The sequence below is a fragment of the Poromitra crassiceps genome, assembly GCF_964638095.1.
Source record: "Poromitra crassiceps genome assembly, chromosome: 1".
In the NCBI taxonomy this organism is placed as follows: Eukaryota; Metazoa; Chordata; class Actinopteri; order Beryciformes; family Melamphaidae; genus Poromitra; species Poromitra crassiceps.
The window spans coordinates 37,013,455-37,085,543 of NC_139623.1; the positions used below are offsets into that span (position 1 = coordinate 37,013,455).

Genomic DNA, 72,089 nt, shown 5'->3' on the forward strand with positions numbered 1-72,089 from the left:
ACGTGAAAATGTTTGCTGGGTAGCTGCCTCGCTAATTCTGTTTCATGATTCCAACCAGCGAAGAGACAGGTATATTTATATCATTTACGATAATGTAACCAACATAACATGACCATTTTAGCAGACAGCATACAGCATACCCAAGACCCACAACACTGCGTTCAGTTACGGCAAGAGAAATGGGACAATACACCACAGGATTCAAGAAGTTTGTGATAAATACAATAACCCACCAAACATTTTCACGTATAATGACCGTGTGCTGTACGTCAAACCACATCTAGTCAGGGTCTAATTATATATCCGGAATGGAAATCGTAGCAATGTAATTCCTCTACTTCCCCACAACGTTAAAATATGCCGCTCCCACAACGGCTATATTCAGATATTCAGATACAAATATGCACAATGTGCATGCAGCAGCATTGCATATAGCCTACTGTATGTCCACATTCAACGATTTTTGCTACATCGAAAGAAAAAAATATGACCTTATTGGGGATTCGATCCTGCGTCCTGTGTCTTAACCATTAGGCTATGGATTTTGTTAGAAAGAGTGTGGATTTGGTCATATATAGAGATTCTTAACATTGAGAACTTAGCATTTTGACGTGACGGTCCCTACTGGAACTTGCATTGCTAGGCTAGCTGCCTCGCTAATTCTGTTTCATGATTCCAACCAGCGATGAGACAGGTATATTTATATCATTTACGATAATGTAACCAACATGACTTGACCATTTTAGCAGACAGCATACAGCATACAGCACACCCAAGACCCACAACACTGCGTTCAGTTACGGCAAGAGAAATGGGACAATACACCACAGGATTCAGGAAGTTTGTGATAAATACAATAAGAGACACTTGCTATGGGCACTTATATGACATAAACGTGTTTTCATATTAAAAAAAGAAAAGGGCGTTCAATACTATCTGATCACACAACAGCTAAATTGTCAATCAAATGTCATTTTATTCAAGTCAAGTCAAGTCAAGTCAAGTCAAATTTTATTTATATAGCACCTTTCATACACAAGGCAATTCAAGGTGCTTTACAAAAAAATAATCGAAAAAACAAGCAGCAAAGCAATGCACATATAAAAAACACATAAAAAACACAGCCGACAGTTTTAGTTAAAATATATACTCAAATTAACAAACATGAAACATTATTTCTGTTTTAAATAAGTTACAAGGCATTCTTCAGTATTATTATTACATGTACAGTCCATTTGTTGGAAATGTACAGGAATCTTTTTTTTAAATTACAGGCCGAGAGAGGCAGTAGTTTAGTAGCAGTTAAAAGCAAGAGTAAACATAAAGGTCTTTATTCAACAAAAACACAAAAGACACCTACATGTGGTGTTTTCAAAGCAATATGAAATCAATATTTTTTGTTTTGAAGTGACAGTCTAAACGTTACTTTGGAGGAACGTGGAGAGAACGTCAGACTTTCTGGGTAGATGCCAAACCACAATTATATCGTCTGGTGACGTCGCGGTCAAGACGATGTTTGCTGGGAAGCTCTAAAAAAGACGTCATTATACTCGTGTAACTTTAATTGCGTTGCTGTATTGAACTGGATAAGCAGGTTAATTTACAGGTCTTATGAGTTGTAACATGTTGGTGAACAAAGGGGCATCACTACAAAAGTCAACTGGAAAGGTAATTAGGAGGATGTTTTGAGACAGCTGAGTTACAGATATGATATTTGTGTAACATTTGTGTCACACTGATTAACTAGCTATAAAATAATAGAAGAGATAGACTAATTCAGTTAGACTGTAGTATTTTGGTTTTGTTTCATCTTGTCAATATGAATTTGTATGTTGTATCAATTCTGTGCTGCTTACAATTTGATTTCCCTATTAGGGTTTTAATAATAAAGCAGCTATCAATCAATCATCACATGTCTAACTGTACTGCTATTCTTCTATCTCCAGATGACCTGGGAGGGCAGAGTACCCATCCTCCTCTCCTCCCTCTCCCTCTTCATATGTCTCTCTGTCCTGTTGTCTGTCTGTGACTGTAACCCTCACTTCATTGCCTCTGTGGGGTCAACAGATCCAGCCAGGGTCCAATCCAATGATATCACACAGAATGGTACAGCAACCTCCTACAATCATGAATGTAGCCAAGGATGTAGACCCAAGTGTGTAAAGCAGGGATGGCATCATTCTTTTTTTTATTTAATCAATAAAGGAAGTTGATATTCTTCAAAATTGAAATATTGAGGGAAAGACAGTTGCATGGGAATCCAACAACTGAGAATAAAATGCTGGATCACTAAGCATGAATAACAGGCTCTGTTGAATGTGAATACATATGAACTTGGATTGAATTCACCCCAACCATCTCTCTCTATAAGGGTCCTGGGATGAAAAGTGTAAGAAACGGCAGAGATCCTTGATGAGAAAAAACGGAATTTCCTTTTTTGTGTTTCTGTGTAATCCCAGTCTCAGACGTGGTAGCGAAGGTTGCAGGCTACGCTGATGTGGCCAATCAGATCATTGACCTGGCCGTCTCCGGAGCTGCCCAGAACCGTTCTTACAGACGGCTAGCTGACTTCACCGACGCCATAGGGAACCGCGTCAGTGGCTCACACAACCTCGAGATGGCTATCGATTACATGTACACAGCTATGAAACAGGACGGGCTGGATGTGCATCTGGGTGAGTCTGTCTAACTGGATGTTGCCATCACATACATGTGCAACACTCTGTGTGTGTGTGTGTGTGTGTGTGTGTGTGTGTGTGTGTGTGTGTGTGTGTGTGTGTGTGTGTGTGTGTTTGTGTGTGTGTATGTGTGTGTTGGTTTTGGGGTAAGAGAGTGAGACTTTTCCACCTAGGTGTGATACGTGAGTGGTGAAGAGAAATATCAGACTTCAATTTGAAGGGATCTCTTCTAGCAGGGTCCACTCTCTCCTTTGTTTCTCCAGAGCCAGTCAAGATCCCCCACTGGGTGAGAGGAGAGGAGAGAGCAGAGATGGTCGCGCCAAGGGCCAAGGATCTGGCTATACTGGGACTGGGCAGCAGTGTGGGGACACCACCTGAAGGTAAAGATCATACTTATAATCTATTACACTCTATATAATATTAAAGCATAACAGCAAAATATACTGTGTGCTGATTAATGCTGTATGACTCTCACCCTAAATGTTTGTGGCCCAAATACAACTGTATACAGTACGGAGGAGGCCTTCTCAGAAGACTTTATTTTCACAATAAAAGGAGCTGTCCATCAGCACTGCACAATTATTACAATTAAAATTGCCAAAGTGGGCTTTGTCTGTCTGTTGTGGTCCCACATTGTGAGATTTGATGATTTACATGATTTATGATGAGTTTGGTCAGTACTGATGTCACTGATGATGTCACAATGTCTATGACATCATCAGTGATGTCACTCGAGCACCGGATGATGTCATCAGTGATGGTCACTCGACCAATTGTGATGTCACTGATGATGTCATAGACATTGTGACATCTATCATCATCATCATCAGTATATAAATGTGAGCTGGGTCTCTGTTTGTCTGTCCCACTGATGACAGAGAGGGAGAGAGAGAGAGAGAGAGGGGGAGAGAGACTGAGGAGAGGGAGAGGAGGAGAGAGAGAGAGGAGAGGGAGAGAGAGGGGGAGAGACTGAGGGAGAGAGAGGGAGGGGGAGAGAGACTGAGGGAGATAGAGAGGGAGACATTGTGCGCGCTCCAATGCTGCGAATGCGAGCTGTGAGGCCAGCTCGGCGAGCTGCAGGACAGGCGAGTCCACGGTGCGGGTGAGCCTAGGATTCGAGCGTGCGTAGCGCATGAGATGTCTAGTATATATAAAAGGGAGCTGGGGCTCTGTCTGTTTCTCTGTCTGTCCCACTGATGACATCATCAGTGATGTCATAAATTCACTCACACACACACAAAGTCCCAGTGATGATGTCATCAGTGATGTCATAAATTGTGACATCATCAGTATTGTCAGAGGCATTGTGACATCATCATTGATGCACACACACACACACACACACACACACACACACACACACACACACAAGAGATAGACAGGCACACACATGCACACACAAACACACACAAGAAACAGACACACACATCACTGATGTCATCAGTGATGATGTCATCAGTGGTGTCATCAGTGATGATGTCATCAGTGATGTCATCAGTCTGAGGCTCACGAGAGAGCCTGAGGAAGAGGGAGAGAGAGGAGACGGGGAGAGAGACTGAGGGAGAGAGAGGAGAGACTGAGGGAGAGAGAGAGGGAGACATTGCGCGCGCGCCAATAGGGCATGCAAGGCCACAAAGCAGTCGAGCTGCGGGCAGCTGCGAGCTGCGAGCTGTGAATGCGAGCTGCAGGATGGGCGAGCCCGCGCAGTGGGCGAGCCTAGGAATCGAGCACGCGAGATGCCTAGTCTATAAATCTGATTCAGGCTGAGCTAGCCCACAGGTTGGGAATGGCTGCTCTGTACAATATCAAATAGAAACATATGACATTAGAATGATGTTTTCCTTCTCCCTCCCCCCTCTCTTGCTCTCTCTCCCTACTTCTTGCTTCTCTGTTCTCTAGGTATCGAGGCTGAGGTGATGGTGGTTCGGTCTTTTGAGGAGTTGAAGCTTAGAGCCAACGAGGCTGCAGGGAAGATTGTGGTCTTTAACCAGCCGTTTATCAGCTACGGGGAGACAGTCTCTTACCGGGCCAACGGTGCCTCCGAGGCTGCTAAAGTAGGAGCTGTAGCCACACTCATCAGATCCATCACTCCATTCTCTATCAACAGGTATCTATCTATCTATCTATTTATCTATTTATCTATCCATCTATCTATCTATCTGTCTATCTGTCTGTCTGTCTGTCTGTCTGCCTGTCTATCTGTCTATCTGTCTATCTATCTATCTGTCTATCTATCTATCTACAGTATCTATCTGTCTGTCTGTCTGTTGTCTGTCTGTCATGATCCCAAAGTCAGCTAGTCTCAAATCTCTCTCCCTCTCTCTGTCTCTCTCTCTCCCTCTCTCTGTCTCTCTCTCTCTCCCTCTCTCTCTCTCTCCCTCTCTCTCTCTCTCTCTCTCTCTCTCTCTCTCTCTCTCTCTCTCTCCCTCTCTCTCTGTCTCTGCCTGTCTAGTCCCCACACAGGTTGGCAGGACTATCAAGATGGAGTGGAGCGTATTCCCACAGCCTGTATCACAGTGGAGGATGCGGAGCTGATGAGTCGCATGGTGCAGAGGGGACAGAGAGTCGTGGTCAAACTCACTATGGGAGCCAAGACTCTGCCAGACGCCGACTCCTTCAACACAGTGGCTGAGATAGCAGGCTGGGAGCACCCCGAGCAGGTAGCATGCCACTCTGTCTCATCACACCACAGCCCCTCTCTGTCCACCTACCTCACAAAACAACAATCACCAATCACACGCACTTAAGAACAGATGACTGGGAGGCAGAACTCAACAAGAGCTGGCCGGTTTCAATCTGTGCAAGGGATTTGGATTGCTTAGCTAGGCAACAGAACCATGTATATAGTCATATTTTTCCCACGGCACTGGCAGCAGGCTAGGGCATTTAGTGAAGGAGACGGGGCTAGGACATAGAGGCCGTATAGGGATAGGAAGTTCGTCAATGGTCAGGATAGAGACAGTCTGTCTCGTCATAGACGCTGGGGTAGCTGGCTGGGGGCGTGTCAGGGTGGGGTAAATCCCCCGTTCTATCCATTCAGCATAATTAGCATTTAGCTGCTAGCCCAGCCCAGGCAGACAGGATTGGGGACTTAACCCCCGCAGTAAACGCACATCTGAATAGACATGTACCTGCTCTAATCCCCAATCCTGTAGTGTAGAGCCGCAGCACCATCCTTTGGTGAGTCAGCCCATTGAGATATGTTTTTTTACCCTACTCGCGCGCCAGCTGTAGTAACATTTTGTGGGCGTTCCCACACAGACCGACTGTCTCTATTCAAGGGGTGGGTAGGGGGAGTGGCCAGAGGGATGTGGGTTGTGGGAGGGGGCGTGGTCAGGAAAGGTGTGGGGCTATAGGTAAGAGGGGCCGTAGCTAGGAATACGAAGGTCATAGAGAGTCAGGTTTCGATGGCTGGGTAAGGGGAGTGGCTAGAGGGATGTGGGTTGTGGGAGGGGGTGTGGTCAGGAAAGGGTTGGGGCTAAGTAAGAGGGGCTGTAGCTAGAGCCGTGTATATAGAAGAGTCGTGACATCTCCATTCACTCCAATGGACCAGTTTTTTATTCTCAGGAGTTCCAGGAAATAAGGTCCTGGATTAAGCAGCACTGTCAAGTTGCACCAAAATGGACAGTTTGTGTTGTACTTTTTTTTTAATTTTTTATCAAATTGTACATTATCAGCTTTATTTTAGCATTCAAAAGTAGCGCAAGACCCCTTCCTGGCTGTTCATTGGCCAATGAGTCACGCATTTTGGTGCTCCACTGACGCCACTCTCTCTCTAGAGGACACTAGCCATAGCTAGGAATAGGAAGGTCATAAGCCACTTTCACACATGCCTGGAATTCAGGAGTTATCTAGAGGGCATCCGGATGGCAGTGTATGTGCGAACACGTTTTGGTGAGCTATGCGCGCTCCCGCGCTCCTCCTCCTACCTGCAGGTAAGTGTACCCCCAGCCCTACTATCAGGGGCGGATTGTCCCCCCCCCCTCCCCCCCCCCCCCAGAGCTCCATGAAGTAGCCAGCTCAGTGAGTACATGAGGACAGAGACAGAAAGCCAGCGTGACAGATTATTATTATATAAATAGTCGATGTGAATGAACGAGCAAAAAAACATCATGCCGTCTCAGTTTTTCCAATGAAGCGCCTCAAACCTGCTCCGTGTGCGAAGCGCCTCAAACCTGCTCCGTGTGCGACTGTGCGTCAGCCAACATGTTGCTGGATTGAACGGCTCATGGCTCTGATCCGATTTCCTTTCTGCATAGCTTCGCACAGCACACACATTTAATGAGCATTTTTGGACGCGAGGGTCGTCCCGCTTCCCAGTATTGCACATCGCTAGGTAGGGTATCTGGATCTGGTTGCGTTCATGCCTTTGATTTAACGTTTACACAGCGTTTGTGAAGATTCAAGGGCAGAACCGCAAATTCCAAGTAGCGTCAAGTCAGGCAGTATAAAACGAAAACTTCCGGGTGTAACCTTCGCAATAATGGCAATTAAATAAAGTAAATGCACGTGTAATGTTTTTTTGTGTGTGTTTCGAAAGATACAGAACAGAGATAAACTGGAAGAATATCTGCTCCCTTCGAAAAGTCAATTTTAACCCGTAGTGACTGTGAGTCGACCATTGTGATTTTTTGTTACTAAGTAATACAACATTTATTTTATTTTGAAGGTAAAAACGTCTAGCTTCCTGTATTCTGTATAATTCTAGTAGGTTTGATGCATTTTAGGACTGAACATAGCAAAGACCTGTTTTCTTTGTAGTGCTTGCGACTCAAGGAAATCGATGCATCTGGGCGTGAGTTGTAGGGTTGTTTAATTAATTACTAACGTTATGCGCAAACGATTATATGCCGTGAACGTTAGGCAGTTATCGCCCATTATGTATTTTTAGTTTTCACAACTCCCCATTGTGTGGCCAAATGCCCAAATTCCCCCACCCCCACCCCGCCCCCTCTCTACTTTACAAACTCTGCGGAGGTGCTACTCATGTGAGAATGCAACATGCCTCATGTCTGAAAGGGTACACTTCACGTATCATCCGGGGCAGTCTCAGTGGGAAGCAACCCTCACCTGATCCGGAGTTCATGTGTGAAAGTGGCTATAGACAGTCAGGTTTTGATGGGTGTGTATAGGGGGAGTGGGTAGGTGTATGTGGGTGGTGGAAGAGGGCATGGTCAGGAAAGGGGGTGGGGCTAGGGAAAAGGAGCTGTAGCAAGGGATAGGCAGGTCGTAGAGAGTCGGGGTTCGAGGGGTGGGTAGGGGGAGTGGCTGGGGAGTGTGGATGGGTTTAGGGTAGGGGTAGGACCATTTTCCATGTTGAAAACAATTAGCCGTGTTGTGGTATCCCCAAAACATTCCCTAAAGTGCATAATGCTGACTGGCCACACTTCTGCGGCGTGGGCTTCAAAGTATTTGCACTTGTTTCTTTTCCTTTTATTTCCAGTGTCCCTCCACCTCCTTTGACCTCCTTGACTCATTTTCTCTCTTCCTAGTCTCTCTCTCTCTCTCTCTTCCAGAGTGTCCCTCCACCTCTGACTCATTTTCTCTCTTCCTAGTCTCTCTCTCTCTCTTCCAGTGTCCCTCCACCTCTGACTCATTTTCTCTCTTCCTAGTCTCTCTCTCTCTCTTCCAGTGTCCCTCCACCTCTGACTCATTTTCTCTCTTTCTAGTCTCCCTCTCTCTCTCTTCCACAGTGTCCCTCCACCTCTGACTCATTTTCTCTCTTCCTAGTCTCTCTCTCTCTCTCTCTCTCTCTCTCTTCCACAGTGTCCCTCCACCTCTGACTCATTTTCTCTCTTCCTAGTCTCTCTCTCTCTCTCTCTGTTTTTTCCACAGTGTCCCTCCACCTCTGACTCATTTTCTCTCTTCCTAGTCTCTCTCTCTCTCTCTCTCTCTTCCACAGTGTCCCTCCACCCCTGACTCATTTTCTCTCTTCCTAGTCTCTCTCTCTCTCTCTTCCACAGTGTCCCTCCACTTCTGACTCATTTTCTCTCTTCCTAGTCTCGCTCTCTCTCTTCCACAGTGTCCCTCCACCTCTGACTCATTTTCTCTCTTCCTAGTCTCTCTCTCTCTCTCTCTCTTCCACAGTGTCCCTCCACCTCTGACTAATTTTCTCTCCTTCTAGTCTCTCTCTCTCTCTCTCTTCCACAGTGTCCCCCCACCTCTGACTCATTTTCTCTCTTCCTAGTCTCTCTCTCTCTCTCTCTTCCACAGTGTCCCTCCACCTCTGACTCATTTTCTCTCTTCCTAGTCTCTCTCTCTCTCTTCCACAGTGTCCCTCCACCTCTGACTCATTTTCTCTCTTCCTAGTCTCTCTCTCTCTCTGTTTTTTCCACAGTGTCCCTCCACCCCTGACTCATTTTCTCTCTTCCTAGTCTCTCTCTCTCTCTCTCTTCCACAGTGTCCCTCCACCTCTGACTCATTTTCTCTCTTTCTAGTCTCTCTCTCTCTCTCTTCCACAGTGTCCCTCCACCTCTGACTCATTTTCTCTCTTCCTAGTCTCGCTCTCTCTCTTCCACAGTGTCCCTCCACCTCTGACTCATTTTCTCTCTTCCTAGTCTCTCTCTCTCTCTCTCTCTCTCTTCCACAGTGTCCCTCCACCTCTGACTAATTTTCTCTCTTTCTAGTCTCTCTCTCTCTCTCTCTTCCACAGTGTCCCCCCACCTCTGACTCATTTTCTCTCTTCCTAGTCTCTCTCTCTCTCTCTCTTCCACAGTGTCCCGCCACCTCTGACTCATTTTCTCTCTTCCTAGTCTCTCTCTCTCTCTCTTCCACAGTGTCCCTCCACCTCTGACTCATTTTCTCTCTTCCTAGTCTCTCTCTCTCTCTGTTTTTTCCACAGTGTCCCTCCACCTCTGACTAATTTTCTCTCTTTCTAGTCTCTCTCTCTCTCTCTTCCACAGTGTCCCTCCACCTCTGACTCATTTTCTCTCTTCCTAGTCTCTCTCTCTCTCTCTTCCACAGTGTCCCTCCACCTCTGACTCATTTTCTCTCTTTCTAGTCTCTCTCTCTCTCTCTCTTCCACAGTGTCCCTCCACCTCTGACTCATTTTCTCTCTTCCTATAGTCTCTCTCTCTCTCTCTCTTCCACAGTGTCCCTCCACCTCTGACTCATTTTCTCTCTTTCTAGTCTCTCTCTCTCTCTCTTCCACAGTGTCCCTCCACCTCTGACTCATTTTCTCTCTTTCTAGTCTCTCTCTCTCTCTTCCAGTGTCCCTCCACCTCTGACTCATTGTCTCTCTTCCTAGTCTCTCTCTCTCTCTCTTCCACAGTGTCCCTCCACCTCTGACTCATTTTCTCTCTTTCTAGTCTCTCTTTCTCTCTCTCTTCCACAGTGTCCCTCCACCTCTGACTCATTTTCTCTCTTTCTAGTCTCTCTCTCTCTTCCCAGTGTCCCTCCACCTCTGACTCATTTTCTCTCTTTCTAGTCTCTCTCTCTCTCTCTCTTCCCAGTGTCCCTCCACCTCTGACTCATTTTCTCTCTTCCCAGTGTCCCTCCACCTCTGAGTCCTTTTCTCTCTTTCTCTCTCTCTTCCCCAGTGCAGCTGCAGCAGTTTGGTAGGAGAAGGAAAAAGTGGCGTAACTTTGCTGACTCCACACATTCCCACAGCTGTTTAGTCTACCTTTACTGTGTGTGTGTGTGTGTGTGTGTGTGTGCGCGCGTGTGTGTGATCTGATCTTTCCAGAGAAACACTAAAGCTCTACTCAGCAGGAAATAGTGACTATATAGTGAAATACTAAACATCGTTACAATATTTTCAATGGTTTCTATGGAAAGGCAGCTCTATGGAAGTCTACTTTTCACATGTTGGCTAGACAAAATCCTCCATATTATCACAAACCTGAACAGAATGCATCTTTTCACAAATCATGCATTTTTAATTTCTAAAATTCTCATATTTCAATGACGGTGAAATATTTGACTGTGAATTATTTCACATTCACAGTCAGTATACTGTGCTGTTGTATATACTTTAGATTGTTTTTCATTTTCATATATGACTAGGTGGCTGCTACATTAATTAGTTAATGTCACTGTGGCACTTTCCGGTCTTTTTGATATTAATATATTAATATATTAATTTCAACGAACGCCAGCTAGTGCTGTGGAATTAATAACTTTACACATGTCTAACATGTCAAATTTCATATGACTACATGGTCATTTAAATGTCCAAATACTTTAGGAAAGTTACTTTGATGAGAGAACGCCGTAGGACGCACTTTGGCGACGTTCGACAATCGATTGCTAATGCTTTAGCATGACACCCAGGTGACCCAGAAAAGAGAAGAAAATGTGACTTTGACATGAGAGTGGTTGTAAAGTTGACATGGTCATAACAGCAGCTAACCATAGCTGTCCAACTTGGGAGAATAGCAGAAAAAGTGAGTGACTCATGACACAGTTCGGCTAAGTTATTTAAAAAAAATGACTTCAAGGAACAACAGTCACACAAAAAAAGTTCTTTCTACAGCCAGTATCTGCATGGTCTGGGACAGCTGCAGCGTACAGGAATAAGGGAGAGGCTTCTGGTTGGATCTGACAGAAATCTATTTAAGTTTTCTATTGACATAACCTTGAGATGTCACCTGTGTGTCATGCACTTAAGGCCTGTATGAGACTTGAACAGTGTGATCGATGAGTCGTGTGGGTGTGCAGCGCAAGCTGCCTCAGGCACATAGGTGTGGGTCCACTTCGACTGAAGTGTATCTGTGTATGTGCGTGTGTGTGCGCGCGCGCGTGCGTGTGTGTGTGTGTGTGAGAGAGAGAGAGTGACACAGAGTGTTGTTGTATGCAAATCAATTGGCTTTATCTTCTGGTTTCCTGGCTGCGGGAGTCATTCAGCCATGTGCCAAAGTGGAGAATATTGATTATTAGATGACAGTGGATTCTGGTTGCACTAGGAATCTAAATAGCTAAATGTATGTAACCCTTCTTCCCCTTGCAGTTCTCTACAAGCCACTGTTGTAAATAGGAGTGTTGATTCAGCCATCCAAAATGTCACATCCTAGTGGTCGAACCCAAGATGGCCAAAGACAAGATTACTGACATTTATTGCTAAGTGGATCCACAAGCTAGTTCTGCCTCATTCACTTTGCGTACAATATACCACAAATGTTCCCAAGGCTTGTAGTGGCCTCCCTTCTTTACAGTGCATAGTCTCTTGTGGAACTAGCCCCAAAAACATCAGTCAGTCAGGAGGAACAACCCTGATGTAAGCGGTTGCTATTCTGATCTGGGAAATAACGCGGTCCGTCATTATAGAAGAAGAAGGAAATGAAACACATGACATGGTGACATCATCTCTTTGGAGTGTGTGCACCGGCAGCAGTGGAAATTTTGCCGTCTGTGTGTCAGCATGAGCATGCACACAGAATGATAAACAGTTGAGGTTGACTAGTGAGTCATTTCCACATTTAGCCTTTCAGAACCACTCAGTGTCATATCTGAGGCTGATGGATTGGTTGAGATGTTTTGCAATCACTAAATTTATTATATATTATTATATATTATGATTATAGATTGTCCACCTCAGTATTTTCTAAGTAGAAATGTCAGTTATTCCATAAATATTTGATATCTTGTCTCGTCTTTTATCAGGTCAGGGATGCACAGTTATGCCTCAGATGATAATCTTTTTATAATAAAAAATAAATAAAATCTGTAACACTTTATAATAACGTTCAGTCGTAAGTCATTTATAAGCCTTTAGTAAATGATGAACTAACCATTTACAAAACATGAATATACATTTGTAGATGATTAATATATGTTATGTTAACATATCCCACATGCATTGTAAGTCATCTTTAAACTTTTAGTAAATGAAGTGTTCCTCACCTGTTGTAAATTATGTGTAAATAATTTACAATTCATTTACAAGGCTTTCTGCATCCCCTAATCTAAAGTGTAAACCATTCATGACACATAAATGTGTTACATACAAGGGGATAGCTCTGTTTGTCAAAATTGAAATTGAAGTGTCCTCTTTGCCTGCAGGGGGCGATCCATTACTTTGTGGACTTCTGTTTTGAAAACTCAAGTATGGCCTCAGCAAACACTTTCCTAATGTGCTTATGGTCTCAATCGCTAGTTTCAGACTATGTTGATTGACAGGTCACTTGTCCACTGATCTCACAGCTCGCCGATCACGGACCAATAGCAGGCCGTGCTCTGTGGGAAACCCCTGGACTTGTGTCAAGATCCAAGACGGCAATGGCCAAAATGCCATAATGCCATACGTGAGGCATCAAAAAACAGAAGTCCACAGACCAGACCAATGGGTGGCCCCCCGCAGGCCAAAGAATGCAGGTTTAAGTGCACTTCCACATTGGCTTCAATTTTGACAGAGCTACCCCCTTGTATGTAACACATTTATGTGTGATGAATGGTTTACACTTTAGATTAGGGGATGCAGAAAACCTTGTAAATTAATTGTAAATGATTTACACATCATTTATAACAGGTGAGGAACACTTCATTTACTAAAGGTTTTTCAATAATGAGAGACTAGTAGAAAGTATAACAAGCTTTAATGATACAACAAATTAATTTTGGCGTATGACTCCATGATATGATGACGCTCTCCTGAGATGATGAGAGGGCGTCGTCAGTGAAGAATAGGATAGGAAATCCCCCATAGGGAATTCTTCAATCAGGAGTCATGGCGATGGTGGTGGTCAGGGGAGGAGGTGGGGCGAAAACAACTGCTTCAGCGATGATAATCAGCAACTGAGAATGACACATGGCACATACACAGCACACACAACAGAGTAAACATGGACCCTGATATACTACGCTGATTAGGTGATTGGGATCAGCTGGACAGGAATACCTTGGGCTGATTGGTTATTGCCATGTGTGGTAAACTGTGAATGGGTGAGGAGACAGCATCAGAGAAAGGGGCCGAGCCTAACAATGAATGGGTTATACAACCTCAAAGAAAGGGGGCGTGCACTGTGAAATGACGAGACTGGGCGTTGGCTGTTAAGTAGTCTTCATTATTGAAAATAGTCCAAGACATCATATAGATGACTTACAACGCATTTGTGCATTTGTGATGTGTCTGTATAGCAGACACATTGTGAACATTATGGGCCCTATTCTCCCACAGGCCTTCGGCGCAAAAACTGGCCTTAAACACAAAAAAACATGCCTTGCGCCTGCCTCGGGAAGATAGCAACATGGCTTTAGGCCACCAAATGCGCTTTACGCGAAATAGGCGTGGCGCAGTCCCAGAATGGGCAAGAGTGGGCGTTTCGGCCTTAAATACCGGCCTAATGATATCTTCCCTCCTGGCGTTAATTTAGCGATTTGCGCTTTTGAAAACCAGGCCTATTCAGTGCGCCGCGCTCCTCTGCCTCTCCTCTGTCCTCCATCTCTGTGTCACTCCCTCTGTCTTGCTCATCAGTGTGACAGGCACAATACGACTGCTTGAAAAGTTTGCCGGTTCTCTCTCTCTCGGACTCCCTCGCTCAGACAGACACAACACAAGTCCGATAGAAAAAAGAAATCTCCCAGCATGCATTGGGCTAATACATTTTGATAATAACATTTCAATATTGGACTAAATAAAATCGCGAAATCCAAACACAACCCTATGTGTATTATTAATTAACACATTCACTGCCAACAGTTTTTTTTTTACTGTAGGTAGCTTCTGCCAAGGTTTTTTTTGAGGATTCTGGCTCATCTTTCAAGAGCCGAGGATTATTTTCTGCTAGGATTTTGTGAACACAAAATATCTCAAAAGAACTAATAGAATGTGTGCTTTCTCTGTCTAAAAGAGTTAGTTTGTAGAGTTAGTAGTTATGTAGGCATTAGCAGTTGAATACAGCATGGTTTCAGCGTCTGAAATTGAAAGCTGAGAAAAATGCCTTTTTGTGAAATTCGATAGAACAGTCACTTTAACCATTTATTTTTGGAATCAAAGACATCAGACATCTAAACAATAGTTCTGAACAGTATTTTCCTCCATAACAGCACCCGCACCCCCCTCTCCTTCAAACTCCTCCCTCCGTGGGCGTTCTCCTCCTCCCTCCTTGGCTCTGCAGCGGGTGTGTCACGAGCGAGTTTCTGCTGCCTGTCTGCTGCCTGGCGGCCCCTCGTCGGGCGAGCCTGGATGGGGCTCGCTCGTTTCTTGGGGTTTCGGTTGAGAGCTTTGATGAAGCTTTTGCGATTCTGGGCTTTATGCTGCGTGTTTCAAAGTGTGTTGCACCCAATCTATTTTTGGAACCCCCCACCGTTGTGCGCCACCGTTGTGCGCCAGCGCGAAAGCGTTTTCGCCAAACCATTCTACAGTATGAGAATGGTTTCCTCACGCTTTTCCCTGCAGTTTTGGCTCGCTATCTCTAGTCTGGAGAGCACTGTCGCCACTTAGTGGGTCGGTGGAATGGGTTGTACACGTTCGGTGGCTCCCATATTTTTATAGGAGCCGTAGGGGGCTTTGATCCACGTCCCACTGTCAAATTTTTTTTTTTTTTTTTTTGACGAGTTGACTCGTCATTGGCAGTCAACCGTTGGTTTCTGCTTGACGAGTTGACTCGTCCACGGCAGTGAACGTGTTAATACACAGGACAAGATGTTATTATCCCTTGTGCCAAAATCCGAGGAAAAACACATTTAGAAGCCCAATCCAGAATAAAACAAGCTAACAGGCTAACAAACTAATAAACAAGACACAAATCACCAGTTACCTACGCTAGCCAACAGCAGTATGAAGCATGTCATTGGAGTTTTCAAGTGGGCACCTTCCTTCACCGATGTTTCGTTAAGTTAGGCCCACGACACCTCAAGAAGGCTTAACGGTGTAATCCAGCATCCTGGAAACACCCCCCTCCATGCTACCACCGCACAACTGCATATTACCTCACTATCTAAGCCTAGCTATCCAGGTCGGTTCGGTATGACATTCCTAACTACACCACCACTGTCAATGATTCAGCCCTGTTTATGCGGACCGTCAATCATGACCAACAACAAACAATCAATCTTACCTTAGCGAGCTCCCCAGCTAGCATGTTTCCTCCTTAGCCACAGCCATTCACTTGCTCGTTCTGCTGCCTGAGACATGTTGCTAACCGCAAGTTTCAGGCTCCGTCCCCCAATGCCCAACTCAGTTAGTAGGGCAATAACGGACTTTGCCACAAAACCACGGCAGCCCACCTCTACAGGCCGCACTCGAGACCTCCAACCTCGCTGCTCTGCCTCTGCTGCCATTTCAGCATACCTCTTTCTTGCGCTCATAAGCCTCCTCAACTCGATCTTCCCACGGGACTGTGAGTTCGATAAAATAAACTATCTTCTCTACCTCAGACCACAGTAACAAGTCCGGACGTAGCCGGGTGCTAACTATATATGCTGGGATGACTAGCTGTTCATTCAACTCAACCCTCATTTAAAACATATATGTCATCCTGGGCCTATATATATCCCTCGTAGATTTAACGTGATTTAGATAAGTGACAGCGTAACGCGGTTCTACTGTCATGTGCTATACTGTGATGTCTGCTCCAATAAATTGGCCCTACTTCACATTAGTTAGTTTTACAATAAAAACACATTTCTGCAATGACTTTACATAATGTAGGCTATATTTATGTGCATCATCCTACCTGTGCAGCAGGGGAGAGAAAACTATATAATTCTGGACAAACTTTCACCAATCTAATCTCATCATAGGGATATGCTATTTTTTTCTAGCCGATGCGTTTAGAACATTCTTTTCACTTTGATCTTGCTATAGTGTAGCGTATTTACATGCTTGCAGTATTTAAACTGCAGTTAGATTGGTTTGAGAAGCATAATAATATGGAATAATAGCCTATATATAGAGACAGACAGAGGGGGATGAAAGGGAGGGGGGGAGCAGAGCGCTTGGGGATGAAAGGGAGGGGGGGAGCAGAGCGCTTGGCTTTGACCGGACTGGATCGATCTGTGGAATTGGAGCTTAAAAGGGAAGCTGGGGACTGGTTTACTGCACTTCTCCAATGAGCAGACCGTGCATAATTTTACGCTTAAAAGGCGTGGTTGTAATGCTTAAGGCTGCGTGTAGCGCCGATACCAAAATATCGAGTTCGCTGGTCCACGCCCACTACTCTGGGCTGCGTCTGCCGTTGGGCGCAGTTCATAGGCCGATGCAACGATAGAGCCCTATGTACGTATGGTCTAATTTACCACAGGGAGTGAACAGGTACTACTGTAGACAACATGTAGAAATGTTTTCTTGGGAGAGTCCAAAGGCCATTAAAAGCAAAAGCAGTTACACATTTAAAGAAATACTAATGAAGTTCTTGTATGTGGTGTCTATCCACCTTATTTTTGAATGCCCCACTGTAAAATAATTGTGGGTGCAAGGTCCGGTATAGAACGTGACTGATTGTTGCAGGTGGCGCATTTCCTCGTTAAAACTCCAACACTGGAAAAAGAAAGTTGGTTCTCACAACAAATAACACTTGTTTGATGACTTATTTGAGGGAATGTAATAATTTTATCTATTACATCCGCTATTTCTGTTGCTCAGGATATTTATCGACAAGATTTTTGCCAAACTGGACGTGATTTGCTCTGTTCGCCTACAGCTGTCGTTTACAGACGGGCTACAGTATGTTGTGTCCATGTCAGCAATGTAATGGGGGGAGGGGGATGGGAGGATTACAACGGAAGAAGCACCCATATTTCACGTAAGGCATCATGGCAGCTAGAAATAAGCTTGATAAAACGGAAAACTTGCGTTGAACAAGGATTCCATTTATGGTACTGTTTGAGGTGTGCTTCTACTAAATATAGACGATAGAGGTCACATAATTTGCATGGTAAGAGAAATCAAGCATTTCTTAAACCACTATCTTTTATTAAAAAAATATTTCAGTTTTCCCCCAAATCAGCAGGGAAAACACTGGCATATATTTTGATGGAATACAGTATGTGGGTCATTGTCCTGGCTGTCGTCCGCCAGGAGTCAGGTCAGAGAGAGTTCAGTACACCAGGTCAGGTACATCCCGCTGACTGGAAGAACACTTCTTTTGAATTCCAGGAAATGTGTTTGCCTGTTTGCTTTCCTATTTGTCTGTGTGCAGCAGTTTGCAGTATAAAGCACTGAGTCAAGTTTGCTGAGGTAAGTAATTCAAGTAGGCTATGTACCTGTACTGTAATCTAAGAATCCATATTTGGCAGTGTAGCTAGCATTACAGTAAACTAATTCACGTGTTCTCTCTCTGTTTTGTGTCATTGATGTTTGAATACAAACTATCCAGGAGATCATCTGGTTCCCCTGCCGGTTCCATTGGGATCACTGCTATGTTCCACCAATCCAATTGAGTTAGGACACATGACACCACAAAGGAGACGTTTGCCTTCCACTCTCCTCGTTAGTTTTTCAAAGATAGGCAGGGAAATAAGATGTAGCTGCTCCCCAAATACCAGATAAGTTGTCCTGTGTAGATAGTTGAACATTTACATCCAAGATGCTGCATTACACGTCAGTCTCGTCAAATAAAATATACTGTATGTATCATCATGTACACACAATATAAATAAATAAATAAATAAATAAATTGACTTACACTGAATTAAAGCTGGTACAATCCCCCAAAGAGTTTTGAGCGACTATAGCCTGAGGGAACGTAAGGTCAAACTGGATCTGTACTCAGCATTGTCCTTAAAAGTTCAGAGTCAGAGTGGGAATCTACACTGATCAAAGTGGTGCTGATGGATCCCAACTATGAATGTGTTTCACCTGACGTCTTTCAGATTGCATTAGTTACCATGGCACCCGATGGAGAGGGGAGCTTTCAGAAAGACATGTGACCATGATCTAATTCGCCTCTTCTCTGTGTGTGTGTGTGTGTGTGTGTGTGTGTGTGTGTGCGTGCGTGCATGCGTTCCTGTCTGTCTGTCTGTCTGTCTGTCTGTCTGTCTGTCCGTCTGTCTGTCTATTATCTGTCCTCCCTAGGTTGTCTTACTGAGCGGTCATTTGGACAGTTGGGATGTGGGCCAGGGTGCTATGGATGATGGAGGAGGAGTCATGATTTCCTGGGAGGCCCTGTCACTCATCAAAGACCTAGGTAACAGATACAGGCACCCAGGCACATAGGGAGAAACACACACACATCACACGCACGCACGCGCACGCACACACACACACACACACACACACACACACACACACACACACACACCAAACACAGAAATACACACAAAAATTGACATAGACAGGAACAAGCTTACACAAGTATGTAGAAGTAGCAGTAGTCAAAGTCAACGAAATTATTATTATTAAATCAACAACAATCTTCTTTTCAAGGGAGACCAGTCCAAGAAAGCAGCATGGAAATACATGAAAACATATCAAAGTTGCACAGAAGCAGTAATGTACAAAAACAAAATACAATTGAAGATATAGCACATGTGTGTGTGTGTGTGTGTGTGTGTGTGTGTGTGTGTGTGTGTGTGTGTGTGTATATGTATATATATATATATATATATATATATATAGTGTGTGTGTGCGTGTATGTATGTGTACATACAAGAATGAATATAATCGGATTTGGCAGGTCTGACAATCTGAGAATACAAGGTACAATGACAAGTGGCAGCTTTATGCCTGTATCTGTGTATGTTGTGTGTCTTTATATGGGGTTGTCTGTATCTGTGTATGTTGTGTGACTTTATATGGGTTTGCCTGTATCTGTGTATGTTGTGTGTCTTTATATGGATTTGTCTGTATCTGTGTATGTTGTGTGTCTTTATATGGGTTTGTCTGTATCTGTGTATATTGTGTGTCTTTATATGGGTTTGTCTGTATCTGTGTATGTTGTGTGTCTTTATATGGATTTGTCTGGATCTGTGTATGTTGTTTGTCTTTATATGGGTTTGTCTGTATCTGTGTATGTTGTGTGTCTTTATATGGGTTTGTCTGTATCTGTGTATGTTGTGTGACTTTATATGGGTTTGTCTGTATCTGTGTATATTGTGTGTCTTTATATGGGTTTGTCTGTATCTGTGTATGTTGTGTGTCTTTATATGGGTTTGTCTGTATCTGTGTATGTTGTGTGTCTTAATATGGGTTTGTCTGTTTCTAGGTTTGCGTCCGAGGAGGACTCTGAGAGCGGTGCTGTGGTCAGCTGAAGAGCAGGGCGGGGTCGGAGCACAGCAATACTATGATCTACACAGGGTACACTTTTGTAATCTGCTTGCAGTTCATAATTGTAACTGCTACTGTTGCTATACAGCTACCACATGTACTACAGAAATATTGTTGCTATACAGCTACCACATGTACTACAGAAATATTGTTGCTATACAGCTACCACATGTACTAAAGAAATATTGTTGCTATACAGCTACCACATGTACTACAGAAATATTGTTGCTATACAGCTACCACATGTACTACAGAAATACAGTATTGTTGCTATGCAGCTACCACATGTACTACAGAATTGGTCCAACTATTATTACAGCTGAGCTGGGAGCCGTCCCAGGACCCTTCAGCACTTCTCATTGGAATGTTTTGGGTGTAGGATGGAGAAAATACAGAAAACATGCACATATGGAAGCTGTGGTTCACATAGGGATAGTCTTGGACTCAAAGTTAAATTGAGAGCCTTCCACATCTCTATGTGAAAACAGAGGGTCCAATTTCCCCCTTAACATCCATAGTAAAATGAGACAAGCGTGCAACAGCAGAACATGGTGAAGCACACTGCAGAGAGCATGAGGTGAGCCTAACAAATAGAAGTAACTCTGGACTGAGGACAGGACAGGCCTTGGCTGGCTCCGCCGGTTTGTGTCTTTGTTCAGGATCAAACCAACAAGTTGGAATCAAGTTTCTTGCCTTAGCGGTGGGTAGCTAACCTGACTCCGCCAGATGGGGCGGTATTGAGTTCACAACACCACCATGTCGTTTGTGAAACAGAATGTGGAGCAAACCCATCCATTTGGTAGCATCAGGTTAGTGGCTAGCTGCAAGAATGGAAAACAAAAATGGGCTGCAGTGCAGCCGCTGCACAGAACAGACTGAATGGTGAAAAATGTACCGTGTACTTGTGTGGTCACTCTGTCAGATTTATTTTAGGATAATTTTAAATTAATTACTGCTTTACTAGAAAGTTTATATAGCATATTAGAGTAGTACTCTATAGTATACTATATACTATATAAAGAGAGCTAAGAGAGGGGAGGGATGACATACTGTACAATGCGGACTGTGAGACTTATTCAACCATATGATGCCTATAACAACCATGTATGCTGATCCACCAGGAGGCACTAATCTGAACCATTTTAATGCATTTTAGCGTGGGAAAATGAATCAGATTTTGCAGTAGGCCTATAATATGTTGCTAAACTCGCAGGATTTACCTGTTTTTACTGGTACTAATCTAGTCTGAATCGAAATGGAACTAAATGGAAACCTTAGCTGGCCTACAGGATTTTATTCAGCCTGTCTTACATTACAGGGACTTGGAAGGGTTTTGGATGCGTGACATGGCCAGCAGCATTGGATAGAAATTTCTCCCAAGTCGGTCTTGAAGAAATATTGCAGTACAGCACTGGACAGGCCTTGGCCAGATACCAAATCTTTCTCTCTGCTAAGGATCTAAACAGAAATCTACAGCCGGATAGAGCTTCCTGCCTGACACATAATACACTTCAAGTTCAACTTCAAGTTCATTTATTGTCTGCTTTCACAGAAATTTGTTGTAGTGTGCAACAAGTGCCAATATACAGAAAGAGGAATACAAAAAGATACAAAAAGATAAGCGACACATGGGCACATACAGACTTAAACCTGCAACAATACAGTCCTGAAAACCAGACGTAAAATATAGAATATAAAAGATAAAAGATAAGGACTGCATTAAATCCACCTGGAATTTGTAAAAACAAGTCCAGCCTAATCGCCTATCATTACCATTAAATAGATAATGGTTGTAAATACATAATGGTTAAATAGATAATGGATAGATAATCTCACCCCGCCCCCCCCCCCCCCCGCCCCCAGATCCAGCCTATCAGCTTATCAAATCATTAAATAGGCTACCCCCAGAGTCCCCCCCTGCTTATTAACACGTTCACTGCCGTTGACGAGTTGACTCGTCAAAAAAAATCCAACGGTTGACTGCCGTTGACGAGTCAACTCGTCAAAATTACTGTTCAAAACTATTGTTTAGATGTCTGACGTCTTACGCCAAAAATAAATGGTTAAAGTGACTGTTCTATCGAATTTCACAAAAAGCCATTTATCTCAGCTTAAATTTTCAGACGCTGAAACCATGCTGTATTCAACTGCTAATGCCTACATAACTACTAACTCTACAAACTAACTCTTTTAGACAGAGAAAGCACACATTCTATTAGTTCTTTTGAGATATTTTGTGTTCACAAAATCTTAGCAGAAAATAATCCTCGGCTCTTGAAAGATGAGCCAGAATCCTCAAAAAAAAACCTTGGCAGAAGCTACCTACAGTAAAAAAAAAAACTGCTGGCAGTGAATGTGTTAAGGAGGGTAATGTCATGAAGCACAAAATAGTTTTTGGTCCTGTTTAGCCGACACCGCGGGACTCGGAACCGCCTGCCCGATGGAAGTAGCTCAAACTCCTGGTGAGATGATGGATGAGAGCGACCGTTGACTATTTTTTTGGGCCAAATGCACAGTTACTGCATTCTGGCTGTCATGACATGGAAGCCTTTGTTGATGGGTCAACCAATGATCTTAGAGGCCGTTTGAATCAATCTAGCCACCCTATTTTTAACTTGCACCGTTAGACTATTGTACCAGTTCGGTTCAAGTATACATACTACTGCATGCGCTGGGACGCGTCATCAGTGATGTTAACTGGGGTCGTGGGGTGTTTCGGGTCTGTCAACATCATACACCCTCGCCCAGTAGACCCAGCCGAGGCCGATTACGACCCCGACCTGCGTCCCAGAAGCAGCCGCTCACGGATCAGCCTTCCTACTCTGTCTGCAACGTTGCCCGCGGAAGGGTTGATCACGCCCAATCCACTGCAATAGAGTTTAGTGCTACACCGCAGTATTGTGAGACCTTCGGTGCATGGAGGTCTAAGGCCCTGTGGGGTGATTCCAGGCTGGGCACCTCCTTCGTCTCACCAGAACCTCCTGTGGCAAAAGGCAATCCTACCATGCCGTACCATGGGCAGGGAGGATGCCTCAAGGAGGCCTGTGCGCTGCACGTCATTGCACGAGCACCTCACTCTAGCCTGAAGGACCCCAGGCCGTGCCGATGTTTACGCAGATTTTCAGGAGGCTGATCTGTAGCATTTGTGGATTTCTCCCTCACGAGAGAGCCAGGCTGGGGTGCTAAAACCCATCCCGTACCGGATGCCGTCTCTCCGACCGTCAACTGTCTCTCCAGCTTGTCACCAAACTAAACTATACTTGGTTGTCACCTAGTCTATTCCCAAGTGTCACTGGCCAGGGGGAGCCAGGGGTTTCGGTTCAAGTATACATACTACTGCATGCGCTGGGACGCGTCATCAGTGATACACCCTCGCCCAGTAGACCCAGCTGAAGCCGATTATGACCCCGACCCGCGTCCCAGAAGCAGCCGCTCACGGATCAGCCTTCCTACTCTGTCTGCAACGTTGCCCGCGGAAGGGTTGATCACGCCCAATCCGCTGCAATAGAGTTTACATACAGTGCCGCAGTATTGGATGATACTCTGTATGGTGGAAGAATAGAATAGCTGGAGTATTTCCGGGCTAGCCCCATAAGCCCTCAATCTCCTCAAAAAGTACATACGCTGCTAAGCTTTGGCACAAACATAGTCTACCTGGTCTGGATAGACCAGCCCAGGGTGTGTTTTATACCTGTTTTATAGGTGTGTTGTGGATATATATTGGTTTTCGGTCTGCAATTGACCTGGGGTCGAAGATTACCTCCTCTGTCTTTGACACTTTTAGTACCAGTGCGTTCTCATCGCACCACTGTACCAGATTATTCACACTGTCCACATAAAATGGAATGTCATTGTCGCTGGTCATCAAAGCTAACAGGACAGTGTCATCTGAGAACTTGATGATATACTGGCCCTTGGTTGAGGTGATGCAATTGTTCGTGTACAGGATGAAGAAGACATCACATCATGCAGCCATGTGCAGCTCCTATGTTGGTGATCGCAGGGAAGGAAAGAGCGTTATTAACCCTCACCCACTGGACTCTTCCTGTCAGAAAAGAATGATCAAAGTGAATGATATGTGGATTAATGTCCAAGTTTTTCATTTTCTACAGTAGTATATGTGGTTTAATGGGGTTGAAAGCTGAGGAAAAGTCAAGGAAAAGGGCTCTGGCAAAGCCTGTGGGTCATCCATCCACTTGATTCTTTATGATCATATAATGGCATTTCGATTTTCGAGTTTCTATTAATTTGATTAGTGTATTAGTATTAATTAATACACAGGACAAGACGTTACTATCCCTTGTGCCAAAATCCGAGGAAAAACACATTTAGAAGCCCAATCCAGAATAAAACACGCTAACAGGCTAACAAACTAATAAACAAGACACAAATCACCAGTTACCTACCCTAGCCAACAGCAGTATGAAGCATGTCATTGGGGTTTTCAAGTGGGCACCTTCCTTCACCGACGTTTCGTTGTTAGGCCCACGACACCTCAAGAAGGCTTAACGGTGTAATCCAGCGTCCTGGAAACACCCCCCTCCATGCTACCACCGCACAACTGCATATTACCTCACTATCTAAGCCTAGCTATCCAGGTCGGTTCGGTATGACATTCCTGACTACACCACCACTGTCAATGATTCAGCCCTGTTGATGCGGACCGTCAATCATGACCAACAACAAACAATCCCTAACTACACCACCACTGTCAATGATTCAGCCCTGTTGATGCGGACCGTTAATCATGACCAACAACAAACAATCAATCTGACCTTAGCGAGCTCCCCAGCTAGCATGTTTCCTCCTTATCCACAGCCATTCACTTGCTCGTTCTGCTGCCTGAGACATGTTGCTAACCGCAAGTTTCAGGCTCCGTCCCCGAATGCCCAACTCAGTTAGTAAGGCAATAACGGACTTTGCCACAAAACCACGGCAGCCCACCTCTACAGGCCGCACTCGAGCCCTCCAACCTCGCTGCTCTGCCTCTGCTGCCATTTCAGCATACCTAGCTTTCTTGCGCTCATAAGCCCCCTCAACTCCGATTTCGAGTTCGATAAAATAAACTCTCTTCTCTACCTCAGACCACAGTAACAAGTCCGGACGTAGCCGGGTGCTAACTATATATGCTGGGATGACTAGCTGTTCATTCAAGTCAACCCTCATTTCCCAGGCTCCACCTACACTTAGCTGCCCTAACTTGTGCCTGACCTTAATTGGTCTAATCTTTTCTCCCTCACGTACAAATTTGATCTGTCTAGTCTCTTTGCTAGCAACTAGAGAATTTACTTCTAGCCGCTTTTCCTCAACTGCAGCTGCCAAACATTTCAACACCTGGTTGTGACGCCAGGTGTATCGCCCCTGGGAGAGACTGACCTTACACCCTGACAGTATATGCCTCAGTGTACATACACTAGAACACAACGGGCAGGCACCATCCTCGCCCAACCACTGATTTAAGTTCTGGGGAGATGGCAGCACATCATAAGTAGCCCCTAGAATAAATCTAATACTGCTGGCCTCCATGCTCCACAACTCTCTCCACTTCAACTTTCTCTTCTCTACACTCTCCCAGTTCACCCACTGTCCTTGCTTTGCCTGCGACACTGCCTTAGTACATCTTACTGCCTCCTCTTGCCTATGTACTTCTTCAACTACCATCTTCCTCTTTTCTATTACTGATGCCTTGTTCCACACAGGTTTCCCTATGCACAACCCTATTTTTTTATTTTTTTATTTAACCTTTATTTAAACAGGTAAAAACACGTTGAGACCGAGGTCTCATTTTCAAGTGTGACCTGTTCAGACAAGTACAAATTACAAAGACATAAAAACAATCAATAACAGTCAGTACAAAAACGAAAAGAAACAAAACATTTAACAAATACATGTTAAAGGTGGAAGAGATTCAGCATGAGCACACCATAGAAGCTCTCTCTAAATCTCTTAACAATAATTTAAAATATTTAAGCCTCCACGCCCATGCTGCACCTGACCTATGATATCCCTGTGTCTAAGAGCTGACTGTGCTTGCTGTACTGCCTCCTTTGGGTTCCACTTCCTCCCTGTTTTAACTGTGGCCGCTACACTCCTAACCACTGGATCCTTTGACTGAGTCAGAGTCATTTCCAGTCTAACCTTAGCACACTCCTCTGTCAGGCTCGATAATGGCAATTCCAATATGCCTTTCCCATATAAGGCTACACTGCTTAGGCAGCGTGGGACTCCGAGCCATTTTCTAATGAATGAGTTAATCATCCTTTCTAGCTTTTCTACCTTTGAAAGGGGAACCTCATACACTGTCAGTGGCCACATCAACCGAGGCAACAATCCAAACTGCAAACACCACAACTTTAACTTTCCTGGGAGCCCTGACTTGTCTATAGGCTACTTGAAATACCTTGAATCATTTCCTGCCTCACCTCCTCAAACTGTCCCTTATCACTGAGGCTTGCATCATACCATCTTCCCAAACTCTTGACTGGTTTCTCTAACACTGTAGGCACCACCTCATCATTTATAACAAACATCTTACCTACTACCCTCCCTTTAATGATTGAAATACTCCTGGACTTACTTGGCTTCACTTTCATTCTAGCCCACTGCAGATTACTATTTAACTTATCCAACAATCTGCTAGTACATGGAGCGGTTGACGTCATGTCATCCATGTATGCCCTAATTGGAGGGAGCCGCAGCCCTCCCTGCAGCCTTTCTCCACCCACTACCCATTTTGAAGCCATAATAATGATCTCCATTGCCATGGTAAAAGCTAATGGGGAAATTGTACACCCTGCCATAATGCCTATCTCCAGCTGCTGCCAAGCTGTAGTGTACTCTGCTGTGGTAAAGCAGAGTTGAATATCTAAGAAGTAGGCTTTAACTAAGCTCTTTATACTACCTGGCACTCTAAAGAAATCAAAGGCCTCCCATAACAGACTATGCGGCACTGACCCGAAAGCATTAGCCAGGTCCAAGAATACTACATGCAGGTCTCTCTTCTCACGCCTAGCTGACTGGATTTGGTGCCAGATCATGCTGGTGTGCTCTAAGCACCCGGAGAAGCCGGGAATTCCAGCCTTTTGCACCGAAGTATCTATTAGCCTATTCTTTTCTAGATAACTAGACAGCCTCTGTGCCACAACACTAAAGAAAACCTTCCCTTCAACATTAAGTAGACTGATAGGTCTAAACTGACTTATCTCTAACGAGTCCCTTTCTTTAGGAATGAAGATTCCCCCTGCTCTACGCCACGCCTTAGGAATAACCTGCTTCTTCCAGACTACCTTCATCAGCTTCCATAGAAACTGCAACACATCTGGAGCACTCTTATACAGCCGGTAGGGGACTCCATTAGGACCCGGGGCTGAAGAGGCCCTTGCACGTCTCACTACTTCTTGAACTTCTTTCCACCTTGGTGGGCTATCATCACACTGGCTCTCTATTTCACCGATAGGTGGAATATCAGCTGGGACTGTCATCTCTCTAAACCTTTCCCTATCTTTGTGAACCTCCTCCAAATATTCCTCAAGCTTCTGCTTAGGTACCATAAGGCTACCATTCTTTTCCTTACTAAACAATGACTTCACAAATCTAAATGGATCCTTATAGAATGCTATTCTAGCTCTCTCTTTCTTTTTCCTATTTTTCCTAATGCTCTCTGCTCTTCTTAAAACTGCCAACCGCTCCCTCACATCTGACTGCAAGCAATCAATGCCTTCCTTCTCAACCTCTGTAGCTTTCCTCCACTGCCTCTTAAGCTGTCTTCTCTCCTGGATAAGTCTATCTATCTCTTGTTGGCGCCTAGATTTAACTACCTCACCCTCTAGTTTCTTCCTTTTCTCAAAGACGCCAAACCTTTCCTTACCATAATCATAAATACAATCTCCCATTTTCTCCAACTTACTCTCAGCAGTTCCTTTAAGCTTCTCTAACATCCTAACCAAATCACTATTGATATCTTCCCACTTCCTACTTTCCGCTGCACCTGGCCACTTAACTCTAGCCTTCTGACCGCTAATCTTCTCCCTTTTTGGCTGGCTGGCCTCTCTGCTTTCCTCGGTGCTAGGACCTGCCTCAACATCAGGGGTGCTGATGTCCTGCGAGCTGTGGGTTACTTCCTGTCGCTGGACTTCACCCGACTGACTTGATAAACTTCTTAAGAAATAATTATCAATGCGGGGTCCCTGTGTTCCCTCTACCAAGCATCTCTTCCTGCCTTGATGGATTCTAAGGCCCCTCAAAGTTGTTACCTTCTGCCACCCACACAAGCAAACCTGACGCTTCTTTCCATCTACATCTGAACTAGTGGCTTCCACTGACATGTTTTCCCTACTCATAGTCAAGTCCGTTCCAGAGTCAATAACCGTGTCAACCATAGGTGAGTCATCTTCCGCCCCTGCTCTCGCAGACTCTAGGGGTGTTTTTTCATAATTCTGTTTTGTAGCAAGTTTGGGTGTAACCAATGGCCTATTGGCCTTGGCTACTGCCACAATGAGCAGCTAACCCATTGCAGCCCCGATGGGGTCTAATCCCTCCTGTCAGCTGTCTTTCCATGCTGTCACTAGGTCTTTCCCTAGTTGTCAGCTGCACTATTCACAACAGTCACTAGCCTAAGCTAGCTTTAGTACTAGTAGTAACTGGGATGACAGGAAAGAAGGGAGAGAGGAGAGGGATGATATGAGGCCTCAGGCCTGATGAAAACGCCAAAAACAACCGTTCTACTTATATACCAAGAATACGCAAACACAAATACACCAGATTCAGTTTCACTTAGGCAAACAATCAAACAGGCACTTAGAAAAGGGGGGATCTCATCTGGTTAATCTGTCAAAGCTAACAGCCTTTTCCTGGACACCTTGGTGTTAAATGTCTTTGTAAAGGATGAGGTGAATTCACTTCAAATCACTTTCAACACTTCAAATCAAACTACAATTCAAAATTCATTCATTCATTCAAAAACTTTTGGTTTGAATTCCCTTCACTGAATACAGAGCATTTACGGTGGTTGACTGTAACAACGCTCTCATGCCAGTAAAAGCTATTTCCTGAATTGACTGAACTGAAAGTGAGTTGAACCCAGCCGATTGAGTTTAGAAAGTTAACTTGAGGAAATTGCCTGGTGTGAATCCAGCTTAACCCTCTCACTGTGCTCCGTGCTTAAAGGAGAACTTACCTCCAAAACACTTTTTTTCAGCTTTTAACCAATATATATGACTTTGGGGGTGATGTGTGAAGAATTCTGGTCAGAATTTCCACATTTGACACCAAACTGTTGCCATTTTACCATTTGTATCATTTTTCAGCAGCATAACTGGCATAAGCGCCCTCTAAGGGTGGAAGACTGCTTTTTTTTCTCTCTCAAATGAATGGGAGATTTGGTACAACCTGACGTCAGGTTGTCCCCAAAGACTATGGGATTTCAAGATAATTACTCCCCTACCCCCCCTGTACCCTTTCGGCTCCTCAGAACTCCAAGCCTATATTCTTATTGAAGTTTGCTCTTAAAATACTGAACCAAACGTCGTCAAAGTTGGCACATGTCTTAATTATAGTTAGTTTCCCGCTGAATGTGTCACTATCTTACCTGGATAAGCTCGAATGATGATGTTTATATTATCAGTCCGAGTGGGAAGCACTGTCTCCAGCCCAGGCAGGCGGGAGCGGGCGGGAGAGAGTCGTACTGTAAACCTCATGCACTAGCGCCAAGCTCCGGCGGCGCGCGCAGCAGAAGCTGGGCTCTCTCGGTGTGTCTGTGTGTGTGTGTTTTGCTGTGGGGATTGGGTTTGACCGTTTGATCAAGCAAGTAGCTCCTGTGCTCTTAAAATACTGAACACCACGTTGTCATATTTGACATATGTCTTCATTGTAGACAGTTTATCGCTGAATGTGTCATTACATTATAAATATCTTACCTGGATAAGCTCTAATTATGTTGTTTATATTATCAGTCCGACTTGGAAGCACTTTCTCTCGGCCAGTCAAACGGGAGAGTCTGCACTCTCATGCACCCGCGGGAGCGCGCACAGCAGACAGACTGTGAATGGGCGGAGGAGGAGGAGGAGAGATCCGACAGGCTACTCAGCTACTGTGCCCGTCTGTGAAAAGCGTCCTGTCCAGTCGCACCTTCGCAAAAAGATGCGGGATTCCCTCAATCGCACAAAGAAAAATCGCACACCAGCTATTTCTGTCTGTGTTTGTTTGTTGCTCCGTGAGGTTACAGAGCGCCCCATGCATGGAGGAGCCAGGCTGTTTCGCCAGCCAGGGCGCAGCCTGCAACTGCGCTGAGAGGAAAACTTTTGCACAACTTTTAACAAGAATCACGAAAAGCCCCAAAACGCAAATTAAAAACAGATTTCGTTGCGCGGTTTATCGCTAGTTGTACGAGGGAATGACGTGGAGAAATCTCGCATTGTGTTACCCCAGAGCGGGGGGTTTCTCCTATTGTGCGGTGATGCTGTAACGAGCCCATGTCACTTTGCTCTCGTAACGTAGTTTTGACACCTGCCATAGAGATACATGCAGAAAAATAATTAAATTTCTAGTTCGCCACTGAATTACCAAATTGATATAACTTTCAACCATTTTCAGATTTTCTGTTTCCATACAGACCAACAGCGTTGGCTAGTTGTTGATATTTATAAAGATATTGCCCCTCTCAAATAAATTATTTTTGAGGCAGTAGGCAAACTGTAATGGCGTCGATTTCCGAAAAAGAATCTTGACTTGAACACAGCCAAAGAGTCCAGTATAGACAAGAGCATATGTCATTTCTTGGTTTTTTCCATAGGTATTTTCAAATCACTGTTCTAATACATATCTAGGGGGTAAGTCCTCCTTTAACCAGTAATCTACACAGCTGGACTGATGTCATTGCCTGCTCTTGTGCAATACTGTAGCAAATGCCAAGTGTGCTGGAGCAGCTGTAGTGAAAATGAACCACGCTCAAGTACTGCACTTCACCTCCTGAGACTTCAGATGTGGTTAATTCACATCTTCACTGGGCTTGTGACAAAAGCTTTGACCCACATTTCGGTGATCCATGCTCTCATATCATTCTCCCTCACCCCATATCTTCCCATCTCTCTTTCCCAGGTGAATAAGTCTGACTATGACCTGGTCATGGAGTCTGACATGGGGACTTTCACCCCGGTGGCTCTCCAGTTCACTGGCAATGATGCAGCCCGGAAGGTACATCGTCACACAGTTATTAGTTGTGGAAGAAAAGTTGGGTGTGGGAAATAAGTTTATTATTATTATTATGTCCACTCATCTGGTGCCATGTTGCACCTCCCTCAGCCAATCTGTTATTTGACCGTTTGTATCCAGCCTTCTAGTTTCACTTTGCGCACCCACATTTTCCCCAGCCGGTTCAGGGATTTGATTCAGCGACCTTTAGGTCACAGCCCTCCAGGCTACTGCCGCCCCCAAAGATTCTCAGACTTCTCCCCTCTACAAGCTCTTTTTACCCACTGGCCTGCCACTGACTCTCTGTTTTTTGTCCCGCCATTCTCAATAACCCCAACTCTGTTGTGTGTTAAAATCTCAGGAAGTTCTGTTGGTAATGCTTTAGAATACAGCTCGCAAACTACGCTGTAAATACAGGGTAACAAGATCTGTACTTACAGGGTACCAAATCTACCACACCTGTACTTACAGGTTAAGTACGGGGTACAATATGTCAATTTACCCTGTAAGTACAGGGTACCAAATCTACCACACAGGGTAAGTACGGGGTACAAGATGTCGATTTACCCTGTAAGTACAGGGTACCACATCTGTACTTACAGTCTGTACTTACAGTGTAAGTACAGGGTACAAGATGTGACTTTACCACACCCCTGTAGTTACACTCTAGTTACTATGCAACTACGAGAGAATTAACACTGCTTTAGAATACAGCCCGTTCCCCTGATGTTACACTGTAGTTACTATGTAACTAAAGCTGTGTTCACACCGAGATATTTATTTTTCTCTCTGTCGCTCGATTCAACCCTTTGGAATCGCTCTGTCGCTGTGTTTAAATCGCTTGTCAACAGGCACAAGAATTGACGGACATCTAATAATAATAATCTTATATAGCGCTTTTCTAGATACTCAAAGTCGATTTTACAGAAACACACAAATTAAATAATTTAATTAAATACATTCATGTAGATTAAAGGTGGGGACAGTAGGTAGAGTGGCGTGAGGTTAGGAGGAGAAGGTGAGGTTGAAGAGGTGGGTCTTGAGGGCCTGTTTGAAGGATGTTATACAGTTTGATTGACGGATGTGGATGGGGAGAGTGTTCCAGAGGGTGGGTGCGGCAACTGAGAAGGCCCTGTCGCCACAGGACCGGAGCTTGGTCCTGGGGATCGTCAAGCAGTTGGTGTCTCCGGACCTGAGGCTGCGGGTGGGGACGTGGCGGGGGAGCCCATACGGAAGAGGCATATATGCACATATATGTAGTAAACATATATGTAGTATATGTTCATATAAGTATTCGACATATATCCACATACATATCCAGGATATATGTGCATATATGTGCATATGTATCACAATATATGAACATGTATGGAATTGGAACGTTTCATATATGGTCCATATATGTTTGTCCTATATAATTATATATGTGCATACATGTATAGATTGTATATGGACACATATATATCACAATATATGAACATGTATGGAATTGGAACAACATTGGAATCAAAACACATATCTCTTAATTAAAGAAATATAATTTTTCAAATTATTTTTGATTGAACAACATCTCAGAAGTGAAAACCCACCATAAAAATGGTTAGTTTTGTGCAAGACTTCCAGCACTACTGGATATTTCAAGGTTAGTTGTCAGAACTTCCTTTACTCCCAGTGTGCCTGAGATTGAAAAATAAGGGTTTTTTGACAGTGGAGCCATTAAAATGCCCTATAGTCTATATTATGGTTTTAGTGTAAACATTATATATTATATATGATTTAGAAGCTCATCGTAAAGCTGATTCCAAATATGTAATTTAAAAGCTTCATAAATTAAATCATGTGGAGTTATTAACCATATTAGATCCCTAATCTCTGCCCCAAATGCATCATGGGACTTCCATGCAAATTCTGGAGAAATGTTCACGCCCCCTCCAACCAGTCTCTCTGCTGCACCCTGGATTACTTACATGAACATAATGATCACATGTATGAGAATACTCATATGTTAATTGCTTATATGAGCATACCTGCTGACATATGTAAGTAAAGTCTTATATGTTAATTGCTGATATACACATATATGTAGACATATGTAAGTTTAACCCTATATGTTCAATGCGTACACAAACATATATGATTACATTTATGAGAATATCCGCATATGTTAACTGATTATATGAGCATATATGTTGACATACATAATAGTAATCATATATGTTTAATGCTTATACAAACACATATTTTGATATGGAAGAGAATAACATATATGTGTGTTGCTTGTATTTGCATATATGCGGAAATATGTAGAAATATTCTTATATGTTAATTGCTTATATGTACATATATCTAAACATATGCAAGAATAACCCTATATGTCCATTACTTACATGAGCATATATGACCACATGTATGGGAGTACTCATATATGTTAATTGCCTATATGATCATATATGTCAATTTATATTTGGATCACATATATGATCCTCACATACAGTATATATGCATATATCTCAGATGGGTTTGTATGCAAAGTGCATACATGTACATGTATGGTGACATATATGTGGACCTTGTGTCGGATGTATGTCCATATATGACATATATTACCTTTCCGTATGGGAGGAGATCAGAGAGGTAGGGGGGGCCAGGTTGTTGAGGGCTTTGTAGGTGGTGAGTAGAATTTTGTAGTTGATCCGGTATTTGACTGGGAGCCAGTGGAGGTTGTGGAGGACGGGAGTGATGTGGTCTTGGCGGCAGGTGGAGGTGAGGAGGCGGGCAGCGGAGTTCTGGACATATTGGAGTTTGTTGATGATTTTGTGGGGGGAACCGTAGAGGATGCTATTGCAGTAGTCGAGTCTGGATGTGATGAGGGCATGGATGAGAGTTTCAGCAGCGGGGAAGGATAGGGAGGGGCGGAGGCGGGCAATGTTCCGGAGGTGAAAGAAAGCGGTTTTGGTGATATGATTTGCATGGGAGAGGAGGGAGAGGGTGGGATCGAGGATGAGACCGAGGTTGCGGACCTGGGCGGAGGGGGTGATAATGGAGCCGTCGATGGTGAGAGAGAAGTTCTGAGCAGAGCGGGTGAGGGACTTGGGGCCAATGATGAGAATTTCAGATTTATTGCAGTTGAGTTTGAGAAAGTTATTTTGCATCCAGGTTTTTATGTCACTGAGGCAGGCAGAGAGGGTGGAGTGGGTGGCTGGGGTGATGCGGTTTTGGAGGAGAGGTAAAGTTGAGTGTTATCGGCATAGCAATGGAAACGGAGGCCGTGATGGCGGAGGATCTGACCGAGGGGAAGGATGTAGAGGATGAAGAGTAGGGGACCAAGTACTGAACCTTGGGGGACACCGTGAGTGACTGGGGCAGTGGAGGATTTGCAGTTGTTGGTGGAGATGAATTGGTGAAGGTCAGGAGAGGTATGAGGTGAGCCAGGAGAGGACGGTGCCGGTGATGCCAATGGAGTGCTGGAGGCGGGAGAGGAGGATGGAGTGAGTGATGGCGTCGAAAGCAGCAGTGAGGTCGAGGAGGATGAGGATGGTGAGGGAGCCGGAGTCTGCGGAGAGGAGAATGTCATTGCTGATTTTGAGGAGGGCGGTTTCAGTGTGGTGCTGTGTGCGGAAGCCAGACTGGATGATTTCATACAGGTTGTTGGTGTCAAGGTGGGATTTGATCTGGGATGCGGTGACTCGTTCAAGGATTTTTGATAGAAAGGGGAGGTTGGAGATAGGGCGGAAGTTGTTGGGGATGCTGGGGGCTATGACGTTACACAATGTCATGATGTTTGTCCACTACGAGCCACCGTAGTTGTTTACAAGCTAAGCCTATCAGCGTGCTCCTAACGCGAGCTCTATACCGGACAGTACAGACTTCACTTCATGTCAGCTGTCAGCCTGTCAATCAGCTGTCAATGCGGTTTGTTGCCACACAATAAACCAGCGGTTTGTTCCAAGCCATTGTGATCCTTGACTCACTCTCACATGGCAGCCAATCAGCGTTGAACAGTGAGCGACTGATGCCAACGAAAATTCGCTCGAGTTGGGATATTTCATCTAGGGCGACGAGCGAATTTTCACCCTATCACTCTGTCTCTGTCACTCGGACACCCAGCGATTTTTCTCCCGGGCGAATATACACTCAATCGCTCGTTTGCATTGACTTCGTATGTAAACTCGATGCCAGCGAAAAACTTTAATATGTCGGTGTGAACGCACCTTTAGAGGGAATTAACACTGCTTTAAGTCCACACCACTGAAGTTATGCTGTAGTTAATATGTAACTACGAGGGAATAAACACTGCTTTAGAATACAGCCTGCGCCCCTGTCCTCACACTGTAGTTACTATGTAAATACGAGGCATTTTACACTGCAATGTTAAGATGAAGAAGAGTTTTTTTTTGTAACGATTTAGAATACAAAGAAATCGTAACATCTTTATCTTAACATCTATAACTACAGTGTAACTACAGGGGGCGCAGGCTGTATTCTAAAGCAGTGTTAATTCCCTCATAGTTACATAGTAACTACAAGGGCATGGGCTGTATTCTAAAGCAGTGTTAATTCTCTTGTAGTTACATAGTAACTACAGGGGTGTGGTAAAGTCACATCTTGTAGACTAAGTACAGATGTGGTACCCTGTAGCCTACTTACCCTGTAAGTACATATTTGGTACCCTGTATTTGCAGGGTAAATTCACATCTTGTACCCTGTACAAACCCTGTAAGTACAGATTTGGTACCCTGTACTTACAGGGTAAATTCACATCTTGTACCCCGTACTTACCCTGTAAGTCACATCTTGTACCCCGTACTTACCCTGTAAGTACAGATGTGGTACCTTGTACTTATAGGGTAAATTCACATATTGTAGTACAGATTTGGTACCCTGTACTTACAGGGTAAATTCACATCTTCTACCCTGTATTTACCCTGTAAGTACAGGGTACAAGATGTACCCTGTACCCAAGATGTGGTACCCTGTACTTACCCTGTAAGTACAAAGTACAGATTTGGTACCCTGTACTTACAGGGTAAATTCAGATCTTGTACCCCGTACTTACCCTGTAAGTCACATATTGTACCCCATACTTACCCTGTAAGTACAGATGTGGTACCCTGTACTTACCCTGTAAGTACAGATTTGGTACCCTATACTTAAAGGGTAAATTGACATCTTGTACCCCATATTTACCCTGTAAGTACATCTTGTACCCCATATTTACCCTGTAAGTACAGATTTTGTACCCTGTACTTACAGATGTTACCCTGTACTTACAGGGTAGTGTGCGGGCTGTATTCTAAAGCGTTACAGTAATTTCTGCTGCATGAATCAGTGCAGCACACCCTGGTTATGTGATTCAATGTATGTAAGAGTGATCCTTTTATTTTAACGTGGTGGTGGTGTACCTAACAAACTGGCCACAGCGAGTGTACAGTCTACAGTGTAGACTGTACACTCTACAGTATATTACACAATTAAGATAACAAAGTAATGCAGAAGGCACAGTATACATCATGGAGCTTTGTTAAATCATGATGTATTCGATCTGAAAAGCAGTGGCATATCATGAACGGTATTGTGAGCTGAGCACATGGTTGTATCTCTACTGACAGGTGATGGAAGAAGTGGTCAAACTGTTGGCTCCCATTAATATGACGCAGCTGGAGACACCCGCAGAAGGGTTGGACATCTCAGCGTGGATGCAGGCAGGCGTACCAGGTAGGTTTCATCAATCTGTTTGTCGCTGCGTTCCTCAGCAAGCATTTGACAGACGGTAAATATTCTCAGGAGGAGGATAGTTCTAAAGGTGTTTTAATATGAAAGTATTTCTGTCACAAACAGACCGGATACAGGGCAGGGTATAAGAAGCTTCCCATCCGGAGGTATTTCATCCTCATTCCCCTAAACATCTACATGTATGTGCTTTTGGTTTTCTTGTGTCAGTATGGGTTGATAGTAGAACTGAAAATGCTGTGTGCACAGAATCACATCCTTATTTACTGGGAGAAACACAATACAGAGAAATGGGGGTATTCACTGGGGGTGGCCCAATGGTTAGAGAAGCGAGCTTGTGACCGGAAGGTCGTCGGTTCAATCCCCGGGACCGGCAGGATAAATCTGGGTGGGGAAAGTGAAAAGGCAGCACTTGCCCCTCCCTCATTGCCACCACTGAGGTGCCCTTGAGCAAGGCCCTTAACCCCAACTGCTCCAGTGGAGCTGATCAGTGGCCAGCAGATCAGACTGTGGTTGTACTGGTCAGCTTCCAGGTATGAATGTGTGTGTGAATGTGAACAGGGCGCTCCTGAAAAAGAGAGCATTGCTCTCAGTGAGACTCCCCCTGTATAAATAAAAAGGTAAAAAATTAAATTTATTGAAAATGCATAATTAAACAATCTTTTTATACTCATTTTAATGTTCATGATTTTAGCGAGGAGCTGTCAGGTTTTTATAATGTCACCCCTGGGCAAAGCAGTGTCCACTTTGATAGGGGTAAGGTCCTAAAACTTTCCCGAGGTGTAAAGGACAGGAAAAGTCCTGGCCCCGACGGCATTGGAGGCCGTATACTTAAAAACTGTGCCGAACAGTTGGCCTACATATTGTGTTTTATTTTCATGTTATCACTCCAGCTCCACATTGTTCCCTGTCTTTGGAAGGATTCTATTATTGTGCCTGTCCCCAAAAACAAAGCCCCAAAGTCTCTCAATCACTACATGCCTGTGGCGCTTACTTCTCTTGTTATGAAGTCGTTTGAGAAAATTGCCTACTTGAAATCACTTGAAATGCGGCTCGTTAAGTGGTATTTTTTCCGCTATTTACAATTTGAATAATTACTATCCCCATCCATAATAAGGTCGTACCTTCATCAGTAACTGTGGGCTACTGTCTCACGTTATCAATCCAGCTCACGACGCTGTTATCATTTGGCACTCTGCAGCAGCCAGCAGCACAGTCTAGCTGCGGGGACCTACCCCCACAGTAATGGCGGCACCACTAGATGGCAGCCTACACAAATTGGCCGTGGGATTCGTGTATACAACAAACTGACATTTGCCATCAGCAGGAAATTCTCGAATGTTAGAAAGTTATATTTCTTGATAATGTTACAGTAATGATAGCTGTTAGGTTTTTTATCCAGGACCTTCAACGCTTGCTTGAATAGAGTAAAGAGTGGCTGCGTCGTTGTTTTATTGGCCTGGGACCACGTAGTGGCACAATAAGACAGATGTGATAAAATGAAAGAATGAAGATACAGTTTTGCCGCATCAGTGCTCAGCTGACCTCGAATGAATCTAAATTGCCGAAGATTACGTTTGACAGTCCCTGCAGTTTTCTTTATGTGCTTTATGAAGGAGAGGTTGCTATCTAAAATAATACCCAGGTATTTACACTCCTGGACAACCTCCACCCTCTGACCCTTAACAAAGATGTCAGCCGGGGGGGCGGGGGGTGTTATTACGCCTTATAGAGAAATACATGTTCACTGTTTTAGCGACATTCAAGGTCAGGCAGGAGTCATTCAGCCACATAGCTAGCTTTTCCATAGCGACAGATGCAGCTTCCTGCTTGGAGTCAGCGTGTACATATATGACCGTGTCGTCCGCGTACATTTGGACTCTCACATCTGTGCAGATGTGGGGGAGGTCATTTATGTACACACCGAAGAAGACAGGACCCAGGACCGAACCCTGGGGAACCCCCGTAGAGAAATCTAAAAGTGAGGAAGTATGACCATTGATTCTTGTACAGTGCTTTCTGTTGTTTAAGTAAGATGTCATCCACTTCATCGTATGGGTCGAGATGTTATGTTTGGAAAGTTTTGATAGCAGTACATTATGGTTGACTGTATCAAAAGCTTTTTTCAGGTCTATGAATATTAATGCTCTTTATTTCCTCTACAAAGTAACAGTTTGCCGTTTCCGTGGAGTGTTGAGGCCTGAAACCGAATTGCATAGGATGAAGTGGATGATGGCTGGAGTTCAAGTGGGCTGTTAATTGGCATGCAACAACTTTTTACATCACTTTTGAGAGGATGGGCAAGATGCTAATCGGTCTATAATTGCTTAGTTCTGAACGGTCGCCACTCTTAAAGATGGGAGAGATGACTGCCGTTTTCAGACCATCAGGAAAAACAGCATCTTTAACTCATTGAGTGCCAGCCACTTTTGGAGAACGGACGCTCCCAGTGCCAGAGTTTCAGAGCGTTTTCAGTGATTTCTCGAGGCCCACAGAATATTGTGTGATATTACTATGTAAACACCGAACACGCACAAAGAACGATGAGACTCTCTTCTATCATCTGCAAAAAAAAGTTTATTGATACCATTTTCCGTTCTTTAGTTATGAGCTGGAGAATATAGGTTGTTTTGAGCAAAAAGACACGTTTCAATTTAGAATCTGAGATATTCAGCCTTTTGTGAAAGGAAGCATTTCAAGCACATCATTGACTCTGAAGCTAATATTTTCTGATGTAATGACACCTCAAAAATAATTTCCTTCAATAAAAGAGTGAAAACAAAGGAATTTTGTTTGGCCAAATAATATTTTTTAGCTGCAACCAGCAGCGCTGGCCCCTGCGTGCGCAGACCCTACACCTTCTTGCTGGTCTTGATTTACTGCTGGTGGGCATCAGATAGCCTATTCTAGCTTGTTTGCTCTCTGTGCATCGAGCCTGCTGCTGCCTGGGTCTGTGTGTATTGTCAATGGTTGTATGCTGTAGTGCCCTGCGTGCCCCACCCCCCTCCTCCTCCTCCTCCTCCTCCGTGGTGGGAGGAGTTTGCTCTGCACTGAAAAGTAAATGGTAAATGGCCTGCATTTATATAGCGCTTTTATCCAAAGCGCTTTACAATCAGTAGATAGTCTACATTCACCCATTCATACACCGATGGCGGCAGGCTGCCACGCAGGGTGCCTACACACCATCGGGAGCAAGGAGGGTTAGGTGTCTTGCCCAAGGACACAACGACGGCAGCTGGGAGGGAGCGGGGATCGAACCGCCAACCCTTGTGTCATTGGCCGACCCGCTCTACCTCCTGAGCTAAAGCCGCCCCAAAAAGTGCACTGCATCCCCCCGCTTTTTTACAGCGTGTCGCCGGCTCCCAGCTGAGAATAATGTAACCTTTCAGAAAGACGCTGGTGTCGGCAACTAAATCATATGGAGGGGCTATCGCAGCGGACACGGATGGGGCTCAATTGTGGCAGCAGATGACTGCTGTTCACAGGCACAGCTAACGTTATGCTTCATGCATATCGATGCGATTTCCGTTTCCCCATGACTTCTTCTCTCTTTTTTCCTCGCCTTTCTCTAATCTGGAGAGCACTGTCGCCACCTAATGGGTCCCTAAAATAGGTTTTACACATTCAACAGCCACCATACTTTCACAGGAGATGGATCTGGCTTTGATGCACGTCCCACCGTCAAAAAACGCAATTGACGAACATACACGTCCTTGGCACTCTACGTTACTAAACCAATTGACGAACATACTCGTCCATGGCACTCAATGAGTTAATAGACCGATTAAGCAGCTTGGAGATAGAAGCGCACAGAGTAGTTGCATTCCGCTTAAAAATACAAGAATCAAGGCCATACACGTCCAGAGCATTAGAGGCCTTCAAGGTCGATAGAGTCCTCAAAACCTCCTGTTCAGTTGGCTCAGTGAGGGAGAAGACAGGGTGGGCGTGGTCTGGTGGAGAGATCACATCCTCCCTGTCGCCAAATGTTGTGGCCAGCTCCAAGACTGAGTCCCTGAAGAACTCATTAAAAGATGTTTCCGATTACTTTCTCATCCTGAATTAAGATATTATTTACTCTAATTTCAAGGCGTTTGGGGGCCTTGTCTTCCTTTCTTGAGATATTATTAATGTGTTTCCATACTAACTGACTATTACCCTTGGCTTGAGTTATGATATTTACGAAAAAAGTAGCTTTTGCCCGTCTAAGAGCATTTAATACTTTATTTCTCAGGCCTTTAAACACTAGCAAATCAGTAGTGAGGCCTGATTTTAATGCTGTTTTTAGAGCTTGGTCTCTTTTTTTCATTAGAGACCATTTAGGCTCTGATAACCAGGGGAGATTTTTTTTTTTTTTCATGAATTTATTTTTAATTAAATTTATTTGGTTCAAGAAACCCTGGCAGGAGGTTTCCAAATCTTCCGCCGAGGGCAGACTGTTCCAGTTGATCTGTTTTAGTTCAGTATCAACTTTACTAAGGTCTAAAACCTTTTTTTATTTAATTTACGAGTAATTAATGTAAGGTTATGATCAGATACACCTGTTATATAATTATAGGAATTAAGGATTCTATCGGGTTTATTGGAGAAGATGAGATCGATTTGTGTTTTAGTTGTTCTAGTTATCCGAGTTGGTGCTACTGTCAATTGAGTGTAATCGTACATGCTAACAGTGTCTTTTAACTTCTTTCTACCTTTTTTATCAGCCCAATTTATATTAAAATCTCCGACGAGGATCACTTCCTTACCTGTGCTATGAAGTTCCTTTAAGATTGCTTTAAGGTTAGCATAAAAATTGCTATCTGCGGAAGGAGGGCGGTAAATGCTCACAACTATAAAAGACATGCTGGGGGACAGAGTCAGGGACACCGCTAAATATTCAAATTCATCATCTAGCTTGGATTGTACATCAAGTATACTACACTGTAGAGTATCCTTGATGTACAAAAGTAATCCCCCACCTCTCCCATTCATTGTGTCCTTCCTAAAAGCATTAAACCCGGGCATGACATAAGCCGCCCATGGAGAGTTTGCCGTTAGCCAGGTTTCTGACAGACATAGAAAATCTATATTAGAATTAGTGACTAGTTTTTCCACTTGCTCCGTTTTAGATGTGATACTATGTATATTGAGGTGGCCCCCCGATAGACCTTTAGGTTTAGACTGACTGTCCCAAATAACTTTAGCGTGGTTCAGTGATTTCATGAGATTAAAGTCATATAATTGTCTCTGTCTGGTTGCTTGTGGTTTTACCGTTAGACGTGGATTGAGAGTCACTGGTGTTGGCATCTCAGCATCTGTTGTCGAGCTGATGCTGTTGCTAGGCAGAGGTCCAGTTTGATTGAGAGTCGTTCCCGTCGCGGCCGTAGATGGACTCAAGCCCGCTGATGTTGGCGTCGGAGGCGTCTCAGCCCTGATGTGATCCCGCAGTGAGAGCTGTTCACCAGCTGCAGGGCTAGCCGCCATAGGCGTAGCTCCACTGGGGTAACTGTCTGCCTTTCCGAAACCCTGCCACTCCGAACGTTAACTTCCATTATTCGGACTGGTGGTCCTTCACCTTTTTTTCATAGGTCCCACCATTACGAAAATTCCTGCCTTCATTATTCGAAATGTCGGCCCTTCCTCTTTTTTCTAAAGTATCCGCCATTCCGAAGTTTGGATATTGTGGGATATGGCACAAAAGTGCAGACATTTCAGTCGCACACTGTGCGTCTCAGCAGCACAGCAGTAGCCTATTAGAACTGGGCTTTTACTGATGCTTTCTGAAGGCTATTTACTTGATTAGACTTCTATTTTCGTTAGGATATTATTTTTTTCGTTATTGTTTAATTGTTTTCAGTTAATCAGCAAGCTTATCCTATCGGAATTTATAATTATTTCGTATGACATTTTACACAGCTGCAGGGCGCATGGAGGGACAACAGAATTAGGCTATGTTCCCACGGCAGTGTCTGCATGTGTGTGCGCTGCTCTCTAAGCAGGGTGTGTGCGTTGTGCACCCGCCTATAGAGACACATAGCCTATTACTATCTTGCACATTGTGGAGTTAGAGGGAGCACCAACAACATCTTTGAACAACACGTCTTTATTCCCAATTTCCCCCCGGGGATCATTAAAGTCTTTCTGATTCTGATTCTGATTTTAATTTTGTTGGGCTCCACAATCATTTCCAGGATTCGAGGCAACCCATTTAGCAGCATCTGAGAGAGGTGCCTGTCTGAACGAGGTTCAGCTGCCTGAACGTGAACTGGAAGTCAAATCAAGTTCAGAGTGGCGGACCTTATGAAAATCGGAGTGGCGGGATTTCTGAGTGGCAATATTTCTGAGTGCCGATATTTCTGAGTGGCGGAACGTCGGAGTGGCAGCACGTCGGAATGGCGGCATGTAACCCTCCACTGGCTAGCAGCGTGCTGCCGTTGGAGGTCCTAGTTGAAACCCGCTCATGCTCCCCGACTGCTGGACCAGGGGCCGTCAGCACGACCCCGTCGGGGAAAGTTGAGGAAGGGCTCCCAATGCTGCTCCGCGAGGGGTGACCATGGCTCCGGAGCACAGGAGGATGGAGAGGGTCCACCCAGCTAGTGGAGGCTAGCTGGGGGTGTTGACTGGCCCCGGGCTGTGATAGCCAGGCTGGCTGGATGTCCACCCAGCTAGTGGAGGCTAGCTGGGGGTGTTTTCACGATTTTCAGACGGCAGCCCGTCTTTATTGTCACACGAACACACTACAACACATGCATGCGGCCACTACACACACTCATGCTGACGGTGGCCGGTGAAATGTCCTCTGCATTTGACCCATCCAGGCTTGTCCTTTCCTCCAGGGGGCAGGCCAGGAGCAGTGGTCGCTATTTCTTTCCAGCGCCCGGGGACCTTCATTGGACCATCATTGGACCAACTTCAGATGTTGTCGTCACTGGTCGGATGACGATCTTCTGCATGTTTTTAGTGGGGGGTTATGTACGGAGGAACCCCCTGGGGGGTACGGGGAGAACATGCAAACTCCACACAGAAAGGCCCTTTCGACGAGATAGCCCACCTGGGCAGTAGGCACTGAAGATATGGGGGGGTCACACCTCCAGCGCCCACAGCGTCCCAGGTGGGAATCGAACCCAGGACCTTCGAGCTGTGAGGCGACAGCGCTTACCACTGCACCACCGTACCCCCATTGGTCCCGGGCTGTGTTAGCCAGGCTGGCTGGATGTTCAAGGCTAGTTGCCTGTCAGCTCTGGAGCTCGTATGTAGATCAGGGGCGATGTTGGAATTCCCCATCTCCGTCATGTTGACTGGACCGGGGCATTGATGGATGTCCCCGGAGAGCAGAATAGCGAGTGTGATGAATAGCTTGCAGGCATTCACAGTTCGGGTGGATTGCCTGCGCCTGGCCCTGTTGTGGCCGCCATCGTTATGGGGCGTGGATGCCAGGACGCTGAGCAACGTCGCCTTCCCGAAACCGATGTGCCCTCCCGGACAATCCCTCAGGACAATCAGCCGTGGTGAGTGTAGTCAGGTTTAGGAATAGCACCAGGGTAAACAGGGCTATAGCCGCCCTGGTCCCACCCGCCATCGTTGATGTTGGTATCCCACCCGCTAGCAGTTAGCCTAGCCACGGCTACACGCTAGCTGCTGGTATTCGCCTAGTAGTAGAGGGTTCCGCTCTATAATTAGAGAGTTCGGCTCTTTACCCGTCCCCGTGCTGCAGATCCGGGCTAAAGGCGAGCCCACTGCAGGCACTGCAGGCTTTCCAGGCTCTGATTGTCCTCAGAGAGTTCCTGGCTCTTGCGCTGAAAAAGTCCACTCGATCCGTGTGCTACTCCAATAGTTCGCCTAGCTACAGGCTAAGGCTAGCCAACCCAGCCGGGCAGCTAGCGTTAGCAAACACAGATAGTTGAACACAAAAGCAACTGAGTAGACTCGCAAAATTGAAATAAGACGAGAGCTCTAAAACCAGTTAAAACTCCTACTAAAACCAGTTAAACCCTATAAAACTCTGAGTAAAACAAATAGAGCAAATAAAACAAATAAGACAGCGACAGGAGGTCTCATTCGGGAGCTTTCACGCGCACGTCTTCCTCCCCCGTTTGGAGTCCAATGATGACACACAGACAAGCCCTAAAATGTTCTTTTATCATAAGCTACAGAATTTTAATGTCGACAGGACTTTTATGAAAATGTTTTACTCTTGTTTTATCAAATCAGTTCTTACTTTCTCGTTTGTGTGCTGGTATGGGTCTCTTACCCTCAAGAATAAGAATCGACTGCACAGTATTGTGAAGGTGTGCAGCAAAATTGCTCACAACACTCTAAACGACCTTCATAGCCTGTACAAAGCTAGGAGCTTGAAAAAGGCAAAGTGGATCTTGGCTGACCCTAGCCACCCTGTGAGCCTAGAGTTTGAGCTGCTCCCGTCCAGTCACAGATTCAGTCTGCTGCCAAAGTGCAGAACCAACAGGCACAAAAACTCATTTGTTCCTGCTGCCATCGGCTTCTTAAATAGCCCCATGTGATTTCCACTGTAACTGCTGTCAATTGTTGTGCTGAGGTCTGTTTGCTGTTTGTTTGATGATTTGTTGTTTTTTATGCTTCTAATGGCTGCTTCACAAATTGCCCCTCGGGGATAATAAAGACTACCTTGAACCTTGAACCTAAACCACAGTTAATTTATTGATAACAGAGAGAAACTGTGGCTCGTAATGGCTTTTTAGTTTAATTTTGGATGAAAAAGTAGCTTCCTGAATGGATGAAAGTGAACTGATGCCTCAACCATGGGGCGGGTATCTGTTCATTCTATTGACTGTTGTCTGTTGTCTGTGGTTTTGGTTGAAGAGATTTAGTGGTCCAACCTGTCTGTCTGTCTGTCTGTCTAGATTTTTGGTTGAAGTGAAATTGCAGCGCACGCATTATGGTTTGACAGAAGAGGAATTGGGAACAAAAACAGAACGCACGCACGCACGCACGCACACACACACACACACACACACACACACACACACACACACACACACACACTCTTCATTCAGGAACATAATTCGCTAGTAATGCTCCATTTTACTTTGATCTTTCACGTATTCCCTGTAGGCTCCTCTAAGTGGAACATAAGGCTGCAACCACACAACACCAAGAGGCTCTGGAGACAGAGTCTTCCTCATACAAAGGAAGACGGCGATTGTTTCTGTAGCATCTTGTGTGTTTTTTTTTTTTGCCAGACAGAGTGACGCAACTATTGGTCTCTGATCGACTAGCTGTGCAATCACTGGACAGGCGAGTTGTCAATCAGGCCCCAAATTATAGTCTGATTTATCATCTATTTTACTCTAAATGGGACCATAATTTACACACAAAAAACCTTGAAGACTTGAAACTAGTGAATGATACTATAAACTCATTAGATAAGTGTTACTGAGGTACTAAATTAAGTGAGAATTAGGGTCATTTCTAGCCTGGGTAAACATAGCCTCCACATGACCCCTATGTATTAACATTCACGAAGAAAGAAACCTATGTTACAGGCATAGTCTGTGATGTCACATTGAAGGCTGGGTTCACCCAGGCTACGTCATTTCCCCATTAACTGCTATGCAATCCTCAGACTTCTTTTTGCAGCCATAAAATATATAAATGGGCGACTTATATAAAAATGTACCCCCCCCCAATACAGTTGTCATGAACGGTGAAATAGCTGTAGAGACTAAAACAGTTATACCAGGCTGTAAACATGTTAGTGGTTACTGCTGTTAGTTGGGTATTATAACATTACCAAGACGGAATTTACCATTTGGACCATCCACTCCTTTGAAGATAGCTATGAATGCAGTCGGATATGATGCGTGCGTAAAACAGGATATTAGGAAGTCCTAATTTCCATGTGAATATGATGAATATTACAGTGAGTTTCAGAGAGAAGGGAAACTATTATGGAAGCCTGAGTCAGTCAGTTCCTCAACTACAGTAAATACATAGGCCCAAACATCCCGGCTTTAGCAAAGTGCAGTCCACAGTGCTAACAATCCACAGTGTTACAGTCCACAGTGCTAACAGTCCACAGTGCTAACAATCCACAGTGCTAACAATCCACAGTGCTACAGTCCACAGTGCTAACAATCCACAGTGCTAACAATCCACAGTGCTAACAGTCCACAGTGCTAACAATCCACAGTGCTAACAGTCCACAGTGCTAACAATCCACAGTGCTACAGTCCACAGTGCTAACAATCCACAGTGCTAACAGTCCACAGTGCTAACAATCCACAGTGCTACAGTCCACAGTGCTAACAATCCACAGTGCTAACAGTCCACAGTGCTAACAGTCCACAGTGCTAACAGTCCACAGTGCTAACAGTCCACAGTGCTAACAATCCACAGTGCTAACAATCCACAGTGCTAACACTGTTCATCACGCAGAGGCCTAAACCAAACACCATGCAGGGGTCAATGATGTGAGAGGCTGTCTGATGAATCACTGAGACAATTCTGCTATTTCAACACTATGTTACTTCTCCAGCAAAACACACACACACACACACACACACACACACACACAGGGCCGTAGCCAGGGACTTCGGGCCCCATGAAAGGATCTAACATCGGGCCCACGGTTGCCGCCGTCCGAAGGGCAGCGTTGGAAATTTTTTGCCATTTGAAGCCAAATTTAGAGGAATATCTCATTTTAAATCAGATAGTTCCCCAAACTTTTGAGTAGCCAGTCAGATTGAAAAAGTAGCCTGATGATGTCACTACTCGTGGCAGCTCCAGGGGCGGGCCAGCCCGATTGGCCCTGGATTGGGTCCCTTGGCGGCCGCCCCTCCGCGAATATAGGCACCTGCATAGGAACCTTTCTAACACTTGGTGACATTTTTCTGTGGTGTGACAAACTCAAAACACGTTATTATTATTGGTTTCTAGGGACTTTAAACAGTTGAAGCAGTTGATCAGAATTAGATGTTAATTATATTAGTTAATCTCTTCACCTAACTCTCTTTTCCTTGTGTCTCATGCAGGTGCTAGTCTCCATGTGGCAGACAGTAAATACTTCTGGTTCCACCACAGTGAAGGTGACACCATGACCATTCAGGACCCTCGGGACATGGACCTCTGCTCGGCATTGTGGGCCGTGGTTGCCTACGTGGTGGCAGACCTACCGGAGATGCTCCCCAGATAGCCAATCAAAGATGCTACTGACCACCACTGATTTGTGAGACAGGATAATGACTTGGGGCTTGTACATTAAGGTCATGACAGCATTTTTAAATCAAGCTTATTAATAGGTAGACTTGAGATTTAATGGCCTGGCATTAGAAATTGAATGTCAGTTTACGGAAAACAGTGATACTGTATATTTAAAATTTTAATTGGTTGAATTGAAAGTGGATTGTCCCTGATGCAAGTACTGAATATTGAATGTAAATTGATGTTAAAGCAGCTACGAGCAAGATTTTCGATTGTACAGTATAATTATAATATTGATGCATCACATCTTACCTATAATAGTAGCTGAGACCAAAGCCGTGTGAATCGGAGATTGCTCTCTTGATGATTATAGAGTCTGTGTCTGTCTACAGGCGGGCTGGATAAACCCGGAAGTGAAACGGTTTACGGCAGCTGCCTGCCTTCAACCGTTTTGCTCTGCCTAGCAACAGACCATAAACACGGAGAACGTCATGCAGGGGCTTGCTACTCTCGCGAACATCTCTCGTTATATTCTAACAGTTTGTTTGGAAGTAATTTTGTTATTTTGTGGTTATGGCCGAAGTGGCTGCTGCAAACCGTTTCATTTCACTTCCTGATCTGCCCCAGCCGCAGACAGACTAATCGTCAAGACAACACTGGCCGATTCACTCGGGGTTCAAGCGAGACTACTCGGCGTTGGTCTCGTCTACTATTAGAGGTAAGATGTGATGCATCGATATTAAATTTAGACTGTTTAATAACAATCGAAAATCTGGCTCGTAGCTGCTTTAAATGACTCCTGTATTTACTCAGCTTCTGTATTTTCTACAGTAGAAGTCATATTATTTCAGCATGAGATATAGTTGAATGTCATTTAGTTGAATAATAGTTGCTTTCTATCTGCTTACATTCTGTTTATCTTCTTTCTTTCTCAGGACAGTTTATATTTTTTGCCACATTTTCATCAAGCTTGATTGTTGTAATATCTGCATACATTTATAGCCATATATTTTATAAAGAATCTAGTTACTTTTATAAAGAATCTAGTTACTAGTTAATGACATCATGCATTAGTTTTGCCAGGTCGCCATTGTAAATAAGAATCTGTTCTTAATGACTTGCCTGGTTAAATAAAGGTTAAATAAAAATTAGTTGAAGAAAAAATCATACCACAGGTGTTCTTGTCCATGGGGGTCCAGACACTCTCTATGGGGACCAAACCCCCAAGCCCCCCCATAACTCGAACCCTAGAAGGAGGGATTCATAATTTCAGAGGAGCCATGCAGTAGATAAAACACACACACACACACACACACACACAGCTGGGATATCTTAACCCAGAACAGATAAGTCAGCGCTCCAATGGGGTGATGTCAGAGTTACTCAGCCAGCCAATGTAGATAGTTTTGAAAACACAGATGTGTGTGTGTGTGTGTGTGTGTGAGTGTGAGGGAGAGGGTGTGTGTGTGTGTGTGTGTGGGAGGGAGAGGGTGTGTATAGGTGTGTGTCTGTGTCATGATTGTAGAAACATAGACGTCTGTGTTGCTTTTATCCTGTGTCCTGTGTTTGTAGAAAACCATCAGACTATTTTCTTTCCCCATAGACCAGTCAACCTGATTCACACACACACACACACACTCTTATGGCTGAAGAAACAGCTGTGCGTGTGTGCTTACAGATAAATTGCGTCTGGATTTTTATGAGACTCTAGGCACACTATGGGGTCATTGACTCCCTGTACTACAACTCAAAGTATGTCTGCAAAAATGTGAAACTAAAGACAGTGAAATCAGACATTAGGAGTTTTCACAACACACACACACACACACACACACACACTGCGTCCTACTTCTGTCCTACATGAAAATGGAATCTACATGCTTCATGCTTTCTCTTCTCATTTTCTCCACTCCACTTCTTTACTTCTCCCGTTTCCTCTTGTAAAAGCTTTTCATGTTTTAGGATTCATGCACCCCCCCCCCCCCAATACCTTGACTTACCTTAACTGCTTTGTCAAGAATAAAAGACAGTTTATATAGGCTACTGTATGTAGTCATAAGAGACCATCACACCAGCCAGTTTATATACTGTATGTAGTCATAAGAGACCATCACACCAGCCAGTTTATATAGGCTACTGTATGTAGTCATAAGAGACCATCACACCAGCCAGTTTATATACTGTATGTAGTCATAAGAGACCATCACACCAGCCAGTTTATATACTGTATGTAGTCATAAGAGACCATCACACCAGACAGTTTATATACTGTATGTAGACATAAGAGACCATCACACCAGACAGTTTATATACTGTATGTAGTCATAAGAGACCATCACACCAGACAGTTTATATACTGTATGTAGTCATAAGAGACCATCACACCAGACATTTTATATACTGTATGTAGTCATAAGAGACCATCACACCAGACATTTTATATACTGTATGTAGTCATAAGAGACCAACACACCAGTTTATATACTGTATGTAGTCATAAGAGACCATCACACCAGTTTATATACTGTATGTAGTCATAAGAGACCATCACACCAGACAGTTTATATACTGTATGTAGTCATGAGAGACCATCACACCAGACAGTTTATATACTGTATGTAGTCATAAGAGACCAACACACCAGTTTATATACTGTATGTAGTCATAAGAGACCATCACACCAGTTTATATACTGTATGTAGTCATAAGAGACCATCACACCAGACAGTTTATATACTGTATGTAGTCATAAGAGACCATCACACCAGACAGTTTATATACTGTATGTAGTCATGAGAGACCATCACACCAGACAGTTTATATACTGTATGTAGTCATAAGAGACCAACACACCAGTTTATATACTGTATGTAGTCATAAGAGACCATCACACCAGTTTATATACTGTATGTAGTCATAAGAGACCATCACACCAGTTTATATACTGTATGTAGTCATAAGAGACCATCACACCAGTTTATATACTGTATGTAGTCATAAGAGACCATCACACCAGTTTATATACTGTATGTAGTCATAAGAGACCATCACACCAGTTTATATACTGTATGTAGTCATAAGAGACCATCACACCAGCCAGTTTATATACTGTATGTAGTCATAAGAGACCATCACACCAGTTTATATACTGTATGTAGTCATAAGAGACCATCACACCAGTTTATATACTGTATGTAGTCATAAGAGACCATCACACCAGTTTATATACTGTATGTAGTCATAAGAGACCATCACACCAGACAGTTTAAATACTGTATGTAGTCATAAGAGACCATCACACCAGTTTATATACTGTATGTAGTCATAAGAGACCATCACACCAGACAGTTTATATACTGTATGTAGTCATAAGAGACCATCACACCAGTTTATATACTGTATGTAGTCATAAGAGACCATCACACCAGACAGTTTATATACTGTATGTAGTCATAAGAGACCATCACACCAGACAGTTTATATACTGTATGTAGTCATAAGAGACCAACACACCAGTTTATATACTGTATGTAGTCATAAGAGACCATCACACCAGACAGTTTATATACTGTATGTAGTCATAAGAGACCATCACACCAGACAGTTTATATACTGTATGTAGTAGTCATAAGAGACCATCACACCAGACAGTTTATATACTGTATGTAGTCATAAGAGACCATCACACCAGTTTATATACTGTATGTAGTCATAAGAGACCATCACACCAGTTTATATACTGTATGTAGTCATAAGAGACCATCACACCAGTTTATATACTGTATGTAGTCATAAGAGACCATCACACCAGTTTATATACTGTATGTAGTCATAAGAGACCATCACACCAGACAGTTTATATACTGTATGTAGTCATAAGAGACCATCACACCAGACAGTTTATATACTGTATGTAGTCATAAGAGACCATCACACCAGACAGTTTATATACTGTATGTAGTCATAAGAGACCATCACACCAGACAGTTTATATACTGTATGTAGTCATAAGAGACCATCACACCAGACAGTTTATATACTGTATGTAGTCATAAGAGACCATCACACCAGTTTATATACTGTATGTAGTCATAAGAGACCATCACACCAGTTTATATACTGTATGTAGTCATAAGAGACCATCACACCAGACAGTTTATATACTGTATGTAGTCATAAGAGACCATCACACCAGTTTATATACTGTATGTAGTCATAAGAGACCATCACACCAGACAGTTTATATACTGTATGTAGTCATAAGAGACCATCACACCAGACAGTTTATATACTGTATGTAGTCATAAGAGACCATCACACGAGACAGTTTATATACTGTATGTAGTCATAAGAGACTGTCACACCAGACAGTTTATATACTGTATGTAGTCATAAGAGACCATCACACCAGACAGTTTATATAGGCTACTGTACTGTATAAGAGACCATCACACCAGTTTATATAGGCTACTGTATAAGAGACCATCACACCAGACAGTTTATATACTGTATGTAGTCATAAGAGACCATCACACCAGACAGTTTATATAGGCTACTGTACTGTATAAGAGACCATCACACCAGTTTATATAGGCTACTGTATAAGAGACCATCACACCAGACAGTTTATATACTGTATGTAGTCATAAGAGACCAACACACCAGTTTATATACTGTATGTAGTCATAAGAGACCATCACACCAGTTTATATACTGTATGTAGTCATAAGAGACCATCACACCAGACAGTTTATATACTGTATGTAGTCATAAGAGACCAACACACCAGTTTATATACTGTATGTAGTCATAAGAGACCATCACACCAGTTTATATACTGTATGTAGTCATAAGAGACCATCACACCAGACAGTTTATATACTGTATGTAGTCATAAGAGACCATCACACCAGACAGTTTATATACTGTATGTAGTCATAAGAGACCAACACACCAGTTTATATACTGTATGTAGTCATAAGAGACCATCACACCAGTTTATATACTGTATGTAGTCATAAGAGACCATCACACCAGACAGTTTATATACTGTATGTAGTCATAAGAGACCATCACACCAGACAGTTTATATACTGTATGTAGTCATAAGAGACCAACGCACCAGTTTATATACTGTATGTAGTCATAAGAGACCATCACACCAGTTTATATACTGTATGTAGTCATAAGAGACCATCACACCAGACAGTTTATATACTGTATGTAGTCATAAGAGAGCATCACACCAGAGTTTATATACTGTATGTAGTCATAAGAGACCAACACACCAGTTTATATACTGTATGTAGTCATAAGAGACCATCACACCAGTTTATATACTGTATGTAGTCATAAGAGACCATCACACCAGACAGTTTATATACTGTATGTAGTCATAAGAGACCATCACACCAGACAGTTTATATACTGTATGTAGTCATAAGAGACCAACACACCAGTTTATATACTGTATGTAGTCATAAGAGACCATCACACCAGACAGTTTATATACTGTATGTAGTCATAAGAGACCATCACACCAGTTTATATACTGTATGTAGTCATAAGAGACCATCACACCAGTTTATATACTGTATGTAGTCATAAGAGACCATCACACCAGTTTATATACTGTATGTAGTCATAAGAGATCATCACACCAGACAGTTTATATACTGTATGTAGTCATAAGAGACCATCACACCAGACAGTTTATATACTGTATGTAGTCATAAGAGACCATCACACCAGACAGTTTATATACTGTATGTAGTCATAAGAGACCATCACACCAGACAGTTTATATACTGTATGTAGTCATAAGAGACCATCACACCAGTTTATATACTGTATGTAGTCATAAGAGACCATCACACCAGTTTATATACTGTATGTAGTCATAAGAGACCATCACACCAGACAGTTTATATACTGTATGTAGTCATAAGAGACCATCACACCAGTTTATATACTGTATGTAGTCATAAGAGACCATCACACCAGACAGTTTATATACTGTATGTAGTCATAAGAGACCATCACACCAGACAGTTTATATACTGTATGTAGTCATAAGAGACCATCACACGAGACAGTTTATATACTGTATGTAGTCATAAGAGACTGTCACACCAGACAGTTTATATACTGTATGTAGTCATAAGAGACCATCACACCAGACAGTTTATATAGGCTACTGTACTGTATAAGAGACCATCACACCAGTTTATATAGGCTACTGTATAAGAGACCATCACACCAGACAGTTTATATAGTGTATGTAGTCATAAGAGACCATCACACCAGACAGTTTATATAGGCTACTGTACTGTATAAGAGACCATCACACCAGTTTATATAGGCTACTGTATAAGAGACCATCACACCAGACAGTTTATATACTGTATGTAGTCATAAGAGACCAACACACCAGTTTATATACTGTATGTAGTCATAAGAGACCATCACACCAGTTTATATACTGTATGTAGTCATAAGAGACCATCACACCAGACAGTTTATATACTGTATGTAGTCATAAGAGACCAACACACCAGTTTATATACTGTATGTAGTCATAAGAGACCATCACACCAGTTTATATACTGTATGTAGTCATAAGAGACCATCACACCAGACAGTTTATATACTGTATGTAGTCATAAGAGACCATCACACCAGACAGTTTATATACTGTATGTAGTCATAAGAGACCAACGCACCAGTTTATATACTGTATGTAGTCATAAGAGACCATCACACCAGTTTATATACTGTATGTAGTCATAAGAGACCATCACACCAGTTTATATACTGTATGTAGTCATAAGAGACCATCACACCAGACAGTTTATATACTGTATGTAGTCATAAGAGACCATCACACCAGACAGTTTATATACTGTATGTAGTCATAAGAGACCATCACACGAGACAGTTTATATACTGTATGTAGTCATAAGAGACTGTCACACCAGACAGTTTATATACTGTATGTAGTCATAAGAGACCATCACACCAGACAGTTTATATAGGCTACTGTACTGTATAAGAGACCATCACACCAGTTTATATAGGCTACTGTATAAGAGACCATCACACCAGACAGTTTATATAGTGTATGTAGTCATAAGAGACCATCACACCAGACAGTTTATATAGGCTACTGTACTGTATAAGAGACCATCACACCAGTTTATATAGGCTACTGTATAAGAGACCATCACACCAGACAGTTTATATACTGTATGTAGTCATAAGAGACCAACACACCAGTTTATATACTGTATGTAGTCATAAGAGACCATCACACCAGTTTATATACTGTATGTAGTCATAAGAGACCATCACACCAGACAGTTTATATACTGTATGTAGTCATAAGAGACCAACACACCAGTTTATATACTGTATGTAGTCATAAGAGACCATCACACCAGTTTATATACTGTATGTAGTCATAAGAGACCATCACACCAGACAGTTTATATACTGTATGTAGTCATAAGAGACCATCACACCAGACAGTTTATATACTGTATGTAGTCATAAGAGACCAACGCACCAGTTTATATACTGTATGTAGTCATAAGAGACCATCACACCAGTTTATATACTGTATGTAGTCATAAGAGACCATCACACCAGACAGTTTATATACTGTATGTAGTCATAAGAGAGCATCACACCAGAGTTTATATACTGTATGTAGTCATAAGAGACCAACACACCAGTTTATATACTGTATGTAGTCATAAGAGACCATCACACCAGTTTATATACTGTATGTAGTCATAAGAGACCATCACACCAGACAGTTTATATACTGTATGTAGTCATAAGAGACCAACACACCAGTTTATATACTGTATGTAGTCATAAGAGACCATCACACCAGTTTATATACTGTATGTAGTCATAAGAGACCATCACACCAGACAGTTTATATACTGTATGTAGTCATAAGAGACCATCACACCAGACAGTTTATATACTGTATGTAGTCATAAGAGACCAACACACCAGTTTATATACTGTATGTAGTCATAAGAGACCATCACACCAGACAGTTTATATACTGTATGTAGTCATAAGAGACCATCACACCAGTTTATATACTGTATGTAGTCATAAGAGATCATCACACCAGACAGTTTATATACTGTATGTAGTCATAAGAGACCATCACACCAGACAGTTTATATACTGTATGTAGTCATAAGAGACCATCACACCAGACAGTTTATATACTGTATGTAGTCATAAGAGACCATCACACCAGACAGTTTATATACTGTATGTAGTCATAAGAGACCATCACACCAGTTTATATACTGTATGTAGTCATAAGAGATCATCACACCAGACAGTTTATATACTGTATGTAGTCATAAGAGACCATCACACCAGACAGTTTATATACTGTATGTAGTCATAAGAGACCATCACACCAGACAGTTTATATACTGTATGTAGTCATAAGAGACCATCACACCAGACAGTTTATATACTGTATGTAGTCATAAGAGACCATCACACCAGTTTATATACTGTATGTAGTCATAAGAGACCATCACACCAGACAGTTTATATACTGTATGTAGTCATAAGAGACAATCAGACCAGTTTATATACTGTATGTAGTCATAAGAGACCATCACACCAGACAGTTTATATACTGTATGTAGTCATAAGAGACCATCACATCAGACAGTTTAAATACTTTATGTAGTCATAAGAGACCATCACACCAGTTTATATACTGTATGTAGTCATAAGAGACCATCACACCAGTTTATATACTGTATGTAGTCATAAGAGACCATCACACCAGTTTATATACTGTATGTAGTCATAAGAGACCATCACACCAGACAGTTTATATACTGTATGTAGTCATAAGAGACCATCACACCAGTTTATATACTGTATGTAGACATAAGAGACCATCACACCAGTTTATATACTGTATGTAGTCATAAGAGACCATCACACCAGTTTATATACTGTATGTAGTCATAAGAGATCATCACACCAGACAGTTTATATACTGTATGTAGTCATAAGAGACCATCACACCAGACAGTTTATATACTGTATGTAGTCATAAGAGACCATCACACCAGACAGTTTATATACTGTATGTAGTCATAAGAGACCATCACACCAGACAGTTTATATACTGTATGTAGTCATAAGAGACCATCACACCAGTTTATATACTGTATGTAGTCATAAGAGACCATCACACCAGACAGTTTATATACTGTATGTAGTCATAAGAGACAATCAGACCAGTTTATATACTGTATGTAGTCATAAGAGACCATCACACCAGACAGTTTATATACTGTATGTAGTCATAAGAGACCATCACATCAGACAGTTTAAATACTTTATGTAGTCATAAGAGACCATCACACCAGTTTATATACTGTATGTAGTCATAAGAGACCATCACACCAGTTTATATACTGTATGTAGTCATAAGAGACCATCACACCAGTTTATATACTGAATGTAGTCATAAGAGACCATCACATCAGACAGTTTAAATACTTTATGTAGTCATAAGAGACCATCACACCAGTTTATATACTGTATGTAGTCATAAGAGACCATCACACCAGTTTATATACTGTATGTAGTCATAAGAGACCGTCACACCAGACAGTTTATATACTGTATGTAGTCATAAGAGACCATTACACCAGTTTATATACTGTATGTAGTCATAAGAGATCATCACACCAGACAGTTTATATAGGCTACTGTATAAGAGACCATCACACCAGACAGTTTATATAGGCTACTGTATAAGAGACCATCACACCAGACAGTTTATATAGGCTACTGTATAAGAGACCATCACACCAGACAGTTTATATAGGCTACTGTATAAGAGACCATCACACCAGACAGTTTATATAGGCTACTGTACTGTATAAGAGACCATCACACCAGACAGTTTATATAGGCTACTGTATAAGAGACCATCACACCAGACAGTTTATATAGGCTACTGTACTGTATAAGAGACCATCACACCAGCCGCCACAAACGAATGTGAGCCAGGGGCATAAATTAAGGGGGGGGGGGGGGTGGGGACAGCCCCATTGCTCGGATCAGCCCATGTTCGAACTCGACCATTTTTATGTCAACTACACCTGTAAAGTTTCATGACTGCATCTAGCATGGTTTTGACACTATATCACGTTCACAAAATCTATCTACAGACAGACCTGACAAAGTACTCAAAACAGCTTCTCCATGGACATTTTGCCATGCCACACACACACACAATGAAAACAATACCAGCTGTTATCATGGCTGGTAAAGATTGCTATGCATTATGCATACATTATAGTCATACCGGTAGATTCTCCTCCATATAGGAGTTTCAAGTTAGTTCATTCACAGAGTTCTGCATCTTCTTGTGCGTTTTGAGCCAACCTACCTCGACGGAAGGGAGAGGAGGCTGGCCAGCGAGACTACCTCATGATCAAACTTGGTCATACAGCAACATCAAGTGGACAGTAACAGTCACGAACTCAAACCGACTACATTTTCTGACAATGAGAGAATGAATGAGAACTGTAATGAGGCCATGCACAATAAAGGTCAAACTTTTTTTTTCCCATCCACAGAATGTATAAGTCTACTTTGTATCCAGCCTTTTTTCAAACCAAAGAAAATAAATGCTAATTCAAGGACGACACCACAGCCCTAGATATTTAATATTACTTTCATCCCCCTCTCGAGGCAAAAAGGCTGCAATACATGGAGTTGTGCTCTTTGTGTAAAAAGCACATTTTGCACTAATATTTGTGGAGGAAAAAAGACTGGGATATTAGGTGGATGACGTTGGTTGATTCACTGATTGTCTTCCACTGCCAAGTCCTGCTTTCAGATGGTGGGCATCTGTCAAGAGGAAGATCTCTCTCAGTGGGAGAGCAGTGTGTTTCAGTCCACTAGACTAGAGCATTGGTTCCCAAACTGTGGTCCGCGGGGCTCTGCCTGGTGGTCCGCCAGAAAATTGTTTTTTTTTTTTTACAGACAACAGTATTTACATACACATTAACCCTGAGGAGTAGCCGGATTGGGCCAATTTTCAGAAATATCGCGATATTTGGGAAATATCACAATTTTGAACATTTACTTTCAGAGGCTGCAGCAGGCTCAGTTTTAAAGCCAGAGTGAAGTTTCTGGTATCATATGAAACTAGGAGACATAAGGAACCGATTTGTACCAACCATGTCATGCTAGTTTGTCAGGAAGGTAGCTAAATAACACTCAAAATTTTGGCAAGGGAAAAAAAAACATTTTCAAAAGGGTCCTCTTTTTCACAGCCTAATGTTGGCGGGGGTGTGTGTCCATTTTGAACCAGCTAGCCTTATTAGCCTTATTAGCCTTTCTGCTGCTATTGCATGGTTAAATAAGCAAACTTAATTTTATCGGGGGGAAGAGGGGAAGTGGTCCCTGGGAAATTTGGTATGGTACGTAGTGGTACTTGGACGGAAAAGTTTGGGAACCCCTGCACTAGAGCAATCTCTTCACTATAGCAGGCTTCCAGCAGAGTGAGTATTCCCCTCCACGCTCAGAAGAAAATGGAGCGGGTTGGTGCTGAAGCCAGCTGCTGAGATTCAAACAACCTTTAATCTCTAAACAGTAAAAAAGGAAAAAAAAAAGGCGTGCTCAGTGTCCGTTTAGTTATCTTTACAGTACAAGTCCAGAATGTAAGAGGGGCAACTAAATTAGATGTGATGACGACAGACACAGGTAGGCTCACACATGCAGTCAGTTCAGGAATACTAATTTCAAAACTCATTAGCACCATGAAAATATTTTAGTGTCTGTGGGAAATAATCCAGAGCAGAAACAGGGCAGCTCAGAGTGTGGAGCAATCGGTCTATCCCGGCGGCTTAAGGTAAAAAACAAAAAACATACACACAAAATCACCTATATTACTATGTTTTCAATAATTATTTTATTACAAGTATGTAACATTTTTACAGACAAAATGAACAATCGAAACCAGGTCTGGGTTTAGTTACAGGAGCACTAACATTTTTGAACTGTAGATGGTTGTTTTCCTTCATAAATTGTCTTACCTGCCAGCTAGTTAAGTAGCAGCTAGCAATGCCCACAGCCACAGGTTTAAATGAGGATTGCTAACAAGGCGTGACTATCGAGAATAAAAACAACCACATAAACTGCACAACCCAAAGTATTAGTTGACAGTGAATGTGTTCAGGTTGCCACAGGCCTTCTTGAGTTGAAGACCTTGACACCGTTTTGCATGGAGGAGCGAGCGTATTTAGTCAGGAGGGCTCCAGTGGTCTGCTTCTCTCCACACAGGTCCCTGGGTGACAACAGGAGGGAGGGAGACACATGACACATTGTAACACATATAGCCATTCCTATCTTTTGACTGAGAAATAATAACACACGGTCAGTTGTTATGGGAATCACCAAGTACATTAAACGTGCATGGATTTGTCCGTGTATTATATTTCTGCTTTTAAAGCAGCTACGAGCAACTTTTTCGATTGTTATTAAACAGTATAAATTTAATATCAATGCATCACATCTTACCTCTAATAGTCGACGAGACCAACGCAGAGTAGTCTCGCTTGAACCCCGAGTGAATCGGCCAGTGTTAGTCTGTCTGTGGCCAGGGCAGATCAGGAAGTGAAATGAAACGGTTTGCAGCAGCCACTTCGGCCATAACCACAAAATAACTTCCAAAAAACCTGTTAGAATATAACGAGAGATGTTCCCGAGAGTATGCGTGGCGTTCACATTGTTTATGTTATGTTGCTAGGCAGCGCAAACGGGGTAGGCAGGCAGCTGCGTTTCACTTCCGGGTTTCACTTCCGCGTTTCACTTCCGGGTGTAGCCGGTCCGGCGGTAGGAGAGAGAGAGAGCCCCCTGTTGACGCGAGTTTAGACAGACACAGACTTAATAATCACCTAAGGGAGCAATCTCCGATTGACACGGCTTTGGTCTCAGCTACTATTATAGGTAAGATGTGATGCATCAATATTGTAATTATACTGTTTAATAACAATCGAAAAAGTTGCTCGTAGCTGCTTTAAATTGCTAGTATTTTTTCTTAAATGACACCAACTGTATGTATGGAGTGATGTCATCCTCTGTCCATTTCTCTCGGAGAATGAAGAGGTGGTTGAAGCGCTCCAGGGTGTCTTCTGGGAGATCCTCCACCCGCAGCATACAGATGGTCTCCGGACGAGAGCTGCGGTCCATCAGGGCCAGGCTCTGCAAGAGAGACAAGGATGTCAGGACTGGGGTCAACTTTTCCATAGAGAACTGGTTTGAGAAGTCAGTGGAAACCCTGTGCTCCATCTGGTTTAGAGACAGGTGGCTACTAGTCTCTTAAAACAGACGAGTTGGCTTCCGCAATTTTCAAATGCTTCCGCCATACCATCTGTAATACGTGGGGGAGAAGCATGCACCAACCCGGAATGGGAAGCAGAAAGGCGGGTCTTCCGCTCATTAGTCCAATCAGAATCCAATATGCCGCATTCGCGGAACTCGGGGCTTCTGACAAACGATAAGCTCAGTAACGTTAGCAACTTACCTCATCACGTTCGTTTAACTCTGGAATAAGTGAACGTCTTGCACGAGGTTCCTCCAAGCCGCGGATACATCGTTTACGTCTATCAGGGTCTTCTTTCACCGGTTTCGTCGGCGTAGCTTCCATGGTAATTCTGTATATCTAAAGCACTGCTAGCATTAGCAACCTGCATCGGTTTAAGTTTCTGGGGGGAACATATTTTTCGTGGACACACGTGTCGTGATTGGTCGGATTCCCTCGAACTTCCTTCCAGTCTGAAGGTTTTTTTCCCAACTTCCTTGTGCATGTTCTGGGGGTGTAACGTACAGACTGTTTAGCTGCATTCGCCGGATGTAGATGAGACGGTCTGTTTTAAGAGACTAGGTGGCTACTGAGTGCTTACTGAAATGCAAGAAGAAGGAAAGACAATCTGACAAGTCCGGTGACTTTTTGAGTTAATTTGTCCGAATACTTTTTGCATTCTGAAATGGAAAGAGTATGCACAATTAGCTTTTCAAATGTTCATTCAATATGGCTGAAAATACAGGGAGGGATCTTAAAGCCAACAGGTTGATCAGCCAGGTGATGGAAACCAGTTATTAGGTTCTCAAATCCATGAATGCCAGATGGATATTTGTATCCTGTTGTGGAGAACTTTTTCCTAAATGGGCGTACACACCGGGGCGATTTTTGCAAATTTGCGCAATGAGATTACAAAGTCAATGCAAAGTAAACACATGAGTAGATATGATTTCGCCCCGGGCAAATGAGGCGAATATTTGCGGTGTGAATGGCGTGATTTTCACTTCATCGCCCGTTCGCTCGAGTTGAAATTTCGAGTTGAAATTTTTCAACTCGAGCGAATAATTCATGCAAGTTCGCTGAAGCTTTTTTTCAACTTGGTGTAAATGCGTGGGAAGAGGAAAATATGTTTCAGACAGAAAACAAGGCATTATTGTGGTGTGAAGAATCAAGAATCCCTGGCCACACTGACTATTGGATACCTCAACCGAAGTGATACTGCCACCTGAGTACTGCCTTTTGCCTTGTACATCTAATTTAATTTAACTTATTTTATCGTATTATCATTCATCTGTCCATCCTTTTCTTCATTGTTGTCCACATCTATGTCTTTGTGAAGTGTTTAAGCTGCCCTGTCTTTTTGTTTTTGTTTTTTGTCTTTGTCGTTGTCCTGTCTTGTAAAACTTAAAATTGAATAATTGAAAAAAAAAAAAAAAAGAATCCCTGGCCAACAGATCAATTTAGAATATATTTCCATTTTCTCCGTGAGTAAATCCTAGTTATTAGTACCGTAAATTCCGGACTATAAGACGCACCGGTCTATAAGCCGCGGGACCAAAATTGACTAGCCGCGGGTGTTTTGATGTTTAATTACCATATGAAAGGGTTCGTGCACAGAGAGGAATGTCGGGAAAGCGATGGCTGTTTGGGGAAGCTCCCATTTATTAACATTTCAACAAAACAAAACAAAAGTCAGGTCACTAATCCCCAGACAAAATCACACAACAATAGGCTATATGTGCAGCAAACCTGTAACCAGAGAAGTCAAGTCACTAATCCTCGTCTTCCTCTTCTTCCTGCGTACTGAAACCACCAAAGTCCTCATCTTCAGTGTCGGAAACGAACAGGTTCAGGGTGGCTTCGTCAACCACTCTCCTCTCTCCTTCATTGTCACTCAAAACCAACGAACTCCTCTTCATCACTGTCGGCATCGAACAGCCTCTGAAGCCTCTGACGGCCCTCAGCGCCAGCTGTGGCGGCGTCATTCTCTTCATCCCGCAGCAGTCCAGCGTTTTGGAACCCGTTGGTGATTGTGGATGTTTTCACACTCCTATAATATTCCGTGCTGAGACAGTTCCTCCTGCTGCACCGTCCAACGCCTCACCATTGACTCATCGATGCCCAGGTTACGCGCGGCTGCTCTGTTTCCCTCTTTTAATGCGAGATTGACTGCTTTCAACTTGAAAGCTGCCTCGTGTGAATTTCTGCGTACCTTCCCCATGGTAAGTGAGAGTGTTGCTTCTACTGCTCGTTCTCATGCTGTCGAGAACGAGCAAAGCTTTTTTTTGGTGAAAGAATCCTCCAGGGCGCTTCTTGTTAACAGTCCGAGTGAGTGGCAGGTCGAACGTCAAAGGCACTTCATCCATATTTATGATCTGCTCCGGTTCGATGGAATATTCCTTGATCTTCCTTTGTGTGAATTCGCCGAAGTTTGTGATTTTCTCCTGGTAGTCGGGGGAGGGAGTTGATGGCCGAGTGGCCGTTTGCTTACCGTAATTACCATATGTAAGTGGTCACGCACAGAGGGGATTGTCGGGATGGCTGTTTGAGGAAGCTCCCATTTACCGTATTACCGTAACATTTCAACAAAACAACATAACACAACACCACCGTTGTTTATTTTTACAGTGCACACAGTGTCCGCGGTGTGGTGAAAAGAGGGCAAGAGAGGAAATTAAAACAGAAGTGGATTTATAGTTAGAAAGAGTGCTAAAAAAGAGAGATTTTATTTGTATTTTTTTTTTTTTTTCTGAAAAAATCCATAGATAAGACGCACCGTTATATAAGCCGCAGGGGCCAAAAAACGGGAAAAAAGCCGCGGCTTATAGTCCGGAATTTACGGTAATCTCTTTCCCCCAAAGTTAAAATAATAATAATAATAATAATAATAAGTGGCCCTGCCGCTTCGCTGGCCCGGCCACTAATAACAACAACAACAAAAATAACTGTCTACATGCATCACAACATCATCATTCCCCCTTCTACTTATAATGCACTTTATGAGAGAGGTAGTAGAGTCCAACCTTCAGCTGGTCCAGTCTGGTCACCATGCCCTCTGGGACACTCTGCTGCCACACCTCCTGAAACTCCCTCAGGTTGAACTTGACAGCGTTCTGCAGCAGCAGCAGGGCCATGGCCCGGCACACTTTCTCCTGATCCAGTGCATAAAATACCTGATCTGTGTGTTGGGAGGAGGGATGGGGGTGAAGAGAGAGATCCAGAGAGGTTAGCATTCAAACTGGCAAGCACGGCTTCAGATTGTGTACAATTCTAATGCAAGGTTACTGACGAAGAATTACATACATGGATTCTAAAATTAGATGTTTTTTTTCTTACCATTCTCAGTGTGGGGTTTCCCATAGCAGTTAAAGCAGTGCTCAATCATCTCTCTGTAAGAAAGAGGATATAATTCATGACAATTGCTCTAGTGGACAAAACGCATTAGATTATAGGCCTATCTGGCCTAAAATAGCCGCTCAGTGAGCCAGTATAGCCTGATTAGTAATGATATAGTTAGTCACATGTCTCTTTAGTCTAAATAGCACAGAAAGCCTCCTGTAGTTATCAGCTTTGTCAATCTTCTGCACTTCCATTTGGACTTGTACATGAGTACTGGTGGGATTCAGAAATGCTGGCTCGCTCTAGAGTTTCCTCTCAAGCTAGTCTGCTTAAATGCCTCAACTGTAAACCTACTTGGGTTCCAATGGGCCCAATTCTTGCAGACTGGTTTCAAGGGGAACTTTGTTGAAGGACCAGGACTCAGAATCCACCAGCTGAGCCACATGACCAAGAAGCTTCATCTCATAATCAAAGTCCAACACACGCCAGTAGCCTGGAAGAAAGACACAAATTATAGTCTTCTCTGAACAGAGAGAGATCTTCGGAGCAAGCAAAAAAAGTTAATTCAAAATGTCTTTACTACAAATGACACAACTTACCATCTATCTGACAGGCGTGGATGGTCTGTAGGTTGGCCAGTATCTCCTCCTCACTTGCCTGGATCTTCTCCAACAGATCCAGCATTGTGTACTGGCAACAGGGGAACATGGAGGGGAACTACTTACCAACAACCTCACAATAACATTCCAAAGTCAACTCAGCACTCAAAATGTTCAAACACGCATCTAGCACTCAGCAAGGCCATCTACTTAGAAAATAGGAGTTATTTGGAAAGGTCAAATATATACACACACACACACACACACACACACACACACATATACATGTATGTATATATGTCAATCTCAGTGACACTAGATACATGTCTTCCATCTGGAAACACTGGTACAGTGCCTTACTGTAGAAATGTTAGGTGCTCTTATTGTGTTGTTACCTGTTTTATATGTATTGTGTGTGTTTTTTAATGGACCTTGTGTCTGACAATAAAGTGATGATGATGATGATGATGATGATATGTGCTTTCTGTAGGTATAAGAAATGGTCTGATTAGGTTTTATGTTCTGTTGTATTTGACAGCATTTGAGAGGAGGAAAGGCTGCAATGGTGAGAACTACCATGGGACCATTATAAGAAGAAAAGGCTCAAGATTCAATCAAGTAGGATATGGTCATGTGTCTGGTGTCTGCTACCTGACATTACACAGGTCTAAAGGATATGACGATTGATGACTTCACTCAAAATCTCCATCTGGCACAAAACTAGAATATGTATTTACCCTGTGTTCGGTGTTCTCCTCCTGTCCCGCTAAAGCAGGTCCTTCATAAGGATTCTCCATCAAAAGCCTCTTCAGTTTCTTCAGTTTAGGGCGCTGCTTCCTCAGCTCCCAGTAACTGTTGCAGAACCCCCAGATCTACAGCAGAAAGAGGATACTGTTAATTAATGTGTAACAAATGTAACTATGTGTATAGGTGCATTTGACCAGTGAATTGTGTGTCTTTGGGGGGGGGGGTGTATCTCACTACTCTGCTCATTCAGAGTTGATCATTCACAGGCAGGTAAGCTTGTGTATTATGCATCATTTCCAAACCTGTGTGTGCACCAGGTGAGAGCTGTCCTGGCTGTTGGTGAGCTGGTCTGGTGTTCTGCATCCGGGTACAAATAGCAGCAGGTTGGACGTGTCGGCCATCTTCAGATCGTAGGTCTTGTCACCACTACACAGCACGGCACGCTCATCCTTATCCCCTCGGATCACTAGACTGAGAGAGAAGAAATAATAATAATTGCTAGTAATAACTTTCAGTGTCATTATAAGCATTCTCATCATCTCGTCACCACTAACTAGATTAAGACTAGACTAGATTAAAAAGTATTAAATTATAATACTGTATACTAATTATCATTATCAGTAATAATTACCATCATCCTCATCAATCTTGCGATCACAAGTCTTACACAAGAAAAAGTTGGGGGGAAATGAAGGTTATTAACATGATGTGTTAATATTTAGACCAATGAACTCAATTAAGTGACTAACTACGTTAATCATTCAATTCAAACCAAACACTTTGATGTATACTGTCACACACACTCACTTAGACCCACTATTAGAATGTAGGCTACAGTTACTGTTATATGTTCACCTTTTCCCGGCTTCTATGTGTTTGCACAGCGTGTCATCCAGCTCCATCAGGCAGTAGTCCGCAGATGAGACGTTTTCCCCAAAAGACAGACAGTGGATTGTTTTCTGCAGATCTTCCTCTTTGAGCTTGGCGATTTGCAGAGTGGCCTGTACTTCCTCCAAAGTTCTCATTTTGGCCATTTTCAATGGTTGGCTTAGCTATGTTAACGCTCAGATATTTTGATGAATGAAAGCTTCTGTCTCAATTCTTGAAAGAAATATTCGCAGGTTTTCCCGGATGAATAAAAAAGAGCGTAAAAGTAATGTGACTTGTGTTTTCCGTCACTGTCAAACTTCCCCGCGCTCGTTGTATCCTGGTTGTATCGTGGAAAGGAAGGAAGTGCGCGAACAGCGTGGTGGTGCAACATCAAAAATAGAACCGGGTAGGAACTTGCATCTAACGGAAATTTGAAATTTGGCAGTAGCCTACTCCCCCCCCCCCCCCTTTTTTTTGCTGCATCGTGACATTGAATGAAATATGTTAGGCTCGTTTGAGATTACTTCTGACTCGCCTGGGAAGCAGGGCGAGAGCAGCCGAGTGCAGTCAGCCAAACCAGGAGGCAGAGAGGAGCGGGTCATACCTTCGCCTAGCCTTCGCCATCATGGGAAAGAATCGCCTCCCTCGTTGATTCCTTGCCAGAAAGAGGCGACAGCGTCATCTACATGCGACCATGTGAGCCGGCCAGGGTCAAACCTGTGATTGTGTTACTAGTCAAACATGTCGAGTTTCTCTAGATCTTCACAGGTAATTTACACAATCCACATTACACGCTGTCTCGTGAAACACTCCTCTCAGCATTTAACGTGCCGTTAGTGACGCTTCACACTGCAGACTTGTATCGTTATATCAGCTATCGTTAGCTAGCGCGCCTAACGGAATGGCTTCGATGTGCGTGACATTACATGGTTTGTCAATGCCAAGTGATGTTCTGTAAGGAGAATCAGGTTAACACGGTGGTGGTGTTAAATCAGGAGGTTGTGACAGTGTCGGGGAATTTGATGAATTGTATAAATGTGCTATACTGCTTCACCACAAAACAAGCAACTGTTTAGCCTACTCCTTTAGAGCTTTTCTGACCAAAAACAACACCATCAACAACATCATTATTAGCACATCTGTAAGGAATACACAGCTTGTAGATTATGGAAGCCGTGTCAGTTATGGAAAGCCATGGCATTTTTTTCCTCAGGACCTCGGTGGGAAACCTGAAAAGGAGACCGAAGAACTGCTACACATGTCTCCAGTGATGACATTTTTGAATAGGAACCCAACTTCCTCCTTGCCTCATGCCATTGCTGTCTCATGCCTCTTTCCTCTCTCATCCCACTCACCCTGTCATCATCATGGTATCAATCATGGCAGTTTATTTACCCCCCCTCCCTCCCTCCATTCAGCAATGGGCAACCTTCGCCCGTTCGTGGTTCCTCATCGATGCCAGGATGCAGCCTCCTGGGAAGATAGCTGCCATGTGTTCAGTTCGTCTACAGGGGAAACACAAACCCATCTACCATGCACTGAGTGAGTAGGAGATCTGTCACACAGCACACATATACACTTACACAAGTAACTTTCTAACCTTCTAACTCTATAAACCCCCTGGTTCTTACATATTAAACCACAATCCTGACTGTACTACACTAGATTAGTGGGTTAGTGAGGTAACTTCAGGTTTAACCATGGGTTTCCCATCCTACGACGGTGGTTCACTTCATACCGGGGTAGATCACACCATGGCAACTTGTGCTAAACAGCTAACCTGCTCCGGACGAGGTTAAATTCAGCGGATTAGATCAAAATGCATGAAAGACCTGCCTTCTGACCAATCAATTCTCTGGAAACAGGCAGTCACCATTCCCACAGGTCCCATATGGAAAATATAGTGCATTCAAATTAAGATCACAATAAAAACCTGAAAACCATTATCAATGGCTCAGAATTAACTGACAGTGAATTGCTGTTCGCACGACAACATGTAATCATGTTGTTTTCCATGCAAAATTATTAGAATCAGAATCAGAATCAGAAAGACTTTAATGATCCCCGGGGGGAAATTGGGACAGGTTACAGTAGCTCGCACTCAGAACACAACATAGCATAAAATAAACAGTAGTAAAATGCGATAAGTAAGCAAAAATAAAGTAGAGTACGTATAAAGTAATCAAAATAAGTAAGTAAGTGATGTACATTACGTGATAATTGCAGTTATTGCACACTGGACTTATATTAAGTCGGCTTGCCCTTTACATTACACGTGGCTCAGCCAGGCACAGTTAACCTATCGGCTGGCTCAGTCTCAGGGAGTGAGCGTCTCCAAGGTTCTCTTTTAAGAGAGGCGTTAAAGAGTCCAATGGCCACAGGCAGGAATGATTTCCTGTGCCTCTCCGTATTGCATCTAGGTGGGATCAGCCTCTCACTGAACGTGCTCCTGTGTTTGACTAGCACGCCGTGGAGTGGGTGCGAGTCATTGCTCATGATGGAGCCTAGCCTGGCCAACGTTCTCTTCCCCGACACCGCAGTCAGAGAGCATTATATTGGAGATATAGCAGGTAGTATACTTAATTGACCATATTTTTATGGATTAATGTTAGTGTTGCATATGATTTGCGCTAACATTTAATTAACTGGTTTCCCAACAGTATGTGTGGTTCAATGTCCAATGTCGGCTACAGGCATCCCCGAACATGAGTGCGACTTTATGAATAGAAAATCTTTTTACAGCCTCATTGTGTCCAACCTAACCTATCTACCTATTGTATCAATGAAAATTATTCCTATCATGTCCTATAACTTGTTCTTCATGAGAGAGAAGAACTCAGTTATCCATTTCTTTCCGATAGCCATGTGTTGAAAATGTCAGTAGGAAATAGTAGGGCTTATATCACCCTATATTAAATCTATATTGTCTATGTCTTCTTGTAGGAATATTTAGAGGTTCAAGCCCCCGAAGAGGGCTGGAAACCCTATTGTATTTGCTATGTTTGTATCTTATTATTATTATTATTATTATTATTATTATTTTCCTTCCGTAAAACTGTGTGTATCTCAAAAACCCTAAGGCCCACACTAACCAAATTTGGCACCTAGGCTAGAAAACTCACCCACTACTCAGAAACAAAAAATTACACCAATCTACCAAAGTTTGGCGATATAACCAACACCTCATTTCCTGTTTTTCTAACCAAAAATACCACTGGCCCAATGACAGATATGACAGATATGCAAGCCCCTTTGGGGGCAATAGGCTTGAACCCCTGGTTTTGCCGCTTATATTTGATATTTTATTTATTTATTGCCCAATTCTATGCTATTATGGTACACTTTGGCATTTATATTCTATACACTATCGTTCCCTGCTGAATCATATTCCCACTTCTGCTGTAGTGTGTAACAATCTTTCCGCATGGGGATCATCTTTATCTTAACCAAATCATCTGGCCTAATAATAATAATAATAATAATAATAATAATAATAATAATAATAATAATAATAATAATAATAATAATAATGATAATAAATCACTTTCTACATTGATTCTGTAGCTCCTCAGAATTATAATAATATCCAAGATTAGAGGAATGATTGTTCAGTGGGACCATCACATCATGATGAGTGATAGAGATATTTATTAATTGAGCCATACGTGTGGAGTCTAAAGCTTCATACTGATGTTGGTCTGGGGCCAAAAGTGTAGGACCACGATCTTCCGGCACCAACGCACCATAGTCTTCCAGCGGAAACAGAAACGGTCTGTGCTTTATGTTTGTGCTAAAAAAAACAATTCTGCCCTGAAAACAGGGCATCATAGTAACGTAAATAAATGTGATGCACATAATCTAACTATGTAGCTACAAAGATACAATTAACAAACTCCATATACAACCATCTTTCTATGGGGCACAAAGCGGTAACCCCACCGGAAGACCCACCGGAAACACCACTGGGGGCGGGTCTTAGGGAGGAAGACCCAAGACCCGCCCCCACTAATGCACACCACCAATCTCTCTCTCCTTTGAGAGAGAGCCTGGTGACGTGAGGTTATACTATACTTACCGTAATGTAAATTTAAACTGGGATTCCACATTACCGCCCCTCCCTAAAAGGGCATTCAGAGGTTTTATTGAGCTGAAGGTGGTGAATTCAGGTAGTAGGCGAATATTTGATTATGAAGACAAAATGCTGTTCAAAGAAATGACTGATATGCTGATAAAATAGGTAACTTTAGATAGTCTTTAAGTAACAAACTAATATCCCACAAGGATTTTGATTCTGACATGTAAAGCTCTGCTAATTGATGCGCTTTGATCATAGACTTTAAAAAGAGATACTCGCTTAGAGACGGATTGAATGAATCAATGAGGAAATGAAACAGTGTGTGTCTCTGGATCTGTCCATGTCACATGTGATTGGCTATTTGTTACAAACCACGCCTCTTTCGTGTGCATGAGCTCATACTGTATGCATGAGCGTTTTCATGTGCACGAGCTCAAAGCTGGATGGGGAAATCCTGGGTTGACAGGCCGAGTAGATAACCGCCTTCGTGTGACAGGTTAGCTCGATTGCGATTGTTGGGGTTAGTCAATCCAGATCAAAGGGAAGATATCTTGGATCTGTTAACCGAGCGTCGTACTACAGCCCGCGGGGTTGTGGCAGCTCAATCCTGAGCTGAGTCTTGCTTTAGCATGGAACGGCCACATGATGGCGATAGAGGAATAGATATGAAATTCATGTATACCATTCTCAAAACATTGTTCTGGCTTTTGATGGATGAGCCTTTATTTGTCTTTGTCTCTGGCACACTTCCTGTTCTCCAGCACACTTCCTGTTCTCCAGCACATGGGTGATATTTTGTTGTAGTCAGCAGCAGACTAGTCTCTCCCCCCCAGACTCAAATATTACGTTGAATTGCTGCACTCCGCATACTACATAAATGAGTCTATGCCACTTCACAGCCACTGCTGGTTTTTGAAGGCGGGTTGAAATTGAATGAATGACAGGTCGTAGCACCGATGAGAGAGCGGTTCGAAAAATGGGCTGCGCCAGGTCGTTACTGATTGGGGAGGACTGAATCCATCACTGGCATAAGACTGGCCAAGTGAACGGTTCCCTCCCATAACCAACCGGCTGAGGGAAAGTGTCCCAGACCCAGAGAGAGCTCTACAGCATGCAGTAACGTAGTGTATCAGCGTAAGAACTCTCATGGGTCTGGCGTTGAGACTAGCAGCAGACTAACTAGCCA

General features: G+C 43.2%; 3 protein-coding genes across 3 annotated transcripts in view; 2 read left to right on the forward strand and 1 right to left on the reverse strand.

Moving 5' to 3' along the window:
* Positions 1–2,127: 2,127 nt before the first annotated feature.
* Positions 2,128–47,887, forward strand: LOC310782664 (carboxypeptidase Q-like; the record flags this gene model as incomplete). Its single annotated transcript, XM_083643376.1, has 10 exons — positions 2,128–2,155; positions 2,460–2,675; positions 2,942–3,058; positions 4,578–4,785; positions 5,131–5,338; positions 18,631–18,742; positions 19,760–19,851; positions 30,916–31,011; positions 36,618–36,723; positions 47,727–47,887. The coding sequence occupies 10 exons, from the start codon at positions 2,128–2,130 to the stop codon at positions 47,885–47,887; spliced, it is 1,344 nt and encodes a 447-aa protein (XP_083499502.1).
* A 12,078-nt stretch (positions 47,888–59,965) lies between these two features.
* On the reverse strand, positions 59,966–67,139 carry dscc1 (DNA replication and sister chromatid cohesion 1). The gene is made up of 9 exons (XM_083642094.1): positions 66,814–67,139; positions 66,261–66,429; positions 65,949–66,083; positions 65,212–65,302; positions 64,967–65,105; positions 64,610–64,662; positions 64,297–64,451; positions 61,025–61,173; positions 59,966–60,256 (listed from the first exon to the last, which is right to left on the reverse strand). Exons 1-9 carry the CDS (start codon positions 66,990–66,992, stop codon positions 60,145–60,147), a joined length of 1,182 nt encoding a protein of 393 aa, XP_083498220.1. The 5' UTR covers positions 66,993–67,139; the 3' UTR covers positions 59,966–60,144.
* A 375-nt stretch (positions 67,140–67,514) lies between these two features.
* Positions 67,515–72,089, forward strand: part of mrpl13 (mitochondrial ribosomal protein L13) — a 21,521-nt gene continuing 16,946 nt past the window's right edge. The window contains exons 1-2 of the mRNA XM_083635754.1: positions 67,515–67,596; positions 68,247–68,370. Coding sequence (XP_083491880.1) covers positions 67,570–67,596; positions 68,247–68,370 — 151 coding nt within the window. The 5' untranslated portion in view covers positions 67,515–67,569. The remainder of the gene's footprint in view (positions 67,597–68,246; positions 68,371–72,089) is intronic.

What these genes read in the sequence shown, in the direction of transcription:
- dscc1 (XM_083642094.1), bottom strand. Translation starts at nt 66,992, where the DNA reads ATGGCCAAAATGAGAACTTTGGAGGAAGTACAGGCCACTCTGCAAATC. An exon ending in CTCACCTGGTGCACACACAG is followed by an intron (nt 66,084 to 66,260) that starts GTTTGGAAATGA and finishes TTTCTGCTGTAG; the next exon opens with ATCTGGGGGTTCTGCAACAG. An exon ending in GAAACCCCACACTGAGAATG is followed by an intron (nt 64,452 to 64,609) that starts GTAAGAAAAAAA and finishes CCCAACACACAG; the next exon opens with ATCAGGTATTTTATGCACTG.